The 72,089-nt window shown below is 39.4% G+C and overlaps 1 protein-coding gene across 1 annotated transcript; it reads left to right on the top strand.

Annotated features, from left to right (window-relative positions):
* The first annotated feature begins 29,729 nt into the window (after positions 1-29,729).
* Positions 29,730-71,778, top strand: LOC108102424 (chitin deacetylase 1). The gene is made up of 8 exons (XM_017207402.2): positions 29,730-29,948; positions 38,234-38,325; positions 38,402-38,513; positions 44,344-44,471; positions 50,725-50,867; positions 65,470-65,689; positions 68,005-68,390; positions 71,212-71,778. The coding sequence occupies exons 1-8, from the start codon at positions 29,897-29,899 to the stop codon at positions 71,492-71,494; spliced, it is 1,416 nt and encodes a 471-aa protein (XP_017062891.1). The 5' UTR covers positions 29,730-29,896; the 3' UTR covers positions 71,495-71,778.
* Positions 71,779-72,089: the final 311 nt, after the last annotated feature.

Raw genomic sequence — 72,089 nt, 5'->3', positions numbered from 1 at the left:
AATAAAACAATCGACGAGGAACAATCTCTAAAGGAGAAAGCGAAAAATTGGAATGGAAAGTCCTGTAATCTAGGGAAAATCCCGTCGAAACGTGCATGGCCTGAAAAATCATTTCCGCATTTCCTTTGGCTTCTGGATAATAGTCGTCTTGTTAGCATTTTTGGCCCAACAACACACATTTGAACCACTTACTGTCATTTGCCAAGGCGCCAACCAGCCGCATTTATTGTAAAAAGCTAAAAAATTTATTATTAGGACTTGAAGTGGAAATTGGTCTGCGAGCACCAAGATGCAAATACTCTCATTGGATATTCTCGACGCAAGTACTTGGAGTTATGGCTCTGAGGAAAAATATGATGTCTTTGGCAAAAATATACTCGTATATGTTGAATCTATTATTTTGAAAATTTGTAGACAAAGCGGAAATAAATATCCATAAATTTGGCTGTCATAAAAATATAATAATTGATAACCTTATTAATTTACTTTGTGGAAGTTATTATTTTTTTATACGTTATTTAAGACTTAAAAATAAAATGAAATACGTTGAATACTAGATATTCTACCGAGTTTCCTTCATAGACAGCAAAGTGCGGGAGCCCCAAGTTAGGGCATGAAAACTAAGCATACTTATGGGGGCACATGTGTATGGCACACACTTATTGGTGAAAATTGTTGTGAAAAAGCAAGAAAAGTACTTCAACCGGCTAAAAGTGGCCAGGGCAACCGAAGACGCTTCCTGGCCTGCAGAGTGGCTCTCGTCGATGTTGCCCTTAAATTGCTAGCATTTTGCTGCCGAACGATCAGCACACTTCGCCCGCCCATTTAGCTTCGATGGCGAATGAAAATGCTTTGGTGAAATTATGCAAGGAATTTCGCACTGACACACAGACAGAGCTAGCTGGGAAAAACAAATGTGGATGCAGGCAGGCACTCAAATACAGGGCCACAAAGGAAAACTGGAAGCGGGAAAATGGAAAAGAGATGGGGAAATGCATTTGTGGCATCGACTGCCAGTTGACACACATATTTGCCATGCCAGTGACTTGGGAACATCGCCACGCGAGTCAATGACACAGCAGCCACAACTCCCCCCACAATCACCTATCAGTGCCCAAGCGCCTCTACTTACACTGGGCAAGTTGGCCTGCAATGCGGAACATGAAAATGTATACCAACTATAATATCTGAACTGAATTCAGTTTCAACTTGGTTAAGTAATATGAATATACATTTTCGTTTAACTGGACTTATTTTGATTATGCAACTATCTTAGTATCCTTTCAGAAAGATTTTTCACAGTGCACCAGACACCCATCTCCATAAAGCCTTGAAAACGGTCTAGGAAAATGCCATGCATCAGGAATCAGCATCAACTACAGCATCATTTTAACGTGTCATTTCAGCGTTTTGTTCCGGAAATGTTTTGCATCATCGAAACGCTCACTCGCATCGCATTTAAATGCAACCTGAGTGTGCAGACTCCTTTCAATAATTTAATCACTCAGCTCTCTCGGCAAGCTCTTTGTTAATTTCTCAAATCAAATTTAGCCATTGCTTTGCATTGCGAGAACGGAAATAAAAAATAATCTAAGAAAGTGCCAGTAAATCCAGCTTTTAGCCAGAGTGTTTGTGAACCAACTTCACTTAGAAAAAAATGTTGACTAGATAACGTTTTATGGGTTTCTTCTGCAATTGCCTAAAATGGCAATGACATAATGTTTTTTCTTAAAATTGGAATTATTGGAGTGATTGGCATAGAACTGACACGAGTAGCCACTCAAAAATTAGTTCAGGTTTCAAAATGGTTTCTAACAAGCCTTTTTTTTATTATATTAAACCAATTAAGAAGGTAACTTACCTTAAATAAAAATAAAAACAAAATGTGTGTTGTGGTAGGCCAAACTCGCTTTTCCAGTGTATTTATGTATGATTTGATTTCGCCTCATGCTGCATTTAGTGATTAAATTTGCAGTAGATGAATTGGGATTAACGGATCTGAGCTTATTTTTTAATACATTCTCGGATGGCGTTGACAACATATTCTTTTTTAAATCTTTAATAGGTGCTTTCAAGCTTCCATCTTAATTTGATTTCCCAGTTATATATCCAGTCTGCAAGTTAGGAAGAGGATTAAAAATGTATTCTCAAGACAAATTTAAGGCTTTAACTTTCTCCCCTTTAGAGGAGGCATGATTTCCTAATCCCTCAATATTGCCGTAAAAAGGGCAATCACAGCAAGACAGCATTTGTGGGTTTGCGGAAAGTAATAAATTAATAATGGCAACGCATCTGAATCAACAAAAACAAATGTTTCAAAAAAATAAACAGAATAACAAAAACGGTCGCATCAAATACTCCGTGTTGTTTTTCTATTTACAAATGTCGCATAAATCTGTCAATTATATAGCATTATCATTGAATTCCCGGGGTTTGTGGCCAATAAATATTTGATAATTTTCACTGATTTTGTGTCCGTTTTTCATTCGCGGGGCCAAGTAATGAACAATGTTTGTATATATTAAACTGTGATTTGCGTATTTTTAAAGCGAGTAATTGTGGAAAATGGAAACAGAAAATGCATATTTCTCTGGGAAGCATTCAATGCGCTTTGGCAGCTTTTGACGAGCGCCTAAATCCCACCCGCAAAACGTATTATTACCCTGAAGCAGTTGTCGCATTTCGATAACAAATAATATACATGTCCAGGCTGTATTTCGCTTTTTTGTGTTTTGTGTACTTTTGCAACAATAACGCAAGCCATTGTTTATTTATACACCGTTATCGGCTAGTTATTTACAGTTTTCCACATCCCCTTTTAGGATGGGTGGCTATCCTGGGCTTAGGCTCTTGCGTTTGCGCCAAATTGCCAAATTTGCATTTATTTGTAAAGTCCAATTCAAATTATAATTTTCCTAATTTAATAACAAAGGCGGCAGATTTCTAAAGGGGAAACGCATAAATTCGAATGGGGAAAAATCGATGCAACAATTAAAGTGCTTATATACCTAAATGCTGCCATTTATTTATAGTTTAGGGAAAAATTAAGTAAAAATATGATTATTTTACTATGAACTATTTGCATTCCACTGAAAGGATTTACATTCGCTCCTATTATTAAGTATCGCATTATTATCTGAGTTTGAGATGGCCCCCTGGAGGCCACGCCCATGCCACCCCAGACGTGCCAAAATGTGTGAACGCTCAGCGTTTTTCGTGGCCAATTGCCATCTCATGCGAAACAGCGATAAAACTGCCTTCGATTGTATGCGTCTATCTGTTTGCATATGAGTACGGATATCGCACGTAATAATGAAACAATATAGCTCTGTAAGAGAGTTAAAAACAATAAAAATATTAAATAAATTAACCAGACGCCGCGGTCTTTTTGGCCGGGTATTGTTTGGCCCTCGGGGCGGCATTATCACACTCACACTCCCACACAAACACACACGGATATGCCAACTGTGTTATTGCGTAAGTGGGCGTGAAAGTAGGCGGCAGTCGTGTGCGCGTACTTCCGCTTCCGGTCATACATCATTTGGAGGCCCAATCTCCTTGGGCAGGCTTACGCGTCTGGGCCACTATCTTTCGGTGCACAGCGAAAAACAGTACGGCAGGAACCAAATTTAAATTAATTCGGTCTGCAATCAGAATCGATTCCCCGAAAATATTTAAAAGTGTCGACTGCAGTAATCTCTCCGACCTTCTAGCCCTAAGACTAGGATATACGAGTATCTTATAACTGCTATTCATTGGTGTGAAAGGTTAATTTCGTCAAAAAGGTGGCAAAATAATGAGGTAGAATTAAATTCAGCTAATTGATAAAGATGCATAGTTTTGCTTAGTGCAGTCACACCCACGTGTTCCTGAAGCACCCAATTTGCGGCCAATAGAAGAAGAAAATTAAAAGGGCAAAGGAGGTGCAGGGGGAGAGCCACGAGACAGAGACAGAGTCAGAGGCAGAGCAGCGAATGATGGGGTCCACGTAACCAAAAGCCATAAACGCAGCATAACATAAGATATAAAAAGCGAGCAAAACAAAAAGAAACTTTTTTGATGTTTAAATTATGTTGACATCGTTCTTATGTGAGCTCTCATAAAATAGACCAAAAAATGAATAAGAATAACAGCAGCCTGGGCGGCGACGGCGAAGAAGTCTCAACATCTATCGGGAACGGGTTGAGAGCGGGATCTGGATTGGCCTTGCCTGGAGACAGTGCGCTCGAAGATGTTGTGGTATTTGTCATTTCTTAGACATTCTTGATTTCCCATACATACGAGTATATACTCGTACGATAAATTAGAAGGTAAGGTACTTTTTACGGACTGTCGTTATTTGTTTAAAACAGTCTTATTTATAACGTTAACTTTACCATTATCTCAAAAAATAACTTTTTTCTGACCCACTAGATTACTTACTACAAGATTTAACTCTGTGCTTGTGACCCACTGTGCCTGTACATGGTAACAAATCGAATGGGCTTAGCCAGAGACCCAAAGACGTTGCAGTCGGCTCCAAAGAAGAATATGGGAATGGGTAAACGGACGATTCCTGATCCGCATCCGGCTGCTTAACCGGACTCTAATGTGAGTTCGGGTTCGGGTCCGGGTCGCTGATTAGCGCATATGACGTATACGACATGTGTCTGCGTCCCTTTTTGCAGGCACTTCGATGTGTGTGTGCCATTGCTTTGTCTTGTCCCTTCGAAAACCCTTTTTTGCCAAAACATCTGTTCTTGTTTTTCCTCGTCCCTTTTCCAACATTTTTTTCAACCAGAAAGTTTGTCGGTGTTTGTTATATTGTAGCTATTATATTATTTTAAGCCCCACAGAAAGCTCATTAATTTTCACCCATAAACAGACCAAAAGAGGAGCATTTGTACCCATCTCACAAAGTGCAGATACATATGCGAGCAAGGGAACGCCAATAAAAACATCTACGCGCTGGAGCCTGCTGGGTGCTGCTGGAGGAAGGGAAGACTTATTTGAAGATATTCTTAGTTTATTTTATACAACTTAATTTTTTGATCTCCGCTTGTCCTTTCTGTGCTTCAATAATTCATATATTATATATTCATGCCATTCTTGGTATCTTTTGATCTGTTGCTGCTTTGTTGTTCATTAATGGCATATGCCTCACTGAGTTATTGTACAGTAGCGCCCAGCACAATAGTGGTCAAGAAAAGTAAAAGTAAAGGGCAATTAATTGTTATTCTTTAGATGCTCGATTTGATATCTCTTACTTTTATACATTCGATAGATGATTTCTTTTTGAATTGAAAAGCTGCGTAATTTAAAGGAAAACTTGTGAAACTTATTCTGAGCACAACTGTTCGCATTAAAAACGCCTCTCCCTCCCGCAAACTTAACCAATAGAGCCATAAATTATGAAAGAGTTTTGTGCTGTTTAAGCATATCATAAAGCGACGAGCCTCAAATGGTCGTCTAAGTCGTGTGTGTATAAAGTATGTATATGTGTGTGCGTGGCTATACATACATCCCAACTTCTGGACAGTCACAAATCTCCTCCGGCCCACCCATTTTTTCTCTCTGTGCGTGTCCACAAGGGCTTTCATGCCGTTTATTTATTATTATGCAAGCCAGGAAGATCCAAATCCCCTAAAAAGATGCCACAAAATAATTTAAAAGTAATCAGGCAACAAATGCTTGCCTTGTTCCGAGGCACAGGGATTCCAGGACTCTTTTGTCTCCAGTTCCAAGGATTATACCCTATATCAGAGCATTTGGAGAGAACTTTATGGGGTATTCCTGGATGCAGGGCAATCTTCACCACTCCTTAATTACTAGGTCCCTATGAATTTATTAAAGACGACTGGCAGATATGTCACTCCAAGGCATTTATAATTCATAAGCAGCACTAATTTGGTGCCCTGGAATGGCCTCATCCGTTGCACCAATTTTTGAAAAAGATAATGGAGAGGTTCGTCCTTCCGGAAAATGGGAAACATTTGGCTGCCATTTGGCCAAGGTCAAGCCAACAAACAATGCGATTATAAGGGGTAATAAGGCTAATAGTTCGGTGTTGTTGGCTGGAAAATATTCTTTAAAAACAGAAAAGTAAACACTTAATTAAAACAAATAAGAACTCTGGCCGGTTAAGCTCGGTTTTCGTAAAGCGATATAACGTATTCATTTAAGAGTATGAAACAGGCAAAGCAAGCATTTCCGACCTTATAAAAAGTATATATACTTAATTTCGATAAAAAAAGGCAATTTATTTGCTGATCTTAAAAATTTGAATAATCCAGGCAGGCTCTAACGATTTATCGATTAAACTTAAATACGATTTAAATGTTATGAATCCAAGTAAGAGATATTGCAAATTGTAACAACTGTAGGTTTCCTTTCCATATTTGAATTTATGGAATTGTTTAATATTATCATTATCCTTTTTTTGTAGAATTAATAATGAGCAGAAGAGGCTTTCCAGCTTTCATAAAGTTTAAATAAGCATAAATCCGCTGTTTGATAAATAACGTTAAAATAAGAGTGAATGCGACACTCGAATCAGACACCCTATATTTGTTGTCTGAACAATGTAAACCGTGTTTATTAACTAACGGGACTGCTGCTGTAAGGTCTTATACCCTAAAATGGTTAAAAAACTTTGAAATAATGTTCCCATTTCAATAGTTTTGATTAATCGATAGGTTAGTTATTTTTAGATAGGTTACATATTTAAGATCATTGAGCTGGACATGGCCGTGCTGAAACCAACTTGCAGGCGTCTCTAGAACCATTTAAACTTATGTCGTGTTGGTCAATACTATAGAAATTAAAAGTCTAAAATTACGGTGAACTACTTTTGGGAGCACAATTGTAAACAGCACAATTAGTTTTTGTTTCATAAAAGCTGCAACATGTTCTTTTAAACAAATTAATTTTAATTTCCGCTGAAAGTTGATTGATCTCCATTCGTTCCATGTACTTTTATCTACAAGTCAGTAGGTTTACCCAAAGATCAAATAGGGAAAAAAAGTGGTTTGGCTGTCGACACTTCCCGCGGACATTCAGTTGGAGATACATACATAAATTGCTTTTAAGAGTGAATCACAGCATTCGTTCGTTCTCATTTGCGAAATGCATGCGGGAACACGTAACGCCGTCCCCAACTGCCAAAGCACCCTTCCACAACCATTATCCAGTTCATTAATGAGCGACCAGAGACGCATTAATATGCCAACGAACTGGAGTTTATCAAAAACTCTGACAAATTGAATTAAACCCAAGCAGACGCTAAAAACAAATAAACGCAAAGCAAACCTGATGACACTCGAGACAATGGAGATTTCCGAGTGATGGCGAAGGGAAGATGCGTCGGTCAATACATTTAGTTTTACTTAAGAAGCGCTAAAATAATTTAAATTTAATTGGGACCAAGAGTGATGTGCGAGTGTGTGCGAGCGCAGAAGCCAGCTGCAGACATGTCCTGCGCTGTCTGCTGCATCTGACGTTATCTAATTGGGCAGAAGGCAGCCGCTCGCCAGCTTCTTTGACCATTCGATTGCTTGCACTCAAAATGATTTATTTCGCGTCCCTTGCCACCCTCATCGCACAACGAAGTTGACCTCCACTGCTTAGAGCCTCGGACCGATGACAACGAATGCCAATGTCATGGCTGCTGAGACACGCTGATGAGTGCTTGGGGGTTATGAAGAGCTGCCTGTGCCCAAGAAAGGTGCAAAGTGGATAAAGGGGAATTCAAATGGGTGAAACGGAGCTAGCTAGGGGCTTAACTGGGCAAGAAAGGGGCACCGGAATGGGGTGCGTTAAGGGATTGCGAATGTTGCAGGTCCACACAATTTAACAGCGCTTCGGTTCTGGGATCTTCATTTGTTAAAAAACAATTTTATTAAGCGTCATCCGTCTCTCAAATTAACCAAATCGGTTTACTTCTTCTTCTTGGGAAAGGGGAAAATGATGTTTAAAGATGAGCAAATGAGCGGGTCTATTATAAACCGTATTATAAAATGTCATTATCTGAAGGATTATGATTGTTACTTAGCTTTCACTATATCAAACAAGAGGAAACGCTATAGTCGAATGCCGCGACTATAAGATACCCGTTACTGTTTTACACAATTTTAAAATATTCATTTTGCTAATGTAAATTCCACAGGCGCCACATATTGTCGGAGAAAGCATGTTGAGTAACTTATAGTGACGTCACTGTCCATATGAGGCCTTTTAACTTAAATTTCTTCATAAATAGCGATATATTATTGCGATTTAAAAAATCAACGAAGGCATTCTTCAAACGAAGGCATTCATAATAATATTATAGACGCCACCGCGGCTTGTGGGCGTTACAGTGGGCGTGGCTGGATGAAAACTAGGGGCAAGTTGCGGTGGCATACGTATTCTTAAGCACTTTCTAGCTCTTATAGTTCCCGAGATTTTCACATTTTTGGTTTTTCGGGTTTTGTGGGCGTCAGAGTGGGCGTGACTTGATCGGAAAAAAAACAATTCGCATGAGGGGCATCATTAAAACCTACATGTTTAATCCGAACTTTTTATCACTTATAGTTACCGAGATATCAGCTTTTCTAGAAAATGCGAAAACCATCTTTTGAGTTTGGTGGGCGTATGGGTAAGTAAGTATGGGTATATGTAAGATGCGCTGGCATCCAAAGATTAGACATACTGAGTTTCAACTTTCTAACTCTAATTTTAGTTTTCGTTTTTCGCGATCTGTGGCCGTTAGAGTGGGCGTGGCAGTAATAAACTTGCGCTGCTTATGGACCTCTAAAATCTTCATGCTGATTCTCAACTTCTCGTATAGTTCCTGAGATCTCAGCGTTAATACGGACAGACGGACAGACAGACGGACATGGCTCAAACGTCTTCGCTATTCATCCTGATCAAGAAAATATATACCTTATAGGGTCGGAAACGCTTCCTTCTACCTGTTACATACTTTTCACCGAATCTAGTATACCCTCTTACTCTACGAGTAACGGGTAAAATATCACAATGTCAAGTTACCTTACTATATTGTACATACATACTCAAATTATTTATTTCGCATATCTCATATCTAGAATTTTGGGCCAAGGAGCCAAAGACAAAGACGGATGAGCAGCGGCGGGTTTATCAGTTGTTTCTATTTTGTTTTGGTTCTCCCAGTTTCCCAGTTTCGCATGCGCCTTACTGTTATTTTGTAGCGCATGCCCTTTTGGGAGCTTTTGTATTTATTTACATTTATTTACATTCATTTCTAGCGACAACTGTATAGATCAGATTGACCGTCCCACGCAAACGCTCCAATTGAGTAACTTAGTATATTTTAGCGAAGAGTGGCGGAGACTTGTAGGTATGGCCGCTCCTGGTTACTCTGTCTACTCCACTAATAAGTCAGTTTAAGAAATAACTAATTCTTATTATATGAGGTATATTTTGTATAAGCTCAAAGCCCAACCTTTTCAAATTGTTAATCTCAAATTAATCCTACTATGGGTCACATTCATCGGTCAATGATGTCAAATGGAAATCGGTTGGTAGCCTTTCGTTCTCTAACCAAATCAATTACTAAGCCAAAAACCTAGCAAGTGTGCGACCCAGACACAGAGCGTGGAGAAAGCCGAGGGGAAGTCAGCGAATCGGTTATGCCCAGACACACTAATCAAAATTGACCGCAGAACCAAATTTTGTTCAAGAGTGTTCCATTGGTCCATTATATGGCCCACTTGGGCGCTCGCATGCGGGCCCACCTTAAATATTAAGCAAGTTGCCAAATGGGATGACAGTCCGTACACTGGAATAAAAGAGAACGGCTAAGGTTTTCCCAAACAAGCACAGCTCATTCATAAACTATACGAGATAAAAATTATTTTTAGCGTTACGATGAGTGTATATCTCATGAGTACCAAAATATTAGCTGAAAGTGCGTAGTTCTTGTTTTATTCGTCGCATCAGGTCATACTATACCTTTTAGGAAAGCTCATTTCACGCGCTAACACGTGTTTGATTGATTGTCTTTTCTTTTAAGTCGTTCGTGAGTTATAGCGTCGCAATCATGGAGAAAATAAAGAGAAAATACAGCATAATTTACAGTACTTCTACGATAAAGGCAAAAATGCATCTAAAGACGCCAATAAAATTTGTGCAGTTTATGGACCCGATACAGTTTCCATTTCCACCGCACAACGATGGTATCAACGTTTTCGTTCTGGTGTAGAGGTGGTCGAGGATGCGCCACGCTCCGAGTTTTTTGCCAATAGGGAAGCGAGCTTCTATGAGAGGGGCATTATGTTTGCAACTCGTTGGAAACGCGTCATCGAACAAAACGGCGCGTATTTGACTTGAATCGCATTATTGTAAACAATTTTATACCGCAAGACTTTTTTGACAACCCAAAAGTAAAATATATAATGTACAAAAATCAACTCAAAATATCTACGAGTACAACAAACGAGGCATTCTTCAATCCAGGTGTTATATTTTCGCCAAGTGTGCCGGTCCTGGGAGGCATGGCTGTGGGCTTGAATGATGATAACCGCAACATTTTAGTTGCATTTGCGACGTTCACCGCAAGAGGCAATGCCACAAGGACCAAGGACATTTACCTAAATTAAAGCTAATGAATTGCCTCTTCGCACAGGGTTCTCCCCCACCCGGCCACGCCCCTGCAGGTTGCGCCCGCAAAACCGCACCCCCATCGCCCGCAGTGCAGCCACTTTGCTGTCTGCTTTAATTTGCATTGCACTTGTGTATGTTTACATTTTTTATTTCATTCATTTTCATTCTTGTTGCGCCTTCTCGCCATTTACTTTTCCTGCCCCTCCCCTGCGCCGCGCGTATTCATTTATTTTTTATTTCTCTTGCTTTATTTTAATGAATAAGTGCTTTAAATGGCCAAGGGGCTGAGGGGCAGAGCGGCTGAGGGGTTGAGCGGTTGAGCAGTAGAGGGGCTGAAGAACGGAAACGGAAACGGACATGGCGAATGACTGAATGGCTGCTAAGCCTTAGACACTCACCCACACACCCGCACACCCGCTCATCGGCAAAGGAATATGAATAAATGTGCTTAAATGCGTGCAAGCGAGAGAGGCTGGCGTGAGTGAGAGTGGTGTGAGGGAGCTAAAGTAAGGCCTCTAAATGAATGCCAAAAACCAACAACATGAATGGCGCAAGATCGTCGGACTGTGCCCTATTTGTTGGCAACCCAAAATGCAAGTGTACGATGGCACAATTTTTTTGAAAAGCAAAATCACAAGCCTATGTGGCAGAAAAAGTGTATTTTGTTTTCACTGGAATTTGTGAAAATACCGTAGAACTTGTTCTGAGTTTTGTCAACTTTTCTTTTCATTTGTATTTTTCCCTTTTTATGATGACTATTCAATAGAAAACCACTCTCATTTACCATCTATATTGCCTCTTTCAAAGGGTTACACTAGTTCGAAATATGTAATTGCAAATATATGTACCTAAATGTAAAAAGTGGCTACTTTCACGAATATTTTTAACGAATATTAAAATTGTAATTAGTTTAAATGACAGTAAATCGAAGCGAAGTATAACTATATAATTGATTAAATTTTAATCGGACTTAAGACTCTGAAACCTTCAGTAAAATGCATTATCTAAAGCTTGAGATATTTTTGAACTCACTCTACGAAGTAATCAGTGAAATGCTCTCAGAACAAACACAGATTTAAGAAGTGAGGTTTCATATTTTTATTTCAATAATGAAGTCAGTACCAGCAAACGAATAAATATATGTTATTCCGACGTAGCAAGGACAAAGTTAAGTAAAGTAAGCTTCAGTTTTATGCCACAAGGCAACACTATGCAATTGCGCCAATATAACTGGTTGTGTCCGCGGAATATACTCAAAAGGCGGAGTTGGCGCATCCATAACAATCCCAGGATACTAAGTCGATATCCTGGCACTCACGTTAACACAGCGAATGCATCCGCGTTCTGGTGAGGGCTGTCTGCTTTGTCCCACTGTGCAATGGGGCGGGTGGCACAAATAATTGCCTTAAATTAGCGCTGCATTCGGGGGAGTTCTGCTGGCTGGGTGGGCGGACAGATAGAAGGACGTTGCCTGGCATCAACATCAGCATTGGATTCAGAGTCAGCTTCGGTGGTAGTGGCAGTTGCCTCGTTACAAGTACTTTATGCAGTAATTGCAGTACTTGTCCCGGCTGCTGCCGCTGCCGCTGCTGCTGATGCTGCATTCAAGTGCATTTCTTTTTTGCTAATGAAAAAAACAACTCAAAAATACAAAATTATATCTCATCACGCCAAATAAAATAAAGTTATCTACTCACCGGCAGAAGCTGCAGCTTCCACATAGGAATGATTTAAATACAATGAATGAATATGATTTCCCGAAACTTTTCCGAAAAGAACAGCAGCAGGCTGTGGTAATTATAAGAGTGCTTAAATAAAGAGCAACAAAAGGTTCTGCAAGCCCAGCAACAAGGTATTCCGCCCGATGGTAACTAAATTAAAGAGCAGCAGAATACATTCATTGGCAGATTGGCATCTTAAAAGACTTTAATGTTTCAAAAACAGTCTAAAGCTACTTAAAGGTTTCCTCAGTAGCGCAACAACATGATTTATAACAAATAAAAAACACATTGCCAGAAACATTGATATTAAAGTTTCCCTACACTTTGGTAAGTAATCTTCTAAAATCCTAAGCAATTTTTGCGTTTTTTGGCACACCTCTGACTGAGATTTCATTTCCAGAGGCTTATACGTTGGGTATCGGATGGAGGGTTTGCGGGTTGGGTGCTAGGTGTTGGGTGCTGGGTGTTCAAGAAGGTCTACACAATTTCCGCAGAAATTTATGTGCCCTCCCACACAGAAAACCAGCAGCAAATGTACAAGGATAAGAGGAAGATGCAACAAGGCCGCGCACAGTGAGGGCAAAAAATTGTAAACACTTATTTACTGTCCATTTCCGCTGGCTTTTGACGTGCCACTGGTATTTTCTGCTGCTCGGCTTACAGCTGGAAAATGCATTAGGCAACATTTCCATTTGTATTACCATTTGTATTTGTATTCGCAGTCATTTTTCCTTGCGCCGGGTGCCAACTGCTTATTTATTCAGCTTGAGCTTTGTTTGCTGGCTTTTCACTTGCATTCCACTGGGAGTCGCCACAGGCCCCGCAAAACACCCACTGGCCTCCCCAACTATTCTTCATCACGGCTCACCTGGCCAAATGAATTCCTTTTCTCACACCCATCTCCATATATCAAAGTGAGCGTAGAAAGTTCAATTGCAAACTGATATGAAGTCCGAGAACATTGATTGCGAAAATCGAAGAAGATCATGATTAACAGTCAAGGTATTACTGAGCCTTTTCTTTCTTGGAAGAGTTACCCCCCATCCCCATTAGAATATGATCATCTTAACAACGATACTTCATTTTTTATCTTGTTAAAGGGTTTTTAACTATATTAAGGGAAGAATTAGCCCGGATTCCTTTTTTGGGTGAAAGTCATTGCGGCGGAAATTTAAAGCAAGGAGCTTAAATATTTTTTCCATTGCTAATATTTTTGCTTTAAGCTATAGCATTCCACAGTTCAGCAAGCTACGACCCTTAAACATTTCATAAGGTTTTTTTTTGTAAAACCTTAAAATTTATATTTTTTGTGAAAGTTCCAGAGTCCACAATTTAATATTTAACTCTCTAACTTTCTGGGTATTAAAAATATTTGATTTAATAAAAGCCCTCTTTTTGGCCATTTCTTTCAGCAATTCCGCCCAATCATCGTCAATCAATCAATTTTCCGCTGTCATAACAACTGTGCAGCAGCAGTTGCCCCGCTTTTCCCTGAACTTCCACGGAAGCCTCGAGATGCGGTTTCTGCGGTTTAGTTTTTGGGGATAAGGTGTATATCTTGGCACTCACCCGAGAAACTGGCACGTGTTTTTTATTTGGAGGGCTGCGCTTCCTGTTTCTGAATTTTCACATACACATTAAAATCCAGCAAAATAAAGCCAAAAAGGGCGCTACTACCACACAAATCACTAAAAAAATAAGCCAACACTCCCGTGGGGCAACGAAAACTGATTTTATTATATTCAAAGCAAAATATGTTTACGATATTTCATTATTTATTTTTGAACTTCTGTATTTCGAAAGGAGTTTGCAAACTGATGTTTGCTAGCACTCGCAAAACCTCGACAATGTCTGCCGTGCGAAATTTGAGCGTCGCCTGTCCGCTGGACCGCAGCAGTTGGAAAACGCGCAAAGACTAATTTTCGGTGCTGGCAGTCAGCTGCCTGCCGGCATCCCTCGCTCGGCTTTTCTCCGACATTCCCTTACGAGGCGGTCCGAGTGGCCCCGAAGATCCGCCGATCATCTCAGCAGCATCCACGAAGTGCCTTGTTGCCGCAACATATCGGAGTTAGTCGTGGCCGTTGTCATCGGCGCTCTTCGTTGCTGCCGCCGCGAGGAAAATTCCCGCCGCGGGGGCAGTCGCTTTTCCTTTTTTCACGGCGTGCTATTTTTGTTACCGCCGTCAACGCCGCTGGCTCACGTGTGCGTTAGGTCAGTGACGCTTCGCAATGGCATCGTCTAGATGTTCAATTTATTTTCACGCGGCGACTGCACTGAAGGAAAAATCGGAGGCTCTGGGCTAATGGAAGCGAAACGCACGAATGACAAGCGTTGTATGAACTGAAACTCAACGATTTGATTTAATCATTAAATAACGACCAGATAGTTTTCATGATGACATACAATTTGAAGGGAGAAAGCGTCCAAAATAGAAAACCTCTTTTATTTTAAGAAGGATTTGGATAATTTAAAACTAAAATATCAATCAATATTATTTTAAACGGCATCTGTTTTATGATATTTTCGCTGCAATAACGTTTTTAAAGGTCACATCACTACAATCATTATAATGACAACTCAATATTATATTACATATTTGTATTACTTAAGCCTGAACAAATATGGGTATCCAAAACATTAAAGTTGTAATATTAATCCATTTACTAAATGCTTACAGTGGACAAATTAATAAAAATTCTCAATTGAATACTACTTCTGATATATATTTCGAACTTATATCATACATGATGTGTTGACTATAAATAAATGGCTTGCCATTTTGAACATTTTGAAGAAAATGCGTCGAAATTACTAAAGACCAAATAAGCAATGCTCCTAGTTCCAGAGATCAGGTTATAAGTGGTTTTGCTGAAATCGAAAGCCCATTCATTAGAAATAATAATTTTAAATATAAAAAAGTTATTTTCTGAGTACTTTTAAGAAACATTTCTGTGCATTAGCTTGTTTTAGTAAATATTGAATTTGGCCAACTTTCAATATCCATTTAATTCCGTTCTCGTTTAACTTTCTGTCGTTTTTGGTTTAGCATGTTGTATTGAAATTATCTTCTAATTAGTCCTTCATCGATGCCAAAACTTGCCCACTGACATTGCACCCTTTGTTTAGCTTTGTGCCAAAACTCAAGCACAAAAGTTCCAGGAGTGGCTCCCTTTACCACACTGAGCTGGTGAGCTTGTGAGCTAGTCAGCTAGTGAGTACTTAGCACACACACACACAAAAGATAAATCCCTGCTCTGCTAACCAAACTTAATTATGTCGAGCATTAAAAATGCAACTGTCAAACCGAGGCGACATTAGGAGGTTGATCTCCACCCCGTTTCTTGGCTTCTCCATTTTCCGCCCAATTTTCAACCACCTCGTGATCCCTTTGCTTCGTCTGTGTGCGTGTGAGTTTGCAACTTCCTTTATTCTCAGTGCACAATGAACGACGCAGCAGAAGACCACAGACGGCTTCCGTTCCCAGGTCACTCATCCGCCTGTTGGCCACAGTTTCCCTCGGCGAAAACCCATAACCCCCTGCCTTCCGATCAGCCTGCATGTCCCGTTCCCCTCTGAAGCAAAAAACCTTCTGGTAACTGGGTCACAAGGATAGCCATTAATTTATAATAATTTCATCTAAGATTTCACAATTTCTTTCGCAGCTGCCCCCACTGTTTTGCCTTAACAATTTTCCACACATTTTCCATTCATCATTTTCTTTGCTTCTCGCCCACTTCTCCGCACTCTCCCACATTTCCCACTCCTTTCAGCCGCAATGCTACTGTCAGCGGCCGCAGAAGCAAAGTCAATTTCGCGCCACCTCGAGTCTCGATTTTCCACCCGCCGAAATTCCCTGCTTGGTGGAGTTTTTGCGAAGTAGAGCACCACCCCTCAACCCTCAACCCACAATCCAGCATAAAATTTACAAGAGCAATGCATCAATCATAGAAATGTTTCGGGGAACTGGGGTAAATAGTGAAAACAGCCAAAAAGAGGTTGGCCAAAAAATGCAAAACATATGTATAAAATATATGTATATGCAAAGAAACGGCAGGAAAACCTATTGCGCTTTTCGCGGCTCAACGCAAGGAAAATCCAAAGAAGAACAAAAAGAAATGTTGGCCAATTTGAAGTTAAGATGGAATTTGTGAAAAATTCATCAAATTGACTGAGGCGCACTTTCTCATTGAAAACTTGGAACAGAAAAAAGCTGAATAGTACGGCCCTCCAAGCACCACCCCAAACGCCATCCCCTCAATCGACCATGGCCTGGGATAATCCAGTTAGCAGCCACTTTCGCATAATGCCCAAGAAATTCCAAAGTGAGTTTCTACAAACAAAAAGAAGAGCCAGTCAGAGGGATAATTTCCCGAATAGCAGATTCAGCTTCGACTACCAGAGAAATTCAGCGAGAGAAAATACCCCGCCGGACGGCCAATGCTCTTACAACTTTCAATTTATGAGCGTTAGATAAATATGTTTCAATTAGGGACCTAACGACTGAAAGAGAACAAAAATATGAATTATAGAAAAAACAATTTTAAAGTATTTTTCGGCAAAGCCTACTAGGCTCTGTTGTCAAATAAAAGGAAAGCTTTTTATTACACTGGTGTGCATATAAAAAACGTTATTAAAGAAATAGTTATAGCTAAACTTAAAAAATTCAGCTCAATTAAGATGAAAACTATAAGAGCGACAACATTCAAGTTATCGTTAAATAAACAAGGGATGTATTTCTTGAAAAAGAATATTCTCATTTAGTAATAAATACAAGGAAATTAGCAACATATGTATACCGCAGCCCAAACTTCCATTATTAAGCTTACTAAAGCAAACATTGAGCAACATTTGAATTCAAATATTTTTCAAAGGGATGTTGCCAACGAGATGTTGCCAAGCTTGCAGGTGCTGATAAAATGCGGCTGACAAGAGAAAATGCTGAGCAAATGAAAATGAGAAAATTTCCCGAACTTCGCTCAGTGACAAGTGGAACTGATACTGTGTTGTCATTAACCAAGTGACTTATTGACTTACTTACTCGTATGAACCTGACCTCACACACTGGCGCCCCGACATTTTGCCTTTGTCTGGCAAATAGAAAAGCGCTAGGGGACGGCTGTGGTCGAGGGGTAAAACACTCGCCGGGGTATGGTCGGTTATAGCGGACACTGGTGCTTTTTGGCCTCCTCTTGCCTTTAATTTGTATAAGCCCTGTTTTTAAGGCCATTAAAGGATATTTGTTTATCAATTCACCTTTAAGTTAAATTATATTATTTCAATACACATTATTTTATATTTCTTGCTACTAGAAATTGAGTGTTTAACACAAAACAATATATAACCTGAATTATTTAGTAAATTACTAAAAAATTGCTATTAGACGAAGAGTCTATTGTGAACCAACACAATTCAATTTAATTAGTTACTAAAAATGCCAAAAAGCAAGGAATATTATCATTTTCGACCCTTCAATGTCTTCTTGGTCGGAATAATCTATTTCGCCTTTCTGCCATTTCTAAAACAAATGAATAAAATTTGGGGAACAGTTCGACAGTTTTTATCGATAATATCCGAATATTTGGCTTCAATAAGTTTGCATTTAATACACATTTACATTTACCAAATTGCGCCTGCAAGCCAGCAACCGATTATTTCCCATGAATTTCACTTGTAACTAAAACTTAGCTGGATGTTACTTTACATTTTTTTTTTAAACAGTTGATATTTATTCAGAATTAACAGGTATACTGCTACCGGCCTATGGCAGCTTGAGCAGGTTTTAAATATAGGGGATAACAAAGTGTTGGTATAAAGGTTACAATACAACAAAATACAATACAATATTTCTATTCATTTACAGTTTAAATTACATCAGACTTCGAAGGTGTTACGTATATCTTAATGGGAGATCGTGTGGGTGGTATCTTATGAGTCTTCTTCTTCTTGGTCTCCAGATTAGCCTCTTCGCCAGGGAGTTAGGATGAGTGCCTAGGCGTCTGAAGTAGCTTTCAGCATGCGTTCGACAAACATCGCCTATCATTGGGATTTGTAGATCTCTTTCTATGTCTCTGGTTCTCATATACCATGGGGCATTACAAATCGATCTGACAATCTTGCTTTGCGCGACACGTACACGTATTTTGTTTAGGTTCGACTTAGACGCTACGCCGTAGACCTGTAGTCCATATTTCCAGATTGGACTGATAATCGATTTGTAAATTCGTACTTTGTTGGACAAAGAAATCTTATTTCTTGCCGTGAGTGGCCTACTTCCTATTTCCAAGTTTAAATTTAAGTGGAAATGGGAAACGGCTGCATACTTTACGGCGCGTGCGGGAGGCTATTCCACTAGATGTCTCCATCTATTTAGCCCCTAACCTCTCAGTCTCTCCCTTTCTATCTCCCTCCCTCTCTCTCTCTCTCTCTCTCTCTCTCTAGCGGGAACTACCCGCCCCTTTCTGCGTGCGGTGCCAACAGTTTGTGGCTTTGTTTTGACTTTTATACTTAGTTTGTGTTTACTGCTGTGTTCGTTATATTTATTTGCTGGTGTTGCCACAAGCCGTACTTAAGTGTGTTTACATTCGTGTGAGAGGACGTGTGTGCTGGCCACACTTTAACCGGATTATTAATGCTTGTCTAGCAGCCTCAAATTAATCAAGTTGACCATTCATTTATTCGGGCCAGCAGCATAAAGGACGCATGAAAACTTAATTAGACTTTAGTGCTGTGCCAGCGCACACACAGTCAGACAGACACTCTTCCGCTTTCAATTCTGCTGGAAAACTGCTGCGTGGTAATTCTGATTGCTCGATTCAATTCCGTTTCTCGCCAACCTGTTAAATGACGTTATGAGCCCTGTCAACCGCCCTATTGATGAAGGTCGCGCAATAAGTCGTTTTGATTTATGTTCCGCCATTAGAAGGTCCTTCGATGACTTGCCGTCCGCAAACAATCAGCTTTTGTTTCCATGGACGGGGGTACTGCTCGAGGTTTATTTCCGACATCATCGTTTGACTAGCGACAAATGTTACGCTAATGAAAGTGATTTATAATACGGATAGTAAAAGTGATAGTACGAGGCTAACGAACAGGAGTCCTTTCAAAGGATTAGTCTTGATTTCACTTATTTTTGATTTTTAACTGTAAGACAACACTAACAAAACTCCCAGAAACCATTTACCAGCAGTGTTGGAAAGGAAATTCACAAAAGTTCCTTTTAGATTACTTTCTCAAATTAATGAGTTTAATTTCTTTAAAACTCCATAAATCTGTCTGATGTCGATATACCAAGAAAACAATAAGAGCTATAAAAGACTAAACTTATCATCATTTACAACATAATTGTTCCAACGGATGACTATATATATTATAATATATTATTATGTATAGTGAAGATATCCTTTTTACTTAGAAATTTTGTACATACCCGAAGTATGTAGACACTGAGAAGCTAGTGCTATGGACCGCATTTTCGTTTTCGATTTCAAACTATAGGGACTGACACTTTGTGTTGCACTTGTTACACCCGTTAGTCCTGGAGTAAGAGGGCTTAATGTATTCGTTACAAGGTATGTATCAGTATCTATGAACGTTCCGACCCTTAACGTATATATATTCTCGATCATGTCTTGCTGTAAGTTCGTATAAGCGGTGAGATATCGGGCACTATAGGGGACCGAAAGTATGAATAAAGCGTGCATTTTGTTGAGATTTCCGCCCCAAGCAAAGTTATGTTAACATCCGGCCGCACTCACTCTAATGCCCACCAAAAGTGCTGTCCATTACCATAAGGTCATAAATTTTGTTTAGCATAACTATCTTGAAATTGGTTGATAGAGTGCGTGGTATCTGGTAGTCGTAGCAATTGCCTAAGGCGTTCCTCCTTATTTTGGAATCGAATTCGTTGCAACATAATTGAAGTAAAATTCGATCACGAAATGTCACCTGTCGGAAGGAGAGAGTTTCTCAATCGCAAGGGTTTTGGTAAGCGCTTTTCTTACCGAGCTGTACCCGTATCCCGCATTTTCTGAACCTTCTCTCAGGAATTTTTCCTCTTCAGCCCCGCGAATATTGTTTGTTTGCTTTGATAATCCTCACACAGCTTAGAACGCGAATACTTGAGGTAGGTGACAGAGGGGATGCCACGGGCGCAGCGATGGGGTAGTATCCTTGTTTTACCTGCAAATATTTGCTTACAAGTAAAGTATGCTTTGCTTCCATTAGCTTCCAGGGAAATCGGCTAAAAAAAGAAGGACAAGCGCGAAAAAGTGGGCGAATGGCTGGCCTGTAAAGTGAAATTTCGGACAATTTTCTGCGGATTAGCCGGGTACTTCTTTTACTGCCCAAAAGCCGAGTACACGGGCGTAACAATATTTGTTGTAATTTTTTCCTTTAATACACTTTCAGCCAAGGCATACCCAAAAGTGCGCAAACAAGGGCCCCCAAAAGCAGGTGACATATCGAAATTAATTCATTTTCAGATGTAAAACGCTCCCAGTCAAAGCAGCGCCCCAATTTTCATTCCATTCGACTTTATTTGGCCTTTCCAATCAGACGCCAGACCGGCAGTTGTCCGAATCAATGTCACGGCCAAGCTTTTCATTCCTTAAATTTGTGACACACCCCGCCTAATAAACTGCCTAAGCAGTCTCTGAAGAAATAAAAAAATATCTGCCATCTTTCAGCCAAAGTGAATTATGTGGCCGTCTAGAAAAGTAAATCGAAAAACTTTTCATTTATATAAAAATTGTATTTTCAATTTCATTTCATTTTGATGTGCGTATTATTCGCTTCCTCCAACTTAATTTATGTGCAGGAGCACGGGAGATTTCAGTTAATAAAACTCATTTGGATTAATTTATGCCTCACAATAGCTATATTATATAGGAATATATCTTGGACTCCGAGCAATGAAGCTATTTATCGCCATTGACAGTGCTCCCATTAAGGTAAAAGTAATATTTGATTACACCCATACTTAAAATCTTCGAAGTTCGAAATTTCAAACAACTACATTCATTGGGCTCACTTCAGAGATGGCATTTGGATACTCATTAATCACGTGATGCATTCGCATAACTCATTCGCACGTCATCAGCTCCGACATTTGATTGCCATTCTTGGCCCATTGGAGGGGTCCGCTAACGTGGCTCGGAGCACACTATCGTCCATGCACTCGAAGGTATTCAACAATCCCAGCGGAGCGTGCGAGCAGTGCAGCTTAACCACTCATGCGAAATTATGCAAATTTCTTGGCAAGACCCCGGCTAAATGAGTACCTTTTGAATCGTAAATATGCATGGGATCGGTTTAAGTCTCATCCTTGGAAACACGGAGCTAAATTCTGCTGGAGTTTCGAATCGCTAGAAATAAGAGGATTCCATTTGTAGGTAAACAGACTTCGGTTTGGAGAAATCATTAAAACATTTTTTAAATTTAATGATCTTCTTTTCGATATAATTTCCCTACAAGTGTACTGCGTTAAGGTAGTTTGAAAACATGTTAAAACTTTCGACTTTTAACTATTTATTCTTAATAATTTCTAAAATTCTTACAATCTTTCGTCAGTGTTAATCTTTATTAAAATGGCAAGCTGTTTTTCGTTTTTTTGCTTTTAAGTATACAAATATAAATGTGTGAAATAAAGTACCCTATCTATTCTGATAAGTCGTATAACGTGATTTATACCATAATACATATTATAGTTTAAATGGTCTTACATTAACAGAACAGGATTATCATTATTATTAACTAAAATATATAAAACAGAAGGAGACATTGTCCTAATTTCTTAACGATCATTTCCACCTATTACCGCAATTTGCTGTTTCACATTCCAAGACCGTTTTTCCAGTGTATTTCCAGTCCTAGAAGTGGCGGCAAAGCTTTTCTTGGCGCGCTGTCCTGCTTACTTTAATCTATTCTGCGTTGGGCGGGCATCCATCACCAGGAAGACACTGTCTTGTAGCCTCGACTGTTATTGCTGGCACGTCTTTACCAAATCTCGCCCCTTCTGGGAGGCGGCGTGTGGTTGTGGTTGACAGGTGGTAGGTGGTAGATGGTAGGCACAACTGACCAGAAGCTAACAAACTAATAACAAACAGACACACGCATAGGCACGTTTTCCTGGCGGAGTAACACAGTGAGGACACAAAGGGTCTGTAATTGAGTGGGGAGCTGCAAGAAAAAGGAGCTCAGCTCCAATTCGCAACTGGTAATGCCACCCAGAAGAGTCAAACAGAACAAACCGACGTACCGCCCCTCGTCACGGCATGAAGGGCGTGAGCGGAGTCGTGGCGAAACAATCACCCAATGTTATCGGCCGCGTCAATTGAAAATGAGAATTGGAATTTCGTGCAAATATTTCCAATGCAATTTCGAGTTTACATCATAAAACACATAAGAAAATTGAATTTTTTACTGAGTTTCAAATACCCTTGAATTTTTAGTGAGTGTTCGGAAGTAAACAAAATGTTGAAGGAAAAACTTGTATATAGAAAACAGTTCTTATTCAATATTCAATATATTATTTGTTGAAAATAACTGTATTTTTAGAACACAAAATTATTGAGTATATTATAAATTTAACCCTACTACATAAAAGTGAATAGTAGTTGCCACTAGACTCAATAACTAGCTTACCCCCACATGTATATGACCAGCTGCGGCGAGGTGCGGACTTCCAGCCACGCCCTCTCAGCTGCCTCCGCCCATCAGCCTTGCCTGCCATTCCGCTCCAATTCATCATAATTAATGTGCCTGATTTGCAGGCTGACCTGATGGTGTTTGCCGGGCCTCGAATTTCGCCAGGAGCCAGCATTTCATTGCAATTCGTAATTTTGTTTTGCTCCTCAATGGCGAACGAGACAGGTGGATTCGGGAGGAAAGCGGCGCTTAAATTTGATTCCGATTGGTTTGGCGGGCGGAGTTCGCTTTATTCTAATTCGCAATAAACTCGAATTTGTTTGCCAAGCCTTACCACTATCTTGTCCGGAAAATTCAATTCCATTTTTCCCTATCATTTCCCATCATCTCCCAATTTTCCCAACAAGCCCGTGGCTAATCACGATGCACTCCAATCACTCACAAAGGATTTTTGCAATTTTTCTAACGCCATCGCTTATTTTTTTGTCCATTTTGCACTTTTCAACTAGAAAAACGGAATCGGTGCTTTCGATTCGATCGGGGAAATTTAGCCGATTATTTTTATAAATTTTCTACAAATAATGATAATGTTTATTCCCTTTCAGCTGAGTCCATTTTATTACCATTTTCAAACAAACGGGTCTTAATTACGTTCGAGATTCAAAAGTTAATTTTTATATATACAAATGAGTATAGTAGCTTCGTTGAAAAGTATGTAACAGGTAGAAAGAAGCGTTTCCGACCCTATAAAGTATTTTGATCAGTATCAATAGCGAAGTCGATTAAGCCATGTTCGTCTGTCCGTCCGTTAGTCCGTTCGTCCGTCGTCCGTATGAACGCTGAGATCTCCGGTACTACAGATAAGCAAGCAGATTCTTGAGTTCCCTACGCAGCGCAAGTTTATTTCAGCATTCTGCCACTCTATCGCCCACAAATCACGAAAACCTAAAATCGCTGAAATCTTAGAAACTATTAGAGCTAGAAAGTTGGAATTTAGTATGTGTTCTCTTCAGATGCCAGCGCCTCTTAAGGTGAAACCGCTATCCGGTTACACCCACTCTTACTCACCGTCAGCAAAAAATATGCTTATAGAGATGAATTTCTGGGAACACTATTATTTTCGAATTCGTGATAGTGTTTGTTTATTTTATTGTCATCTCAAGAAACTAAATGCAATATTAATTTTGTTATAGTCGATTGGGAAATAAAGTTTCAATTTGAAAAATCTTTGGTAAATCGATAGATATTGATAAAAATATGTTATACGAGTATACGGTCAAACGAAGACATACATTATAATATTATGGACGCCACAGTTTTCTACGGCTTGCGGGCGTTATAGTGGGAATGACAGGATGATGAAATGAACTTGCGCTGCGTAGGGACATCAAAAATCTTAATGCTTAATCTCAGCTTTGTATCTCTTATAGTTCCTGAGATCTCAGCGTTCATACGTACAGACGGACGGACAAACAGACGGACATTACTTAATCGACTTCGCTATTGATACTGATCAATAATATATATACTTTATAGAGTCGGAAACGCTTCCTTCTACCTGTTACATACTTTACATAATCTGTTACATAATCTAATACACCCTTTAACTCTACGAGTAACGGGTATAAAAATGCTAAAAAAAAACAAGCTACACCCAAATAAGAGAAAACATGAATCCTTAATATGTTTTTATGTGGGTGGTAAAAATCGTTGGGGGCTATATTTGTAAGTAGGTCTTTAAATTTCCTTTGCTACAGTTTCCGAAAGAAAAAACATCAATTCAAAGGTAATTGATGATGGATTTACTATAATTTTTGTATGTGTGAACAATAATCCTGTTAAATATCTTATTATTAAAGCTTTACTTATAAAAACATTCTTAAAGTTTGCAATTAAATTAAATTATAGGTCATTGATATCGTCATTTGATCGTCATTTAAATGCTTTTTCTTTATTTTTATAAGCAAGTTTCTGGCAAGTTGTACGGTTGCCAACATTTCCCATGCCTGCGCACACCATATCTTAGAAATTAAATAGAAGTATTTCACAAATCCAAAAGATAGGTGATAAAACTTCAGCCAACATATCGATTTTTTATAACACCATTTTCGATACACATAAAAAAATGTTAAATGCACATAACCATTGGCAAAATATATATATATGCTAGAACTATCTTATATTAGGTTGTCAAAAAAGTCTTGCGGTGTAAAATTGGTTACAATAATGCGAGTCAAGTCAAATATGCGCCGTTTTGTTCGATGACGCGTTTCCAACGAGTTGCAAACATAATGCCCCTCTCATAGAAGCTCGCTTCCCTATTGGCAAAAAACTCGGAGCGTGGCGCATCCTCGACCACCTCTACACCAGAACGAAAACGTTGATACCACCGTTGTGCGGTGGATATTGGAAACTGTATCGGGTCCATAAACTGCACAAATTTTATTGGCGGCGTGAGATGCATTTTTGCCTTTATCGTAGTAGTACTGTAAAATATGCCGTATTTTCCCTTTATTTTGCTCCATGATTGCGACGCTATAACTCACGAGCGACTTAAAAGAAAAGACAATCAATTAAACACGTGTTAGCGCGTGAAATGAGCTTTCCAAAAAGATATTGTAGGATATTTTAGGTATTATTGGCTTTCAGTGCCAACTAGCGAAAAAACCGCAAGACTTTTTTGACAACCTAATAATAAGCTAAGCTGGCAACACTAAACAGAATAGCAAGTTAGTACCTTAGAGACATACAAGTTAAAACTTAAACATAACTCCAACTTTAATTATAGAACTATATAAATATATACATGTAGGGTAGTACAAATTGATAATGTTTATTTCGGATATATATAAAGGTAAATTAAAGAAACAAAGGTTTTGTATTAAACTTCACGACTTCCGCACTCTGTGGATGACACTTGCTCTCTTCAATATTCGCAATCGACTGACTTCAACTTAAATTAGTAAGGCGCAATTTCTATTAGGAAGAGGGTGATGGGTATAGACATTCTTTGATGGAAAGAGACAGTTCTATATGGCGTTTTGGCTGATGGAAGAACAGTGTGTCCCCATATGAAATTAAATAGGCTGATTAATACCTTAATATACCCATATCCCACATACATGAACATGATAAGTCATCATCAATATTCTAGTTTACTATGAGTGAGCGTTAACTCATAGTAGACTAGAATAGTTGCGTTAAGTAAAATTACTGGCAAAGTACTGGCGTAAATGGAATAATTGTATTCCAGCTAAGTTTTTGTGTAGTTAAGCGGCCAAACAAAGGACCAAAATCACTTTAAAATTGAGTAAATGCTAATGGAATATGCCCCAGCAAAGGACTACACCCTCGTGGCTGTCAGCAACCGCCTTGAATCCCTGTGTAGCCATGCGGTGGTACTTTCAGTTTATTTTAATTTCCATGTCCGCTCACTTGCAATTTCGTCGCCCTTTGTTGTTTGCTGGCATAAACAAAACTATGAAAGTTCATCCGCTTCTTAGTCAGTTTCTTTGTCAGTCAAAATCGTTAAATTTTCTGACAATTCTCATTTATCATCGGTATCGTCTCGGCTTTCAAAAACTTTCTTAACTCAGCCAGGACACACGCAAAGAAATTTATTTACGATTCGACATTCAATTTCAGCATATAACATTTCGAGTTCTTTTATATTTTATACTATTTGTATTGCTAATTATGGGCATTAGAAGTTTTTATACAAAAACTTTTTATTTACTTGCCAATACTTCGCCTCAGTGTCCTTTCCCCTCCAACCTCCGCTGTCCGGTTTATCCGTACGTCAAGCATCTGGCACCTGCAGACTCGGAACTCAAAAAGCGGGATCCGCTCAACTCAACGCCTGCAATAGATATTTGCATACATTTGCCAACTTTTGTTCTCCGGCATTCAGCGGAACTACTCAGCCATGGATCTCCGCAAAAAATTCTTTCCCATTTCTTCTCCTTCCTACTGCTACTGTTTTCCTCAGCCTCTGGGTGGGAAATTGGGGCGGACACAACTTTCGCTGCAGTTAGCGGCGACGCAGCTCTTTGTGAGTGAATTTAATTAAATTTATGAAAAATTTACATATTTATTGGTTTAAATGGCCAAAAATTTTTCGTTGCCCACACGCCAACACAGTTTTAGACGAAAATGTAACGCTTGCGTTGTTTGACAAATTCAAATAAATCGAAAATTTTAATGTTAATCGCTAGTCCGTCAATTTGGGCAAACACTGTAATATTGTTTCAAGCGACATGCTCTGGATGATATATGAAATGAATATGCTTGAAGCCCCACAGGTTGGTGCCTTATACTAATGAAACGCACTGCGAGGAAGGGCCTGTAGTGTGTGGCTGAATATTCATAAAAAGGCAAACAACAAAACTTTCTTTCATAGTAAGTGTGTGGAGCCTGGTATTAAGGCCCATTCATTCCCACTCTCAGGAAAATAGTTTTCGGGTGCCAACGAAAAATGCACATAATTCTACCGAAAACGAAATGGAAATGTAAATTAAACCATTTAATATTCAGAGAAACTAAAACTTGTTCACATATTTACATGTAATCTTGATTTGTTGTCCGACAGAATCACCGAGTTGCATACTTTCCCTTCTGTCCGAAAAATGGCTTTTAATATACGGATTAAAACATATAAAATTTAAAGGAAGCATTTCTCCCGCAATTCAAATCGAAAAACAACTACTTTCAGACGACTAATCTGGGTTTCAATTAAAATGTTCATTTGTGTATAAAAACAAAGTAAAACGAATACAAATCATTCGGAATTCCACGAAATAGCAAACAAAGCACCTAAATTTACTCAAGTTCTATTGACATTTCAACTAAAATGGAAAGTTCGTTCGATATACTCGTATACGTTTGTACATAGATATCTCAACCAGTTTGCCGATTGATCTCATAAATTCTTTTCCCCCAATTCTTTAAATTGTTTAATTAAATTAAACTTCTTTAAGCTTACTTCGTACGTTTACCAAACAAAAACTGTAATAAAAAATAATAACTATAATTCATATTTATCTAATACCTCATATATAGCCATCTTTGTTGCTGTTTGTTCTTGCGGACTCACCAGTGTTATAGAAAACTGGTTAATATTCGGCTAACATGTTTGTCTTTCTAAGAAAGTCACCTCCAAAATGTTACCAACAATCTATAATCCAATCGAAGCAATCGCCCGTCACTTCTGCACCCAGACACGGCGAAGTAAGCAAAGTGCATACACTGCAGAAAATAAAAATTAAAATTAAAATTATATAATAGAAAGTTCTTAAGTCGCGGTTTTTAAGTTTTCCCCTTTCACATTTTGTATTTTAAAACTACGTAAAAAATAACCGAAAGGGAAGCCAAATCTCTACTCACCAAAGTATTTCCTAATTAATTTTTTTTATAACTTAAATAAAATCTCATATGATATAAATTTCATTGATTTTAGAAAACGTTGAAGCATATTTTATTGAGAGCAAAAGGTGCATTTATAATCATTTTTAACCTTTAAGAATTTTTAGTAAATTATAAATAGATTAAAGTTTTTAAAAAAAACTTTGTATTCGAGGGGCTGAATTGAAACTGTTCCTTGTGTTAAAGTATATGCGATTATATGTAATGTTACAACTGACTGTAAAAACTCTTAAATACAAAAAACCTTAGCAAATTTTCAAGCAAATTTAATTTTCCTACGAAAATAGTCCAAGAACTTACAGAAATAACTGTTGAATAAATATAAGGTCAGGCCAAACTTGACTAAAAATAAATTTAAATTAAAAAAAAAAATTTCAATTCAATATTAATCTTTTTGTTATTTTTGCTTCCTACAGTAAAAGTTCTCAATCAAATTTTGTAATTGGCCAAAACATTTTCTTGCAAACAATTCGGTCAAAACACAACCAATTGAATTTTGTAAAGTTTTTTTGACTGTATGGTTCTGGAAATATAATGCTGCAACAATGACAGCAATGTTATAGTCTTAATTCTGTCGCCTACGCCGCTGGGATTTGATTGCTTTCCAGGGGCGGTTCTTATGAATCTGATAACAGTAATCTGCGCTTAGCACCTGATTAGTATGCGAACCAGGACGCCGCCTATTGGATATCGTTGTAATGCATATAGTTGATCAGCATAATGGGATAGCTTAGGCACAGTTCGGAATGGCCCCACATCCACAGAGCCACAATCCCACACCCTCGGAGAGTCTTTGGTCCGCCCGCACGCCTATTGATATGCGCACGCACGCGCAAACTTAGCCGCTTCCCGAAACCGGCTTTTGTTTCGGTATCGAACCCACTCGATTCCGCTCGACTCGAATCGAATCAGACTGAGTTGAGTGGAATCGTACGACAACCAGTCCAAACGAAAGCGAGTTGAGATCGTTAACTTAGCGAACGAATCTTTGGGGTCCGTATCCCAGTGCTCAGACATCAGGGCTGGATATTTAGTGGGATTGAGAACAGATATCATTTGTTATTCTGTTAATTTGAATATACGAAGTTACTTTAACCAACAAACTATATTTATTCTCTTTATTTTAATACTAAGTAGCTTAAAACAGAAGTTAAAGATTTCCTTTCGTTTATGAGTTGTACTATAAACTGTGCTCGATTGGCCTGACATTTCTCGAAGCATTTTTCCACCAGCCCTGAGCCACTGAGCAGCTAAGCCACTGAGCCGCTGAGCCATCAATCGAGTGCTTTTCAGTTGGGATTTGGTGAAGAGTGGCTTCGCGTTGGCTTCTTGCAATTTCTCGGTCGTGGATCTCGATCAGTTGACGGTTTGCATTTGCGCGTTGCGGACGTCTAGCTTTTACTCGCCCTCCCCCGTACCCCACTCTCACAAACACTGTCTTTAAATCTCGATCCGGAATCGGGAAATATATACTCATACTTCGATCAGTACACGTAGCCGAAATCAAGATGTCGCGGCTGTGTCTGCTGGCCGTGTTGCTAGCTATATCTGGTGTCAATGGTAAGTTTCTGGCCAGACGACGACCGACCGATCCACTACAAATATATATTGTTTCCGCTTTCACTGCGCATACATACAAAACTACAAGATATATGTATAATACGTATTTTTTTCAATTTTTGTTACTGTGCTTGGTGCGAGTGTAAGAAATCAGAGAGCCAGAGCTTGTATAGTCTCTTCCTGAGTATCTGTTCGTTGAGTGCTGAAAAGTGAAAAAGTGCCTACTTAAGGCTTTGAAGTTTGCTTCCTGTACGAATTAGGTAACAGCACCGGTTTTCCCAACTGGTTTTCACCCTGTCGGCCCGCAAGGTCAGCTGTCCTGTCGGGAAAACTGGCAAACTGGTTGGCGGGTAGTGGTTCCGATCACTCTTTCCACTCTTCCCAGTTGCGTAATAAAAAGACTGCCAACTGCCTGCTGAGAACTGCCGAATTGACCTCCAACTTGATTAGTGGCAGCTTTTGCGCCACTCGCTTGGCTAGTCATTCATGCTAATTAGCAATTCAGCCAGAAAGCCAGCCATCGGCATATATTTACATATAGAGCAAAAACGTCAAGCTTCGCAGACTTAGCAGGAAGCTTCCAAGGTTGATGTGTTTGAAATATGCTTTTTATCATTATTTATTATACCCGTTACTAGTAGAGTAAAAGGGTATACTAGATTCGTTGAAAAGTATGTAACAGATAGAAGGTCGTTTCCGACCCTATAAAGTATATATATTCTTGATCAGGATCAATAGCGAAGTCGATTGAGCCATGTCCGTCTGTCGGTCCATCCGTCCGTCCGTCCGTATGAACGCTGAGACCTCAGGAACTATAGCAGATAGAAAGTTGAGATTAAGCATGAAGATTCTTGAGGTCCCGGGACAGCGCAAGTTTATTTCAGCATCCTGCCACGCCCACTCTAACGCCCACTAAAATCGCTAAAATCTCGGTAACTATTACAGCTAGAAAAATGAAATTCATTATGTATAAACGTTGGATGCCAGCGCATCTTATAGTGTTACTAATATCCGGCCACACCCACCAATACGCCCACAAGCCTCAAGGTTTTTCGGATTTTCTAGAAAAGCTGATATCTCGGTAACTATAAGAGATAGAAAGTGCGAATTTATTTTTTCCGATCAAGCCACGCCCACTTTAACGCCCACAAAACCCGAAAAACCAAAAATGCAAAAATCTCGAAAACTATTCGAGCTACAAAATTTTGCTTAGGAACACGTATTTACGAGATGCCACTGCAACTTGCCACGAAGATGCATCCGGCCAAGCCCACTCTAACGCCCACAAACCGCGGAAAACTGTGGCGTCTATAATATTATTAGGAATGCCTTCGTTGACCTTGTATGACTTATTTCTGATTATATCTATCGATTTACCAAAGATTTTTTAAATCTGAACATTATTTCGCTATTCCTGAAGAAATCTAGGTTACAAGGCCATGGGCAGTGAAGTCACCATCAGTTACTCAACATACTTCCTCTGACAATAGGTGGCGCCTTGTGAATTTTCACTATCAAAATTAATATTTTAAAATTGTGTAAAATAGTAACGGGTATCTTATAGTCGCGGCACTCGACTATAGCGTTTCCTCTTGATGCAATTTAAGAAGGCAAAAATAAATCATTTGAAATAAGAATGGAAAGTCCCTTTGAAATGCAAAACATAATCTAAAAGGTAACTGGCTAAGCAGCGGACACAAAGTATATTTATCTTGTCAAGGAGGTTGACATTGCATTATTTGTTGAATTTCGAAGCAGCCAACTTCAGTTTAAGACAACAATTCAGCTATCAAAGTTGGAAAAACAGTGAAATAAATTTACATTTTAATTTACAATAGATTTTTGCCGTGTAGCTCCAAAATCGGAAATACCTGCGAATGAACTTCATGAATATGCAAATCTGACGACTCTTTTCTGTGTGAATTTCATGGTCAACTTTTGCTTTAATTTCTTGCTCACATACTTTATAAACCGTATAATCGTATGTAAAAATACATGTAGGCTTGCCTATTTTTTCAACACCATTGCAGCATCACCGGTATTGCCGATAACTCGAAAAGTTTCTTCTTTCGATTTCACTTTCTTCGGTGCTCGGCGGGAGGTGAAAAACTTGTTTCTAAAACGGTGCATGTTGCCTGCATTATGTAAACGTTGATGTAAAATTTAAGAAACGAACCGTAAAATACAACGGGAATTGAAAACTCCAAATGATTTTATTCACTTTTCGGGAGCTCGGAGCAGATGCTGAGCTTCATTTATGCAACTTGATTGTGACATTGATTTTACTTTTTATTTTATTGATTGGCCATCGCCAGCACCAGCGCCACTGCCAGCGCCAGCGCGTTGCATAATTGCTTTTGGTGGTGATGAAAAATCCGCCAAAAAGTGTACCTAAGAAAAAAATACTTTCATTTCGCCAGCGAGCCATTGCACAAGTGCAAAAAATATATATTAACGGACTTTTGTGCAGCGCTTTTTCAGGTATTGCGAAATCCTTTGAAATCAAATGTGTACAACATGTTTTTAATACAGAAGCCTTTTTCATTTATAGAGCTTTTTATGAGCTGCACATTAGTAGCACGCACGAGTAGAATATTTATTTCACTCACTGTTTCGTTTATGATGGCTTAGCATAGTCACCTAAGAGAACTATTTAGGTTGATTTATGTTTAGTCTCGCACGCGACGTTGACCTTGCTGAGACTTATTAAAGAGCACCTCCTAGAACAGAATTCGGCAGTATGGAAAATACAAATTCCGTGTAACTTAATTAACTTTGATATATGCAGCACCCAGAAAGTGAAGAGGCCAAATTTTATCATCCGAAATTAAAGCCAATTAGGAGGAAAAATAATTTATCACTCTCAAGTGGGACACATTCATTTCATTTAAGTAATCTGCCGCTCCCTTTCTTTTGCAAAAAAAGATATCTTCTCCTTGTAGTATTTTATTTTTTTTTACCGCTCACTTAAAGAAAACGAAATCCACATAATTTAAAACAAAATTAAAATAAATGCGAAAATAGGCAAATGGGTGGGCGAGGAAAACGCGGTAGAGAAAAGGGGGAAAACAGCGGCACATGAGCCATTTAAACGCAAATTTGTTGACAAAGGCAAGTGGTTTTGGCCATTACACACTCAAAAAGTGAACACAGAGGTTTCCACAGGTTCCGTCTCTTTCGCGCGCCCAGATGTCGTCTCTCTCGCGCTGAGTTAACCAAATCGGCGTTATTTACAATTTAAGTGTTGTAAATGCAGAAAAGCAGCAACTGAAACACAGCACACAGCGCGAAAAAACGACAAATGTTGCAAAAGGAAGCGACAAAAACTTTTAAGCAGCTTAACGCACACACTCAGCTGACACAAATACATGGACAGGCGTGAAAAATGAGGCGCAAAGCAGCCACAGAAATGCGTGAAAAATTACTTGAAAATACCAACAGATAAACAACAACAACCAACAACTGAAAACGCTTTACCGATAAAAAAAAATAAAATCATTTACACAAGAAAGAGACGGCCATGGCAGCACAAAAGAGACCGTCCGATCCGGAATGCGAAACGTGCTAAGTGAATATCTGTGCATAAACAACCCAATGAAAGTGTGTCAGCGAAACGAAATCGATTTAAACTCACTTCCAGGGTGAAACACAGCCCTTCCGAACTTATTTCGCACATTAGGCCTTTTTAATAATTTAAAAATTCCGTCACAGCCTAAGAATTTATTAAAATTCAAGATTCTACCATCATTGTTAGAAAACAATAACTATAAAGGAGCTGTTTTCGACTATCGAAATTCAAGAAATAGGAAAGACACGTGCTACATATGGGACGGAAATCAGAAAGCCTTTCTCTAAAGAGGGAATAGTAAATATATTATTATCGTAATGTGGGTTAAATTATTCGGTTAGATATATATTCATAAATCAAGAAATGGTCCTCACATTACAGCATGATAGTATGAAAGGAAGTCAGGACGGAGTTCTACAGAATCGAGACATTCTGGTTTATTCTTTAACCGCGCATTCTACACCAAAAAATAACCTATTATATGGAAGAAAAATCATAAAGAATATATATTTCCTTGATATCTAATGTTTCACTCTCACAAGTGATGAATTTGCCAGGCCATAGGCCTATTCGAATAGTTTGGGAAACCTGGAATACGGGATAAATAGTATCATACGGATATAGTCCGTACCTGCTAGGTTGAGTTTAGTGATTTTGTTTAACCTAATCAACTAAACGAGAAAACTAGTCTTATCTCTAAAACGATATATTCCGAAGTACAGGAAATTCATGGTTTTGTGAAGTCCAATAGCTGAACTGCAATAGGTATGCAAATTGAATTAACTGGCAAGCTTTTCAATATTCACCCTTTTAGCTTTAAGCCTTCGCAGAAATGTTAAATAAATTATGGTCAGGGAAAATGAAAAACACAATGCAACAACAATGCCAAAGAAAACATCAACGGAAAGCAAAAATAATCGCAGAAAAACGAAACAAGAAAACGAAAACTTATTGCATGATGTGCATAAAATAAAGATTTTTCCAGTTCTTCACCAGGTTTTCCTCGTTTTTTGTTCTTCAATTTTATTTATTTTCTCGGGCACATTTAATTTCTGCAGAGCAAGACAGAGGCAATAGTGGGAGGGAGAGAAGGCGAGTGGGAAATGTATCCTTTTGAACGTTACGGTTCTCGGCTTATTTTTAATTATTATTTTCCGCATTGGCAATTTCTTAATTAAGGGAAAAAACAAAAAACGGTTTCCATGTAATTGGCCTTATGACTTTTAAATAAATGTGCAATAAATTTATTATTATTGTTTTTAACCTTTTTACTTTCGTCGTGCCGGTAAAAGTCCGAAGGCATTAATATTTATTCGATTTTGGATGAAAACCTTTTTTCAAAGTTATGGGCAGTAAAGTTATTTTGAGAAAAGCATACATTGATGAGATCCTTTAAGGATTTTCTAATTTTGTTCAGCAAATTAAACATTTCAAATGCAACGCGCATTTAAATGGAAGGTAGAAGGGGAGATAGCTCTATGATGCAATTTTCCTGTTTCCTGTCACTGCGTTGCATGAATGTTGCACATTCCCGCAGTTGGGGACAGTTGGCTGCTACAAGTTTATTCTGTCTGTTCAACTTTTAAGTCGCCGGAGTTGATTTTTTTCATTCAAGAATTCAAATATCCCTTCTGCCTCGGTCAACGTTCGGTGGTGGAGGGGGGAAATGGGGAAACGGGGGTATTAAGCCGCTCAGGGGACATCGCCTCATTAGCCATGACTTCTGGCCTCGTGCCAGTGCCTTGGCCAGTGTTTATGGACATCGATGTCGGTCTGTACTGGTTAATAAATATTAATTAGCCATAATAATTATATGAAAATGGGGTTTCCCACACTCTCCCACTGCGGCGCTATTTTCGCTATTTCTGCTATTTTTGCTCTTTTTTATCCCAACATTTTCATTTGATTTAATTATGGCATTGCTTTGTTATTGTTTATTTTACACATTCCGTTTAAATTAACTGCCAATTTTGTTGCTTTTTTCACCGCATTGTGGCCGCTGCTGTTGTTGGATAAACATACTCGTACACATAAATAACCATAAATTGACCAAGCCCCAACACTCAAATATTTTAGCGAAATATTTCGGTTTTTGTATTGAAAACATGAAAGCTGCGTTTGTTTGGTCAAAATTTAAGTGGTCTCTTTTAAAGTTACCCACTTATTTTTAATCGCTATCCCAACTAGCACAGAAACAAAAAGCCTCCGCAAGTTGAAATAAAAATAACGTATTTATGCCATAAATAAATAGCGAGTGCCAATAAAAAACCAACGCAATAAGCCAAAAGTTAAAAAAGGTACGGAAGAACGTGCAGTTTTTTAGGCCCAATCCATGGACATATTTTTTAGTTTCACTTTCGAAACTTCATAGTATTCGTGGGTGTATTTGGAGTATCGCCTGTCGCCCATATCCCAATGTCCCCTGATCCTGTTCCCATTTTAATTTACTACATACGGAATGTTTTAAGCCTTGTTTAAGGAGAGGAGTTTTCGTAAATAGTAAATTGGTAAAGGTTGTAATTATTGCCTATTTGAAAAAAATGATTTTTGCGTTTCTCCAAGTCTACTTAATTGATTTGCCAGCTTAGAACCTACTGGGAAGTTGTTGGGAAAAATTGACGACAGCAAAAGAAAATCCTTAACCATCGCGTCTTGCCAGCAATATATCAGCAAGCCTATTAACCTTGGCCACTATCCCAGCTTATATAATTGATTATAATTATAATTAATTTTACAAAAAATATTTGGCAATTCTATACAGCTCTGGACTTATTTTTATTGATTGAATTGAAAGTGAATTAAATAGTTAAGCAAATAACTGTATGTTAACCAATTAATAAGAATATATGGTGCCTAAGGAGTGTCCCTGACTAGAGTGGGACCATCTGACCTTCTTGAAGTTAAGGGACAAATAAGTCGATACATTCCGGTATTATTTTGGGCACTGGAAATCATCCCTGAGGCAAGGTTTTTATCTGGCATTTGTTAAGGGTATTTCTAAACTACAAAGTGTATTTAATTTATGAAGATGCTGTTTTATTGCAATATCTAATTGCTTTATAAATAATATAATAAATAATTCCGGACGGGATCCTTCATATTCTGAGTGAAGGCAATTGAAATATCTGCCTTCATGGAGTAAAGTACCAAAAATTGTATGTCATATGAAATATAAAAATCAAATTATGATCAATGGACAAATAGATATCTTCAAATAAAGTCTCTTCCTCTCTAGATAAAGTCCTTCCTTCCTCTTTGAAGCTTAACTAGAATCAACTGTACGGTTCGAGGTGTATAATAATCTCATAACAAAAAAAAATAAAACATAAATTATACATACATGTAAATTAAGTAATATCTATGTATATTGATTTTGATTTATTATACCTTCCAACTGATTTTTAGTCTATTTATACTCGTATACTTACTTTTTGTAGACCATATAAGGGCCATTGAAAAAATGATGCTGAAAAGGTTCTTTAATCTAATCACCAGCTAAATAGGCCACTTTATCTGCATCGGCAAAATTGAATTCTGCTATTTTCGGACTTGGCTATCAATTAATTGGCATTTTCGTGACATGGCAACAATGCGAAATCATAAATCTGACAAATAATTATAATTAAAAAAAAAGAAAATACAGGCATTCCACAGTGCCTATACGTAATGCAATTGTATCCAATAATAGTTTTCATTTAATTAACATTTAGCCCCAAAATGGATATGTTTTATGAATAATTTGAGCGGCATTCAACCGCGAAAGTGGGCGTAATTATAATCGCCCCTAAATCTCATCGATTTTCCCCCAAATAAACCAAACATTTTGGTCGGAACTCGAGTTTGGGAAAAGCGGACTAGTCTGAACTACTGGTGTTTGATTTTAGGCCTATGTTAATCTATGTTAGTCAATTTATATTCATTATAGTTCAACTTTTCCTAAACCGCAGCCGAGCAGAGCAGGCGTTGGGTTTCAAGTTCGAGTACGAAAATATTTATACATTTTCATTAATTTAGTTCCCTCCCTGTTCCCTTTTGTACATTTAATATGATACGTTCTGTTTTTTGCCACTTGATCAAAACGTAAATCGACATTTAATTATAACTTATCTGTTATTTATTCATTTGTTTCATTCGCTTATCGCCCACCCCATCTCGTGGCTTTTTGTAAATGTCAAGCCGCCAAGCCATTTAAGGTTAGATCGGACTCATTAAAAAATTGAAACGCATAAAGGTGGGGATATGAGAGTGTATTAATGCTGCAAAATCATCATAAATATACATTAAGCGATTATATTTTTGTATTTATCCTAGCCCTCATTCCTCATTCCTCCTCCGTAACCATATAAATCCGACGAGTTACATGCCGCCGTACATAAGGTATTATATATATTATGCAATTAATTGCCGGATATTTAAATTCCACGAACCGCTTCACTCTATAAAGAAGTTAATGCGCTGGGTTATGGATTCGTTGGATTTAGCGTGTCGGTCCACAAGCAAATAGGTTTCGTAAATGATTGCATTTCCATTTTACAAGTGGTTTATCTGATTTATTTTGGTTTTCCTTCTCGGCATGAGTCAATTAAAAATCAATTAGGCTAAATACGAATATAATTATCGCAAGCTTAAGTTTTAATTGATAACAAATCAAATAAATCAATTCCTTGCACGGCTTAGCCAACTAATCGAAACTTTTCCATTTTCTGAAACTTCACAGGCCAGGGAAAGGAGAAGGAGGAGTTTCAGTGCCCCTCACATATTGCCAATGGCAACTACGCAGATCCGGCGACCTGTCGTCGGTTTTACCAAGTGAGTTCAACAGCCTTTAATCCTAAATTTCTCAAATGTATCACACCATACCCCTTTGGCACTCCCGATCTTCTAGTGCGTCGATGGATATCCTTATTTGAACCGCTGTCCATCTGGACTCTTCTTCGATGATGTGCAGAAGTACTGCACGTTCCAGGACGAGGCCAAGTGCGGTCCTCTACCAACAAGTAAGTGATTAGAAAAGTCCCAAAACCCAGCCAAAGCGGAGAAGAAAGTGCAACATAAATCAGGGCGAACAAAGAAAATGGGCTAAAAATTGTAAGTGCACTCTATGTGGGGCCAACATTCCTTTGGCCAGGTTTGTTTTTTGTCCGTCTGGGCTGCTAAACGATTTGAAGTTTTGAGAGGGACACAGGGCCCCAGACTAAAAAAAAACCGATGGGGAACATAAAGGCTAACTATATATACGAGTAAATATATGAATAGATATGAATAAAAAATTATATAACTACTCGCCACATATTTCAGATCAATATAACAAACAAACTTTAACAAAAAGGTATAGTTAAGGAGTATTCAAAATGTTAATCCGAATATTACAGTCGCTAACTATGTTTCTATGTGTTAGAAACCTTTTTTAGTATAACTTCCAAAGATATAAATTTGTTTTCCAGTTCGCAAGAACTGAGAGTCGCAGAAAAGTGCAATGCTCAGGCCGGATGTTGTGCATTAGGAAGCAATTTTGGGTAAATGTCGCATAACTCAGTTATGGATGCTACATTATATGTGGGTATTGTTGTGCTTGTGCTGGCCAAACCCGAATCGAACCGCAACCAAAATCGAAATCTCAATATACCCGATGACAAAGCCCAATGGTGTCCAGCACTCCGAGGACACAATCCAAACATTGTCCGCTCTATTGACTTACCTAACGATGCTGCCCAAAGGAGCCACCTTGCCGCAGGGAAAAAGGGCGGTTGGTAGAATGGGCGACGTTTTCACAGAAAGGGCGTGGCGGAGATTAAGCCATTGCCAAGATGAATGCCAAGTACTTTGGCACACCACCCGACCACCCACAGCATTGAGTGCACTTCAAATGGAGCACAAACGCGACAGCTTAAGAATAACCAAGTCTATCTTTAGTTCTCGTCTCACACTCCGGGTCATTCGAATAGCACTTAAAATTCGACACCAGTTACTGCTTAGTGCATTTCATACCTCCTTTTTAACTAATTTCTTACAAGTTCGTTGGCTTAAAATGTTATTATTTTTATGCCCATTAGACTCGGGCATTAGTCACTGGTTTAATGAAGAGAGGATTAAGGTTGATTAAATTAGAGAGTAGGGGTATTAGTACAGCAACAAATACTTCGAACACATACAACAATGGTCATGAAATACTAAAGCTATCTTGCGTTAGACATTCATGGTTCTATAACCTTGATCGCAGCCGTATGGGCATGTGGGCCATAAAAGCTTACATTTGCGATTTAGTTTTCAGTTTTACGGAGCCATACAGCTCTAGTGTCGGACTTTTGCATCGCCCCCTTTACCTTCAGAGCTGGGAAAACGCCCCTGCCACCTTTTTTAACATACACTCGGGAAATATTATTCCGACTTCTGCAACAGCAAATTGAGTAAACTTGTTTATGAACTTTTCGGTCAATCGGCTGACGTTAAATAATTACTAAAAACCAAAGTTTTTGAATAAGGAAGATAAAGGTGGAGAAGTGGGAAATGGGTCTAGTGGTAGAGTCTCCGAGATTTGTATATAAGAAGACCGATAATTCCTAAGCTTAGATTTTCTTTGATCTAAAAATATAATATATTCTGAATTGGGAAATGGTTATATAAGTCTACTTAATTTTGCCCTATTAACTTTAAGATCATCCCCATGGGACTTATACGAAATAGTTTTGCCTTGATGTGTAGGAAAGGATCATGCAAGCAGATACCTCTAGGTAGGTATTTCACTTGCGATCTTCTGACTGAAATTATAATGATTACGACACTTGATAATCTGTTAAATGACCAGTAAACCTATTTATCAGAGTGTTAGAATGTGGAAAGAAGCATCAAAAATCCCACGCTCTCTACACTCTAGAAATAACATAAAAAACATGAATATATAAAGAATTACATAAACTAAAGTTAAAACTTGCCAAAATATAACCAATAATCACTTATTTTAGATTTTCCGTCCAGTGTGCATGGTGTAAAAGGGCTTGGCAAGAGTTTAAGAAGGGGTGAAAGAGGGTGGGTGGGTGTCAAGTGACATATCGCTCACATGCAAACACGCACTTTTGCTGTAGTCGCCATTCCAGTTGCAATTGCGACTACGACTTTTTTGGATAAGTTTCTGGAAGATGGGACATAGTAGTAGTACTAGCAGAGGCACGGGCACGGGTCCGGAAGCTGATCCCGGTCCGCCAGTCGTCGGTCGTTGGCAGTCGTCCTTCGGTCGGAAGGCAACCGCTTGGAAGAAAGCTGCGACAGCTAAAGCGTTTGGGGATTTGCGTAATGCCAACTAGAATGTTTTCTCATATAAATAGCTCTTTGTGTGTGTGCCATTTATGTTATTACTTTTCTTCACTCGCAGGCACAGAGTTCGAGGCGAAATATTGCAGCAGAGATTGGGTCAAAGCTCTTTGCATTAGAATTTGTTTCCGCTTTTTCTGCTGACACATACATATAGTAGATACGTACATATATTTATAAGATTTTTTTTGAAATGCACATTCTATTTAGCTAGCAACAAAAACTGGCTACCTCAACTCCAAGGTTGATAGCCAGCTCTCCGCCCACTAAAATCACTTCAGCATCCGTTGAATCCCACCTAGCCAGTTGTGCATGTTCCTTTATACGTCGTTATATAATTTAAAGCAGTTTCAGTAAAATATGTAAAGCAAGCTAACTGATTGCCTTTAATCGTCGGGCACTTAAATTTTTGCAGCCAACTGCCTAAGCCATCCGAGGATTAAGAGCTCTGCCAGACGAAAGACTTCCTCTCCGGCATCCATAGCTCGTAGGTCCCCGCTCCCCGTTTAACCCCCTTCTGACCCTCGCGTACTTGCCTCAAATCTCGACTGACGAATTGCGTATACGCAACGGATTTCAACTGAATTTGAAGTTGTGTCAGTAACGTGTCCCCTAAATAAATAAGCAAAAGCGGTATGTGTGTGCCCTGAAATGTATGCAATACATTGTGCATATAAATGCAATGCATTTCGTTTTATTTCGATTTAATTCGACCAAGGCGAGACTCGAATTAAAATATTTAAGTCACTTTTTTCCTTTTTCAAGGGAATCGTATGTTTGCGAGGGCTAGAACGCTTGACAGGCAGCGTGTCCAAGGAAATGACAAGCTGATTTTCCACCCACATCCAGACGCAGCTGAGCTGATAAAATTCAAAGAAAAATTGTTTGCAGTGAATAGTTTTCAATTTCATAATTCAGTGAGCACGCTCAATGACAGCATTTCAATATTGCTTACACAACAGCAAGAGTTGTCACATCCGCACACCCACACGCCCTCACGGCTAAAAGGGCTAGAAGAAGTAGTGCCAAAAACTGTAACGAAAGTGTAATGCCCTCTCGAGAAAGTATCTCTCCGTTAAAAGGCCTTTTAATTGTATTTGTTTTCTGACTTTACATACCAGACCTATCGATTCGAATAAGGAATTAAAACAAGTTATTTTCTGTCATTTAACTGCCTAACTATCAACTGAAGATTTATTCTAGTGCTATTAGTTAGTTACCTGCACTATTTAATAATAGTTCACTCTAACATGCGTTTACTGTACAAGAAATAGCAGAAACAACAAAAGCTGCTGTACGGAGTGACAGTAGCTGAATATTACGTATACGCATAGTGTGCATAGATGTGAATCGTTGTCCGTCCACCGACGACAAAATACATAAGACAAAGTTACTAAAAGTGTTTATTACATTTTATTCAATAAGGCAAGCGAAAGTTTGAAGCGAGACGGCAGGAGTCGGTGTGACAGAGTTGGATAGAGAGTGGGAATGCAAAATTCTTGAAGTTTCTTTTTGAAATAATAAAATTTTATGCATTTACTTTCTATTGGAAAATCAGGACAGGATGGTTAGCAAAGAGTTTAGTTTTCCAGCCCCAGAGAATTTATGTTGATAGCAGTCCTGTCCTCTGTGTGTCCTGTTTTGTGCGTGTGTGTCTGTGTTTGTGTCCTGACCAATTAATTGCCTAGCATTTCATTTTCATTGCCGTTATTTATGATGTGACCACAAATATTTTTCAAAAGGCATTGATATGCCAGAAGAATTTATTTCGTTTTTCTTTCTGGTCTTACTTTTATTTATTTTGCCATTTTGCAATTTCGCCAGTAATCTGATCCGAAATGCTATGTAAATTTTTTTAAACTCATAAAAAGGAAAATCGTTCATTTATATTGCCTATTAGTTTTTTGTAAGATTCTTAAGCTCAACAAAGTTAACAGGTTGTCGGGTGCCAGCCAGGGGACAGGCAGTTCAGGGACTTGGAAAATGCCAATTTCGGGAGTCCTTCCCACTATAAACATTTTCCTAAATTTTGCTTGCGTATTGGACTTTTCATTTGCATGACACTGAAGCTGAAGCTCAGTAATTAAGTCCCAGTTAAGCATTGTCGAAAGGCTTAATCGAAATGAAGTTCCTTTTAAGCCAACCCCCTTCGATAGCCACTTCTCCGCATAGAAGGCTTAAGTTCCTGTCCAAGTCTTCCTAAAAATCATAAAAGGAACGACGGGAAGTAGAATTGATTTGGTTTGATTGATGATGCTCACAGTTTATTCTCGATGGCAACATTTGCCAAAAGTAAGGCTGGCTTTTCTGGTGGCGCATGTCTTAGGAACGAGGCACATTATCATTTTCATATCGATTAGTTAATTGACTTGGGATAAGGACTTTACGTTACAAAAATGTTCGTAAAGAAATTAAAGTTTTCCTTAAGGCTTAGAGTAAAAGGACTGATGCTTTTGTGAAAGTAAAGCAAGTAAAGCAAGAGAAAAGTTAGTTGACAGGCTGCAGAAAGCGTTTCTTACCCCATAAAGTATACTATATAATCTGTATCAGAATCACCTACCGAGTCCATTTGCTCATTTTGTTAATATCTATCAAGGCACCAACAATTGTTTCAATCAAAACAATTTTACAATTTATAAGAAATGGAGGTTTTGAGGGCTTACAAGAGCAGCTATATTACATTAATATCTATCTATTGAATACATATTTAAGAGATTGGAAAATGATAACAGACTAAAAAGAACTTTCAAAACTTAGATAATTGTGGATAATGTCATTTTATCTGGCACAAGTTTTGCTATTAACTTTAATGGAGCTCCGCAAGTGACTTATATTTGTGACCTCCAATACGCTCCACATACCTCTCCCTTAACCGCTGGAAGTCACTGGAGATTCCCTTGACCCCCGCACGCCAAGCTCGAAGCCAAGCTCGAAATCAAATCAATTTACCGCCTCCGGCAACGGGTTTCTATAGCGCATTCATGGTGAGGCTAATTCGGTAAGTGCATCTGCTGATGTTTCGGATATGCATTTAATATTTGCCAAGGAACATGGCTCCTGACTTGGCCTTACCTTTTGTTTTGCGAACTTTAAACGAATTTGTTTACTCGATCGCAAAACAAAACAAAACAAGCTCGAACAACTGATTGCCTCTGAGGTTGGGGCAATGGGGCTCCGTGTAGAAAAAGGCAATTGAAAGCGATTGAGTTTCCGCTCGGCTCGCAATCACATCCAGATGCCACGCCCAAGCGCCGCCCACATATGCAAATATCTTTTGAGAGAGGAGAGAGCCCGGTCTTTGGCTTAAGGTTATTTGACTTTGATCTCCTCCACCCCGCCCGTTGTTAACTTTCTTTTAACTTGTTTCTCGCACACATTCGCCTTGGATTGCTTATTGACATTTCGTACGGCATTGTGCCGTCTGACTTGTTGACTTTCGACCTCCCGGCATCTGGGATTGGATCCCGCATAACGAAATAGATTTTAAATAATTTCCAAACTGATTTGCGCCCCTTTCAGCGCCCGCCCCTGCCACGGAGGCCCCTGCAGACACCGCCCAGCGGTGCAACACGGAGGACTGCTCCCTGCCATTCTGCTTCTGCTCCAAGGACGGCACTCAGATTCCCAAAGACCTGGAGCCCGAGAAGGTAAGTGAGATGGACGGGAGTACCAGGGTGTGTGTTAGTTTTGGGTGGATGAGTACTAAAGTGAGTGAGGCTCTAAAGCCAATCCGTAAAGTAACAGTAGGTCAACATTTGTCATTTCTCTATATTTCGTATCTTTGCTCACACCTAAAGTTTTTCCTATTTTCATTTTTATACCCGTTTATCGTAGAGCAAAGGGTGTAATGTATTCGTTGGAAAGTATGTCACAAGGAAGGATGCCTTTTTGACCCTATTCTTGATCAGGGTTATTAGCATCTCGACGTTTGTCCGTGTGTCTGTACCTATCGATTTTTTAAATCTAAATAAACTTAAATTTAATAACAAGTTAAGGTTATAAACCCTCACCTACGCAGTGTGCCTGGATCTAGCAAAATATGGCGCTAGTAAAATTAAATTGGAATTGGTTAATAGAGTGACAGGTATCTGATAGGAATTACTAATTAGCAGATTTTACATGAACTTATATTAAGAGTTTTAAAAAGTGTAGCAAATAAAGTGATCTTTTTTTAACTCGAAAAGTACAGGGCATCGTTTAGTCGAATTTTAAAGGGATAGAAGTCTCTACTTGGTGGCCTTCCATTTTTCCATTTTACATTTAAGTGTTAATTTGCAGGGCGATAAATTTCCAGTGCATTGACAGCTTTTATTTTTACGACACAGAACTGGGGCTATGGCAGCTGTGGATCGCAGCGCTTTGGTTCGGATATATGCAGGATTCAGAATTCAGCACCAGTTGCCCAGTTCAGTTGCCTCTGGACTCGGGTTCTCGGTGTCCTGTGACTATAAATCTATGTATTCGCATTCGGTTTGCTCTTATCGTCGCTTTGCATAAGGAAATTGTGCTCTTGTACTTTTTGCCATCTGTTGTTTTTGCTGTTGTTCTTCCCTTATTGTTGTCAGTTATTGTTTTTGATACTAGTGCTGTTGTTGTTTCTGTTGTTGCTGCTACTGGTGTTCCTGTTGATTCGAATATCCTGTTTAATAACTATGCTTTGTTTATTTGTCCAAGAGTTATGCGCTCTAGGTGTAAATAGCAATGGCAACAACGAGCCGGAAAACTCATAAAATTGCTTCACAAAATGTGCATATATTTAAAGCTTTTACCCTAATACAGTTTTTACATCAGCCCAGAACTCTTTCACTTTGTTTCCTTTTCAAATGAGTTGATTTGAATATGTGCTAGCTAGCTCTCGTGAGCCTAAATTATTTGTTTAATATTGCCTTTGCTGCGTTGTTGCCTCTATTTCAGAAGTAAAAATAATCAGTTAATGCACATATGACCCCCTTTTGGCCATTGACTTTGCAGTTTTCAGTTTGCAGTTTGCAATGCACATTAGTTGTGGTTTCGCTTGCATAATAATAACAAGAGGAAACGCTATAATCGAGTGCCGCGACTAAAAGACACCCGTTACTGTTTTACACAATTTTAAAATATTCATTTTGATAGAGGAAATTCCCCAAACGCCACCTATTGTCGGAGAAAGCATGTTGAGTAACTGATAGTGACGTCACTGCCCATGTAACGCCTTATAACCTAAATTTCTTCATAACTAGCGAAATAATGTTCCGATTTGAAAGTTCTTTGGTAAATCTATAGATATTAACAAAATTAAGTTATACAAGGTCAAACGAAGGCATTCATAAGAATAGTATAGACGCCACAGTGTTTCGCGGTTTGTGGGCGTTAGAGTGGGCGTGGCAGGATGAAAACTAAGGGTAAGTTGCAGTGGTATATTTTAGGTGCGTATTCTTAAGCACAACTTTCTAGCTTTTATAGTTCCCGAGATGCTTGCATTCTTGATTTTTCGGCTTTTGTGGGCGTTAGAGTGGGCGTGGCTTGATCGTAGTAATTCGCATTCGGGGCGTCATAAAAACCTACATGCCTAATCCGAACTCTCAATCACTTATACTTACCGAGATATCAGGTTTTCTAGAAAATGCGAAAACCGTCTTTTGCGCTTGGTGGGCGTATGGGTTTGTTTGGCCGAATAATGGTACCACCAAATAAGATGCGGTTTCATCCCAAGACTATACATACTGAATGTCAACTTTCTAGCTCTTATAGTTTCTGAGATTTAAGCGATTTTAGTTTTTCGTGATTTGTGGGCGTTAGAGTGGGCGTGGCAGGATGATGAAATAAACTTGCGGTGTCCAGGGACCTCAAGAATCTTCGTGCTTAATCTCAACTACTTTAATGTAGTTTCTGAATGAAAAATTTCCGAAAAAATATTAACACTATCAGAATGTTAGTGCGTGTTGGTAGAACTCAAAAGGTATAGAAATATCCGTAATATATATTTTTCATAATTTATAGTACATGCAAGCAAAAAGAATATAACTTGGCGGAAAAAAACAAACTTATATACACAAGTTAAAAGCAAAACGGGGCGCTCACACAAACGAAAACGCAAATCGCAGACAAACAAACAAATCCGCACACAGACAATCTCGCGGATGCATCAACACACACGCACGCAGACAGACAAATACACGCATTCAAAAACAAACAAGACAAGTGAGCCACTTAATTTCGAAATTGCAATGTATGTTTGTCCTTGCCATCCGGTTTGTCCTGATTGTGGGTGCCTTTGTGTATGGCCGTAAGTTAGTGTGTGTACCGGTGTATCTGTGTGTGGGTGGGCAAGTGTGTGAGTGTTAGTGTGTTTGACGGTGCTTATTTAAGTGTTATTAGCGCTTACGTGTGTTCGCGGTAGTGCCACCCCCAAAATAATTCCATTTGCTAACTGAATCTTTAAATGTGTGTACATGTGTATTGTCGTTTGCGAGTGCGCGGGCATAATTATAATTAATATCATCTCAATTAACCGCAAACAAGCGGTTAATTTCTGCTCGCCGAAAAGTTCCTTTGATTCGGGTTGGCATATTACGCGTACGCTGCGTTGGCCGCAGCTTCTCAGCTTCAGCTTCTCCGTCGTATTCGTTCATCGTTTAATTATTGCTTCTCTTCTCACCTTTTCATTTTCCCTCCTCAAGGACAAGCGCTATCGTCGAAGGCAGCGACAGTGACTGCCTGTTAGGAAATCCAAACTGGAGACGTCTTTACTTAATCTTAATGTTCTAAGAAGGCCCTACCATATAAATATTTATATACTCTTAACTAAAACGAGGCAGTAAAACATTTAGCCTTTTTTACTTTGGCACATACCAGAAATGTCTCTCGTATATCTAAATTAGTTTAAATAATTTCAGATATTGTATTGAAGTTTTAAGTTTGTTACGAAAATAACGGCCAAAATTTAATTTTGCCATAAACCAACGTGCAGCCGCCGCAAAAGTCAATAATGGAGCCAAAGCAAGGCGTTAAATAAACCGCTTTGCTCAATTTGAATGCGAGTCGAATTTGATTTGGGAAAATGAAATAAAAAGATTGCACAGTGTCAACAAAAAGTTTGTGGATGCTTCGATGGCTGGATAAGTGGCGAGTAGTGAGTGGTGAGTAGTACTGAGGGCGAATGGATAATGGCAAATGGGTGGTGCAATCAATGAGCCGTTCAATTGTCGCTGCGATTGAGCAACTGAGCTATGCAAATTTGCCAGACCCCCGATTGCTCCCAAACAGTTGGCAGTCCTTGACGTCGGAGCAAACTTTTGGCCCCGATTTCACCGCCAGCCCACTCCTCGCTATTCCCTTGCGTTTTCCCACCACCGAGGTAGCAGCTCGTCTCCTGGTCTTCTAGTCTCCCGGCCTCCAACTCTCCAGCTGCCATATTTGTTGAAAGACTAAAGTGCAAACTTTAGTCGCATTAGGCAAAAATTATCAACGCACTCTGAAGTGCACTTTCGTCTGCTATTTGTCCCGGCCACATATTTCTAGTTTTGCAAACTTAAAGATCCCTCAAAATACAAACTCTTTTGGTGCAATATGGTCGCAATATAAAGTAATTTGTGCTTCACTTTAATTTATAATGTTACCCTAAGCCTAAATAGAAGCACCACTAACTTCTAACTACCAACAACTTTAACCTGCATCGCATCTACCGTTTCTGATAATAAAATTATAATCCATGGCTCGGAATAGAACATTTCACACAGAAGCATTCATCTGGCGAAGAGACACCCCAATTTGTCGGCCACAATTCAGATGGGCAAATGCATGGCATCCGTCTGTTTGAGAACTTGAAATGCAATTGGCTTTGGAAACGATAGGTAATCGGCGATTCAGAAATATGGCAATGGCAATCGCATAAAGTGCAATCGGCCCACAATGGCCTGCACACTTCCCCCTCACCTCTTAGGGAAAACTTGGTCCGAGCTGGAAATTTATGATTTGCTTTAGCTCTTTTTCACGCTCTGCTTTCGTCCCTCGCATTCATTATATTTGCAATAATATTTTTTCTTCATAATTTAGCCAGAAAGGAAGAAGTTTCGCAGTTGATTTGCACTCATTTTGCGGAAACACTCTGAACACTTTGAAATATGCCTTTCGATAAAGTCGGAGACCAAGCGTAAGGCAAGAAGACGGGCTGAAAAGATATAAGGAAAGTGGGAAGGAAAATGGAAAGCTGTCAAATCGAAGCGCGTATTTCAATTTCAATTCAATACCGACTTGTCATCTAAGCCGCACTTAAACTGACCACCGAGTGTTTCGCGATGCTGCATAATTTTGCCAGCTCAGTTCGGTTAGGTGCAGGTATCATCATCGTCATCACCATCGCCATCGTCATAGCCATAGCCACAGTCATAGTCATCTGCTTCCTTCGACCGCATTAATATTGAATTTATACAATAATCCTTTTTATGTGTCCTACAATGAGCGCTAAGTGCGTTCCTCCAGCCGTGCCAACCGCCTTTATGGCCAGATCTCGGACCAAATGCGAAATGCATTTCCGATTTTGCTGCCGCTACCATTTTATTTCCCGTACTTTTCCCTGGCCCTCGAGATTGAAAATTTGTTGGACAGCAGTATTTGAGCTTACGTTTAAATATACCTAAAACGAAGGTGCTTGGGAAAGCTGCAATTTTATTTTTGGCTCTTAATTTTAACCCTTAAGGAAGCTCCAAAAGGAGTAGTATTTCATATCCACTTAAGAATGAAAAATAAATAAAAGTATGCAGTTTAAAGGTGCAGCACAGCAATTTTTTATGTCCATATCTAGTTTAAATGACAATAACTCTAAGTAAAGGGCAAGTTAAGACAAAATACAGCTCTAGAGTATCCACAAGTTTTTATGTGATTTTCGCGCTGATTTTCCCTGTTTTTGTGGGGCGTCATTTCTTTAGCATTATTATAACTTTCTTCTCACTCATTCTTTTCCGACTGCTCTTGGCGGTCTTTGATTATGGAATTGCACTAAAAGTGTTGCAAGCTTCAAGGGCTTTTGGTTCGGGTTTAGGAGTGGGATCGGGCTTGGTTTTGGTTTTGGCTTTGGCTTTGCTGGATACCCATTTCTGTCCATATTTTTGGGTTGCAATTTTGTAATGGAATTCGCTGTGCAAAAGTTGCTTCTATGTGTTATTGATAGTCTTGCATTATTTGAAATAATTTTGGTTTCGAGAATCGGTTGCCGGTTGGCAGTCGCTATTGCCACTAGCTAGTTGCTCTTCCTCGACCGGTAGCCCACTAATTATGTTTAATGCTTTAGCTGCAAGTTGTGCCAAAGCCGAAAGCGGGGCTTAGTTGGTGGCTTGGGAGGCTGCGGGTGGTTGGGCGATTGGGTGCCTGGTTAGTTGGAGGCGGTTGGGAAATGCGCAACCAGGCGCAACGCAGACAGGAAAAACAAACGCAAAATGCAAAACCTTCAATTAGAGCTGCTTCTGCGGCTTCCAATGCCATCGTATGCCCGGCTGATTTTGAGGTCGGCAATCCTCTAATTGGGCACAACCCCCACCCCCTCGTAGATGTTAACCCTCCCCCCCTGCACCTGCCCCCTCGCACCCACACTTATGTGGCTGCAAGTGCTCTTAATTATTTTGAGACAGCAGCGGTTTTGAACCGAATAATTAAGGGATGTTCTGTTGGATCGAAGATTCAATCACCTGTGGGTGTAAAATATTGGCATCGAGTTGTTCTTAATGTGGAAAACAAAGATTCACGAACAACGAATAATAACGAATATTGTAGACAACAATACAACGAATAAAAAGGTGAACTTTGATAGATAGGTCAATGTAAGTACATCTACTAATTAACATATATTAAAAATAACCAAAAAAGATTTATTCTTGCAACCCCGATATTAGAATAATTTATAATTTATCCCCGTCACTTCTTCAGATCCCCCAAATCATCATGCTGACGTTCGATGGCGCCGTGAACCTGAACAACTACCAGCATTACCAGAAGATCTTCGACGGCAAGCGCAAGAATCCCAACGGTTGTCTGATTCGGGGCACCTTCTTCATGTCGCACGAGTACAGGTGAGTTGTCAGCTCAGGTGGCAAATTGCAGTTTAATAAGCCAGCTGGTTGAGCTGACACTTGACAATTGATGTGTACTGCTGCTGTTCTAGTTGCTGTTACTGTTGTTGTTGCTTTTACTGTTTCTCCTCTCACTGGGGTGACAGCAATTTTCCAAGTGCACATTATTTTGGCATTACAATATTACGCATACGCCGGGTATGCGGGCACAGAGCGAATGCGTCTTCTCGAACTGTTTTCAAAGTTCTCGGGGCCAGAAAGTCAAGTGAGTCAAGTAAGAGTCTCTGTTTGGCAGGAAAAGTTTTTGTTCAAAATTCTTGTCACATACCACCCCTCCTCTTACCCCGTCTCACACACTCAGACACACACATAGTTGTCAGTCAAGTCAGTGGGGTCCGCTCTGCTCTACTAATTGTTGTTGATAAATTGGGGCTGACAAAGTTATGTCAACTGCAAAATGAATTTTCGCCAAAATATATGAACTACATTTTGACAGACTTATAAAAACGGCAGACACTCACACACACTCAACAGAGGCAACAAAGTAAGAGCCCAACAACAAAAAGAAGTGAGAGAAAATGATGGAGGAAAAGCATCAGTTGCGTAAGTACAAGTGTAAATACACTTGAGGTCAAAATACTAGGCACGAAAATTGAAAATAAATTTTCAAGTTCTTTTAATTCTTTACTTCAATATAAAAACATTTATGATTTTGTCATATTTTTTGTAGGATTTCAGAAAGTATCCCTTTTACATTTACCAACCATCATTCTTGATTAACGTCAATAATGAAATAAAAATGTAACTTAATTAAAGAAAAATAACTTTAGAAAAGAACTAAAAACTATTATTTTGAGCGCTTTTATGCTGGCAGACACACACATATATGTATAAGGTGGCAGTCGCAGATAAAGACAGCAGCAAAAGCAGCAGGATATATACAAAAGTATTCTGGAAGAACCAAAAGCAGTCAGCATGCAATCCCAAAAATTATGAGAACGGTGGAGAAATCAACGGGAAATTGCAACACATATGTTCCATAGATCTGATGAGTATGAATCAATGTTGTTCGATTCAATTTTTAAATTCACAATCTAAGATAGTTTTTCTGTTCACTTTAAATTATAAAAATTAGCTACTACAGGGTATAATATGAAATCAAGGACACGAAATTTGAAATGTCAGATATTCGTTTTGTTGTTTTCATTACGGTAAAGGGATATTCAGTTGATGACCTTTGGATTTTCCTCTATATTTATAGATCTTTAGTGCTTCATCTCAGGATAATTGATAACCCTTCTCTCATTAAGAATATATTATAGATAAGTAAGTGATAATATTTTTTGAAATTAACCGGAAACCCAAACCAAGGACCGTAAATGATATTGCCTTTGATTGCAAAAAATGATGTTTTCCCTGCCATGGTGCTGAAATAAGGCTTCTGGTAAAAACGGAACACAGAAAACTAAGTGAGCAGCGACAGTCAAAAAATTTGGGAGCCGAGCGTGAACGGCAAAAATCTTGAGTGAAGTTTAAAAGCTTTTTTCCACAACACCGGGAGGGACTGGGGAAGGTCCTGAAGGCAGTTTTGAAGTTGAATTGAAATGCGCTGAATGGCAGTAATTGCCTGAATATGTTACACATGCACACACATGAATGCGCTAATCGGACGACTGACTGTGTGTGTGTGTACGGGCATATACACACATACTGCCATAGTATATAAGCAGGGTATTTTCCTTTTTTCGGTCGAATCATTTTTCTAGCAGCGAGGGAAATGGAGGAACGGAGACACACTTTTCATCGCTTTCCCCCGGGAGCAGCCCATAAATAGTGGTAAATTGCAACTGCCTGCAACTTGCGACTTTCCACAGAAGAACAAGCCAAATGAATCTGCCTGCTTTGCAGTGCGGAAATGATTTAATGCGCTCGGAAACTCGGCAACTCTTCAGCTTTTAGCTTATTTTGTTAAGTTTTTTATTTTCAATCAGCCTTGCTGACTGCCGCAAAGTATGCAGCGAATATTCCTTTTTTGTTTACGGCTGCCGAGGCAATTAGTTTTGTCAGTTTCCCAGCACAGCAGCGTCGACTTTTTCGGCAGGAGGCTCCACGGAGAAAAATACATACTCTCTGTCATCGGTCTGTGCGCTTCCTTTTGCATAGTACCGAGTGCCATTCGCCGTTTGCCTTACGCCAGACTCACGCACATGAATCATATTTTTCCGTAGATTTGTTTTCATGCGGTTTTGCGGTCAGCAATTGATTTAATTTCGTATAGAGTGCAGCGACGGAGAAGTGACACACGCATGTCGAATCTTATGGCTGCCAATTAAAGCGCCAAGAGCGAATTGTTCTTCGATTTAAACTGTGCAACGATTCATCCCGAACTGCGAACTCCACTTTAAAGAGCCATCTCCAGGTCCACTCTAGTTTGGTTAAACTAAAAACATAGGCGAAATATTTGTTGACAAATGGAAATGCCTTCGAATAACTTAAGTTATTATCAGCAGTGAAACTATCAAACAAATTAGAGAATATATAGATTTGTGTATTAAGTAATTGATCTATAAATGAAGAGAAAATTCCAGACCCAACGAGCCCCCTCAAAGTGCTCAATAAGTGAACAATATTTATTTCTGAGCTTCAGGAAATCTCAATATTTCATTTGCATACTTTCTATTTACTCAAATTGCCTGCCACAGCACTCGGAGCATTTAGTCCTGGGGCATTGTAATTCACTTCCTAATTGCTCGACATCGCCATCGACGGAGAGCAAACACAGAGCTCAGGACTCGGGATTCGTTTCTCCAAATCTCCGGTCTTTCGAGAGCTTGTGGCCCAGCTGCTTAGAATATTCATTTAAATTGACATTGCCAGCACGTCCGCCACGGCAACTGGGAACTGTTAACTGCTAACTGAGACCTAGGAATACAGAGCGAAAAACACCAGAAATTGACTAAGGTTGTCATTAAAAAGGATCAATAATAACAAATACTCGCATATCACGAATTATATATTCGAGTTTAGAACTATGTTTTTATTAAAGCTAAAAGTGATTATTAAAGTCTCCTAAAGTCTTTCACGTGTTTTCTCTTAGTGCAGAAAGTGCTAACTGGGAATGGCTTGCAAGCTGGTTAGCGTTTTGTAGGGGAGTTTCGGGAGATTTTGGTGAGTGCTCACTGCTCACTGCTACTGCTAACTGTTTGTTATTTATACGCCGAAATGTCACTGATAACGAACTTTCTTGCCATTGAATGCTGCTCCTTCTGCTGCGGCTAAGAAAACAATCAGACAATTGCCACAGGACTTCGCACACTTTTCCGACTGCAGGGTAACACACAGACGCACACACACACACTCAAACGAAGGCTGACACAATAGTTGTTCATTTGTATTTGGCTTTGGCAAACTGCAAAAACCAAGAAAAAATTAAGAACAATGTTGAAGGAAACTTTTTGCGCAGCATTTTAATTGCACGCAAAAACTTTTAACTAACTAACAAGCCGAAAACTAGGCAACACCTCACTGAACACACACACACACACACACGTTTAGAAAGCACAAAGAAACAGGTTGGAAGAGGGGAATAAATGGAAACGAGGTGGGGAGGAGAAGAAGTGGCAAAGGCCAGACTAAGGCCAACTAAACAAAAGCTACTTTGGGCCGAAATCCAATTTTCAAACATTTACGTTTTAATTTTCCTTGTTAACAATAATCCAACAGTTTCCCGTACACTGGCAGAAATTGTTGGACATTTAAACACTAACTAAAATTGTAGAAGTGTCATTTAGAGTTAGTAATGCCCAAAAAGCAGCTGCAACAAAGAAAAACTCAAGCATTTTCCTTTCAGAATTAGCAGAAAAGAAAAACACTGCTAAAAGATCAGTCTCAAAATAAGATGTACGAGTAAGCTAACATGCGAAAAACGGATAGGTGGTAGTGTTTCTTTTTGAGTGGAATGAGCTCAAAAAACCTCTGAATAAACATGAGCGAGACTCTCCCCGCAGAAACCAGAAGATTGAAATCGAGTCCGCGTAATATTCAGTCATAGCTGAGGAATAAAGTTTTATTGCCGGCCCAGTGGGCGTGGCCACCTGGCTGCCGCCCAGCCAACTTCCAGCAGCAGCTGGTTTAACTATGTAATTACAGACAGAGCGGGAAAAGGCAGTCAAGTTTTCCCACACGAAGGGCGGGGCCATTAGTTGGGGCTAAGTTGCTACTCAGTTGCCCAGGAGTGATATTGGAACTAGGACAAGGGACTCGGATTTAAAGGCGATTCATTGATTGCAGGACGCCTTATATATAATATAAATTCCAGAATATTTCAAATATAACTAACAAGGCTAAATAAACTACGTAAGGAAGGTCTTTAAACCAGCACAGCTACATAGATTTTGCTAATTTCCAAATAAGAAAACTGAGAGCAATTAAAAACCAATTAAAAACTGAAGTAAAATATGGACTTTTGGGTTTTTTCTGCTTAAGATTGGCGCTTGAGCCTTTGACTAAGCGTTCCATCAACCGTCCGACTCATTGGCATTCGAATAAAATCCATTAACTGCTGTGAGGATGGCAGTCAATCAACGGCGTTTCCTTGCTGCATATTTAATGCTGTCATATGCCTAATCCCGATTGCCTGCTGCCACACATCGATTAAGTGGCATTTATAATGGAATCAATAAAACACAAGTCCCAGCCGCAAACCCAACTTGACCAAGATGTTGTGCCAGATTCAAGCTACCTACTCGAATTTGCTTAATGCACTTCGGAAAATGTTTTTTGCAGTTTCAAGAAGTTAAGTTTCCCTTTTATTAACATTTTTAATTACAATTATAATTTGATCATACATCAAATGTAGACATACAAATACACATAATGTATAATCACAATATACTCGTATTAACTTAACAATAACCCAATTACGAAGGTATGACCCTAATTATAATTGTCATTTAGATTTCTTTCCTGCCAGAGCTCGAAATATACTTATGTTATGCCCACTCATAAATAAATGCCTGAAGGCATTGTGGAATATATGTCAGTTTTCGATCTCTGGCTTTTTTTCCCAGTGCTGGGGTATATTTGCACAAGGGCAAATAATTGCCTTGCATGAGTCTCAGTCGATGTGCTCTTTGATATTGCATTTCATCCATTGTTTCTTATCGTTTGACCTCTCCAACCACACACGCACACGGAAAGGACATGCTGTCGAGAGCCGTAAGCAATTACCGAAGGTGAACTTTGACACGCGTAATCAACACCTTGGCAATCGTTGAAGGAACGAACCAGAATTTGCTTAACAACCTTGCGCCGGCCGTGAAACTTTGATGTCCTGACTTACCAGGCACACATTAGTAGCAAAAGTTCGCTTTTCATTTTCATTCTGCTCCCGTTTCAGCGACTTTATATTAATAACTTTGAGCGGCGCCTATTCATCCAACGGCTCAACGGCTAACCCAACTGCCACGCCCTATTGCGACCGCCACCGCCCACGGTGACAATATTGTGACAAAGTGAGCTTGATTCAAAGTTAGGCAAAAATAACTTATTCGGCAATCATCGACAATAAAATGGACTCAATATATTCTCTGCCTATTTTTAGATGCATTTATTAGTGATTTCTTTCGTTTTAAGAGATATTGGCCCAATAGGTAGTACACATTATACTAAATTATAAGTCATGTGTACATTATGTTTATTATAGATTTAAATATCGGAATATCAGATATAAGTGTTTCTTTCGTTAAGGACTTCATTTATGAAATTTAAATCTATTTTTCCCTGTTCAAACCCACTGTGACAAACTCGATGTCGTTTTTTGTGTCGTAACTTTTACCTTGACTTTGTCCAGCTGTTCTATGCCTAGCGGCAGGCGAAGCGCCGTGGTTTCGCATGATGTTGATACTAATGTTAATGTGGCCCTGCCCTTGATGCCAGCAACAAGAACAACAAGGACATTAACAGCAATACCTGGAAGTCGAACAACAATAATAAAAAGAACAACATAAGAAACGACAGCGAAGCCGACATCTTTAGCTTTAAACTTTTTAAATGACCTGAACAACTTTTGAGCAGCTGTCTGTCGAGGTTTGCAAGTTTTAAGTTGCCATCAAAAAGGCAGAGCAAACTCATTGGAGAGCAGGGTTGGGGGGACGTAAGTTACTTTCATGTATGCGTATTTCACTTTAATTTGCTTTAACTGTCCGCGACACTGTTAAGTCAAAGCAAGGTTAAAATCGGAGGAAACTGTAATTGTTCACGCTTTAAATTGGTATTGCGAGGATGTTAGTCAATAAACGGTAAATAATAAACTAAAAGCTTTATATACGTATAGCCACTTATAGCCAAAAGTGCTATGGTAATAAGTTCATTAGCGATCGCTCCTGTTTAAGGTACTTTTATTGAATAAGAACTAAAGTCAACTTGGGGGCTTCAATCAATCCTATTGCCACTGCCAGCAAGCAAATATATTTGCATAGTCCGCTCCTGAGAATCGATGCATCCCAGGGATTTCCGGCAAGCTCAGTGAAGTGGTCATCCATGCTCCCATCCTGTCTTTCTTCCACCTTTTACTTTCCGCCGCCCTCTTCGAACCCCGGTTCTTTGGTCCTGGCAATTGGTTTAGATCACTGAGCTGTGCAACGAACGTTCTCTCCGTGTTTGCAATTTGGTAGGAAAATATCCGTAACGTTAATATGTAGATGCTGTTCGCTGGCTAATGGTTTCTGCATCGGTGTGTCTGTGTGTGACATGTGCATGTGTGTGTGTGTGGGTGTGGTCGCTTTTGGTCGCTTTTCCTGTTTTTCTTACTGCAAATTGTTGATGAAGGCCGGCTCGATGTTGTTCTTGTTATTGCCGGCATTGTTGTTTGTTGCCAGCATTGCTATTGCTGTTGTCGGCAATGATGATGAGACTTGAACCAACTCCGGCAAAGGATACGGGCCATGAAACGGATCCAGGAAGGAGTCCGGGTCCTGGTCCAGGGCTTCGACTCTTGGACGCAGTGTTGCCCGGTTAATGCCACAAAGGGTAGCTAAGGACCTTCGAAAAGGAATCTGAACAGTCCGACACAAAGTCGATGTCATTTTGGTTTAGACATTTCAATATTTATTTTTTGAGAGAGGAGGAAAGGCTTAAACCTTAACCTAGATTTATTCTTTTAAATGCTTTTTCTTAACCCTTTGATAATTATAGTATATTATTATAAAATATTATAATATATTTTGAGATGATAAAGTAATAACTTTCTTAAATTATTTTAATTATTCTGAAATGATCTCTTTTACGGTTGCCTTTCCTAATTCGAAAAATTTTGATATTTTTGTAAATAATGTCATTATGAAATAGGCATCACCTTTGATATTTTATGTTTAAAGCATTTAACTTACAAAAAAGTAACATATTTCTCACACAGAGAGTGGACCGGTTCCTTGCCTGAGCACAAAGTTATAAGACGTTCGAAAATGGCTGAAGAACTCGAAATATCAGAAGGAAATAGCCAGATGAGCAAACCAGCAGAGTGCTCGAACACCGACGCACACTGTAGGCGAAGAGATTCTAACGGACGACTATGATGATGATGATGACTATGTCGTTGATGTGATATAAAGATAACGACAACGTTGACAATGACTATGACAACAACCCAATGACACTTTAACAGCTCTTGCAGGTGCCTGCCGTGTGAGTGTGTCTGTGGCTGTCCACCCATGAGGCTGTACACTTGTGTGCGTCTGGCCGTATCCCTGTGCCAACTCAAAGCTGTTAGGGTACATTAACTTTCGGACCAGATCTTCAGGTCTGCAGGAGCGTCAGGATGTGCTGATAGGGATGGGCAGGCAGATGGACTCGAAGAATACGTAACTGAGAAATGTGTTGCTGTGTTCGGGCCCAAAGCATTAGCAGAAACCAATTAGAGGGTTGCCTGTTAAGCAAATACAATTGGGTTAGTGATTGACCAAGGAAAGTTGGTTCTTGAAGATGGCTCAGGCATTGTTCTTACATATTAATTTATAGAAACTAGAGCGAGCCGCTTCTTTAAACCGGAGTGGCTTAAACGAAAGCCCTATAAAACCAAATATAAAACTGGACTGGGTATAGCTTAGCTTTTTTATCGGTTAATTCTCTTTTTCGTGCCGTACTTTCTGTTGATGATGGCACACATGCACATCAGCATCTTTGTGTATATGCAAAGTGCACTCCATGTGCACTAGACCTAGCTTCGCTCTGCTGATTTTCCCTCCTCCACCATCGTACAGTAGAACTTGGCTAAGTTGCCTCAGTTTAATGACACCGACCCAGATATGCACACTCATATTTAAGAATTTCTTTGCCCCTTTAAGGTGGTTAAATTCCAATAACATTTAATTCATTCCGTTGAGTTTGTTCTAAATAAATAATTTATATGTATTTTTAAAATAAGTATTTCAGACTCTCCTCCTTCCGGAGATCCCTGTATTATCTTTAAGGGATTTTGTGTATGTTTATGTGGTGAGGTGTTATTTTGCATTCGCCCTCTGTATTTGGCTGTCTGTTTTTATTAGTTCGCTAACCAAACCCATTTTCCTTGGCATTCCCCCCTGCTTTCCCAACTGTTATTGCTTAACTGGTGTTGATAATAACGATGATCATGAAGAAGCACAAGCGAAAGGGAAGTCAGCAAGGCAACCATAATTTTTCCATGTGAACAGAATCGCCCCCAGTCTCCCGATTTTCCCTTTCTGCATTTTGCATTCTGCTTTCTTTTTCTTGGTTCTCTTTTTTGGTTTCCGACTACTTTTGCTCTGTTTTTTCTTTGGCAATTTTCTTTATGAGTGTGTAGAGCGCTGTCGAAGGGCTTTATTGAAATCATGGCAAAAGGGGGACCTTATTGTTTTTATGCCTTTACCAAAGTCAGACTAGCTCGTTAGCCATGGTAGTGACACACACACTCCTATATACTGCACCCAGATACCATACACAGATACTCCCCCACACATGTACAATATGTTCGCCATGCAAATGAAGTTAGTTTTTGGTGATGGGCGTAGGAAAAACAACAGAAATCTCATGGCTATAAAAAAATTGCCATGGACTAAAAAGCCATGCCCAAGAGAACCTGTAGATTTGGCTTTTAAAAGCACATTACAAGGAATTGCTCGGCTCTGAGACGAGTATATATTGAAGAGAAAAACGTGTGCGTCTGTGCTGACGAGTACCCCTAAAAGGGGTGGGTTAAATAGTTTTGATACGCTCTTTGGTGATAACTGATAGTTAACATTAGAATTTTTCGTATTGTAGTAATATAATGTTTATACCCGTTACTCGTAGAGAATTAAAGGGTATATTACATTCGTTAAAGAGCATGTAACAGATAGAAGGAAGAATTTCCGTTCCTACAAAGTATATATATTCTTACTCAGTATCAAGTCAAAGTCGAAGTCGATTAAGCCATGTTCGTCTGTCCGTCCCTTCGTCCGTCCGTCAGTCTGTCCGTATGAACGCTGAGATCTCCGGAACTTTAACAGATACGGAGTTCAGATTAAGCAAGCAGATTCTTGAGGTCCCAACGCAGCGCAAGCATCCTGCCTCCTCAAATCACGAAACCTTGCTGAAATCTTAGAAACTTTTAGAGCTAGAAAGTTGGAATTTAGTATGTGTTCTCTTCAGATGCCAGCGCATCTTAAGGCGAAACTGCTATCCGGCCACGCCCACTTCTACACCCACAAAGCTAACTTTTTGCAGAAACGCTGACATATCGATAACTGTAAGTGATAGAAAGTTGGGATTAAGCATGTAGCTTCTAATGATTCACCCAATACGAATTATTTTTTCAGCATCTGACCACGCCCACTTGAATAAGGGTATACTAGATTCATTGAAAAGTTTGTAACAGGTAGAATGATGCGTTCCCGACCCTTTAAAGTATATATATTCTTGATCAGTAACAATAGCGAATAGCCTGTACATCCGTCGGTATGAACAATAAGATCACAGGAACTGTAAGAGATAAATAGTTGAGATTGAGCAGGCAGATTTTTGAGGTGCCTACGCAGCACAATTTTATCACATCATCCTGCCACGCCCACTGTAACGCCCACAAATTAAAATCTTCAAAAACTCAAGAGCTATCAGAGCTAAAGAGATTGAGATTTAGTATGTATTATCTTGAGATGACAGCGCATCTTATGATGGTACCATTACCAAGCCACAACTTCTAAAAAATCTGATATCTTGGTAACTATAAGGGATAGAAAGTTCGGATTAGGCATGTAGGTTTTAACGATGCTCCCAATGCGAATAGTTTTTTTCGAATCAAGACACGCCAACTCGAACGCCCACAAAACCCGAAAAACCAAAAATGCGAAAATCTTGGGAACTAGAAAGCTAGAAAGCTAGAAAGTTGGACCTAAGAACACGTATTTTAGAGATGCCACTGCAACTTGTCAGGAGTTTTCATCCGGCCACGCCCACTCTAACGCCAACAAACCGCGGAAAACTGTGGCGTCTATAATATTATTAGGAATGCCTTCGTTTGACCTTGTATAACTTATTTCTGTTAACATCTATCGAATTTTTAAAGATTTTTTAAATCGGAACATTATTTCGCTACTTATGAAAAAATTTAGGTTATAAGGCCTCACTTGGTGTGTGACGTCACTATCAGTTACTTAACATGCTTTCTTTGACAATAGGTGGCGCCTTATGAATTATCACCATCAACATGAATATCTTATAGTCGCGGCACTCGACTATAGCGTTTCATCATGTCAGATCTTGATTTTTATTAAACGAAGTGATTTTCACCAACGAAGTGGAATTTCACCAACGCTGTTTTGCTTTTTTCCAAAATATGATTTTATGCTACTGCCTCTGCTAATCCCTGTCTTCTTTCCTTGTGTTCTTTCGATTAAGACTAATTTAACACTACTTATCAAGGTTTCCCACTACTACTTGTTTATTTTTATTGGAATTGGCCAGCCAAATCCCTCACTGTACTAATTGAAAAAACACATTTTTTAGCTTTTGCTGAGACTTTGCCGCCGCACTCCCATATAAGAATGTGTAAGTGTAATCTTACAATTTCTAATCGTTCAGATTACATGTGTTTCTACCTTTTCAAATGCAAATTAAACTTGTTAGCAAGCGCAAAGTGCGAGCAGAAGGCTGGCACAAGGAAAATTGCGATTTTCGTTGCTAGAAAATTTAAAGGGCGACGGCATTTTTCAAGGGGACGCTGGCAACTGCCGAGTGGGTGGTTTTGGGGTGCAACTCGAGGAGCTTGCCGCGTCGGTTGATGGCATAAACAATGACTGCACTTTGTCTTCGGCCACTCGCGACAAGGCCAAAGGGAAATTCATCAAATGTGACTGAGTTTGACGCACTTCCACCACCGACTTGGTCCACTCTAAAGACCACCCCCCACTCAGCCTCGTTTGTCAGTTTTTCTTTGTAGCGTCATTTGACTATTTTTGCTTTGCCTCGGTGGCTCCGTTAATTGCTGCTGACATTTGTCACCTCTGCATCCCTTTCGACCTTCGGTTTCCGGGCTGTAGCCACTTTTCATATGCCGTCATCTGAAGTAATTTGGGCCGTTTCAAGAGGGGTGGTAGATAATTTGGAAGTACCAAGGTTATCATGAGATGCCTTCAACGAGTGCATTTTTAGCTGGGTTACTGGGTGTCTTTTAGCGAATCCAACAATTAGTAGTTTTGTCTTATATCTACTGATTTTCGCTGCTTTTATCCACAGAAGTGCAGAAACGTCCAAGTTATTTACTAGTGTGAAGTATTCTAAGGAAAAATCAAACTAAATTAATCAAGCTTAGCTCAAAAGCGTGAATTGGTGGTACTGGGAAAAATTTTCCACATTTTTAAAATATTCATTGTGCTAGTGGAAATTCCCAAAGCAGAACCTATTGTCGGAGAAAACATGTTGAGTAACTGATAGTAACGTCACTGCCCATATGAGGCCTTATAACCATATTATAACCATATATAATTTCTTCATAAATAGCGAAAAATTGTTCCGATTTGAAAGTTCTTTGGTAAATCGATAGAGATTGACAGAAATAAGTTATATAAGGTCAAACGAAGGCATTCGTAATAATACTATAGATGCCACAGTTTTCCGGGGATTTCGCAGAGATTTTCGCATTTTTGGTTTTTCGGGTTTTGTGGGCGTTAGAGTGGGCGTGGCTTGATCGGAAAAACAATTCGCATCGAGAGCATTATAAAATCCTACATGCTTAATCAAAACTTTCTATCACTTATACTTACCGAGATATCAGCTTTTCTAGGAAATGCGAAAACCGCGTTTTGAACTTGGTGGGCGTAAGAGTGGGTGTGGCCGGATAATGGTCCCCTATTAGATGCGCTGGCATCCCAAGATGATTCATACTGAATTTCAATTTTCTAGCTCTAATAGTTCCTGAGATTTAAGCAATTTTAGTTTTTCGTGATTTGTGGGCGTTAGAGTGGATGTGGCAGGACGCTTTGCCCACCAAGAACCCTGTATGTCTCACATTGCTGGCAATGTTCGTTTGAATTGTTGACTTTCTTCGGGATCCGTTTCCCTCACTGTGCTCGGGCTTCCACACGTGTTTTCAGTTTTTCTCATTTGGCCTTGGCTTTAAGTATCGCCACCCCCTAACCCATCCCTGTTCTTCTAGTTCCTCGTCCAGCTGTTTGTCTAACAATTGAAACGTCATGCAATAAATCTACCCCATACATACGCGCCAAACGATGCATCCACGCACACAGAGATGCACATCCTGAGGCCCAGGCTTTTCAACAACTTTTCACATTTCCACATTTTTGCATGAACTTTTTGACGATGTCAGATAGTTTTGTGCCCATGCTCTATTGTTTGGAAGTGCAGCATGGGCTAAGGGTACGAAAGGCGGCGGGAGGTTGGAATAACGGAGGTGTAGATGCAGGCCGCCCCTATACAAAGGGCGTGGCTGCAACGCCTACGGTGCATCAAGTGCGTCAGTAGAGCTACACACGAAAAAACAGGTACACAGATCAAATACGTAGTGGTGCCTCGTTCAATTAGTATTTGATTATTTCATTATATTAATCATTACTTCGGGTTAATCAGTTATGTTAGAAAACCATATCGACAAGTTTGGTCTAATTTCTAATATTTTTATAAGTGCGCCAGTAACAACAACAACACTCATCGCATTCATTATGATATTCACTTCTCGCTTTCGTTTCTCAATGGGCAGGACGGGCTGGTTCGGGCTTTTTGTGCCAAAAGTTTGACTTTAGGGCGTAATTTCATTGCAAAATATTTGCAAACAAACACACAAAGCGAGGGGAGGAGGCACTGTGAGTGAAATGTTTAATAAATATGTACATTCATGCAACATTCTTACTGCTGTTGCTTGTTGTTGCTGTTGCTGCTGTTGCTGCTGTTTCATGAAGCAAGTTAACAGAGGAAAAAAGAGGAGCTAACAGAACATGAAAAGACAACGAAAAAACAGCTGAATACATTCATAATTTTATTTCCATTTTCATTTATATTATTTCTGTCCGTCGCTCTCCGCTTTTGGTAACTATTTGTGCTTTGCAAGCAGCCTTTATTCGTTAGCAGTATACTAAAGCTACGCCATTCGACCCCCTTTGAGCCCCCCACGGCATCCTTTCAGAAAAAATGCACACACACTGGTGTACTCGTATTTTGTTTATTTTACATCTTTGTCCAGAAAGTCACACGTATTTGTATTAGTTTAAAAAGTTTTTCTCGGTAGTACATAGTTTACATTGCAGTACACTGTAACGCCTAATACCTCCAATTAAAACCATTATTAAGATCTTTATTATAATAATTAATGCCATCTCTTGAGTTTCACAAATCTTTGCTCTCCCAGTGTTGGTAGAGCATTTCTAGTTCGATGACTCTTCCCGGCACCTCATGAGTTGCTTCTGTTTCCTAAACACCATCGCCTAACCCCTTTCCAAAAAGTTTGTTCCGTTTCCCATTGCATTTTAGCTTGGCTGTTTGGAAATTCCTTTAATTGGCAAGAACTATAAGTGTGAGAAATTCTGTGTTCATGTTCGTCAGTAAGTTTCTAATTCTACTTTCCCCATTGTACGTTAGTGTGCTCTTCTTTGTGTTAAGCCATCACGTGTGAAAATAATTTTCTAGCTATAAGAAGAAAGGACCACTCCAACTGTTTATTCCTAAGTTGATAATGTTAAAACTAAACTTTCCCCATTTTTTCAGAACAAGTGCTGTACTTTATTTTGTTCTGTTTTATAAACTAAAATAGACCAAGACCAATAGCCGTCGGCTATATGAGATATAAAGTTGGGATTGATATTACGATTGATTAACAGAGAAAGGAATATCTGACAGTCGCGGCACTCAACTATAGCGTTCCTTTTAGTATTTCCATTTGTTTTGTAATTGAAATAGCTTTATGGTCAAACCTTCTTTAGCCCGCTCTCTTTTCGATGTTTAATTTAAATTGTTAAATGAATTACATATTAAATTTTAGATTCCCAGGGTTTCCGGTTCTTTGTTAGAAATTAATCCTTTTTAGAAAACATCCGTATCCAATTATGACCAATTCATTTCCGTACTGATCCCCGATTCCCTGCATCCGCTATTGCAGCAACTACCAGCAGATCCAGCACCTCGGATACTATGGACACGAAATCGGAACGGAAAGCATCTCGCAGCAGCAAGGACTACAGGACAAGGGGTACGAGGAGTGGGTGGGCGAGATGATTGGCATGCGTGAAATCCTGCGACGCTTCGCCAATGTGTCCGTCAACGAAGTGGTCGGCATGCGAGCGCCGTTCCTCAAGCCTGGCCGCAACACCCAATACAAGGTGAGTTGAAATTGTTATTGCATGTGGGTGTCAGGTGGGCTGCTGTGGACAAAAGAAATGCAAACAATGAGAACATCAATTGTCTTGCAATTTCGAGTGCGACTCCTTGACATCAGAGCCAGAGGGTTCACTCTGGAGCTCCAGAAATCCGAAAACAGAATCGAAAACCGAAAAATGATTAATTTAAACCTGCAGCTTCAGCTTCTGTCAACGCAGCCAAATGGAATGGGTAAACGTACTCAATTTGTTCCCAAGCGAATGAGATTGCATCTCTTTTTAAAGGTTGCTCAAGCTCAGTGAATGTTGAACTTAACACTATTGGAATGAATATCTGAAATAATGTATTGCTTGACATTTTAATAGTTTTCGCAATAGCTGTAATTCTTAAGCCTTTTCATTAATCTACGCTATAGAATTTTGTATAGAAATTTGAATGAACACGTTCATCAGTTTACTTAATGAAAATTATTTCAGTTTTGTTTGAAATAGTTTTTCAATGTATATAAATAAATAAATAATACCTATATATGAATAACCATGATCCATGTTTTAAACGCAGCAGCTTGAGTATGGTAGTTCCCTTATTTAAATTGGCGTGCTATTGGCATTAAATGGAAATTGAGTTTGGTGGAAAATCCAGCGAGGCAATGACTGCCTAACCGTAACCTCAACCCTACAAACACGCGTACCCTGTTACTCGGCCGAAAGTTTCAGCTTGACATGACATGACATAACATCAATGTCACAACACATCTACGTACATAACGGTTCAAGTGCCCCATTATGCGACATCAATCCATCCATCCATCCATCTATCCTCCCAGCCATCCATCCACCTCCTTCCTCCCCCAAAATCTCGATCTGATTCGTTGGCACATTCACACATTTAAAATCATATCTATGGCAAATCTCTTTATGCAGATAATAGACCCAACTGAAAGAGTGTATGCGACATGACGCCCACCGATTCTGTGTGGGTCGATGGAATAACGCAGATAAGTTTCCCATCTGTTGCTTTGCTAATACATTAATTTCTCGCTCGCAAAAACTGTTAGATTCGCATTACTTTATGGCCTGTTTTATTTATCATTTACTTAAAGACATAAAAATATTTTCTGCATCACCTTCAACTTTGCATACTCTCCGAGAGAGTATTTAGAATTTGAAAGATCTTCGTAATGCCTATGAATATATTCATGATCAGTACCGGAAGGCGAGCTCACTCCTTTTTAAATATTTTTGCTGCTTTTCAAGATTTTTTTGAAAGGGGTATTACAACTTCAATTATTACACCCGTTACTCGTAGAGTAAAAGGGTATACTAGATTCGTTGAAAAGTATGTAAGAGGTAGAAGGAAGCGTTTCCGACCCTTTAAAGTATATATATATTCTTGATCAGGATGAATAGCGAAGACGAATGAGCCATGTCCGTCTGTCCGTATGAACGCTGAGATCTCAGGAACTATAAGAAATACACAGTTGAGATTAACCATGAAGATTCTTGAGGTCCCTACGCAGCGCAACCTTATAACAGCATCCTGCCACGCCTACTCCACGCACTAACGCACAAAACGCGAAAAACTAAAGTCACTGAAATCTCAGGAACTATTAGAGCTATAAAGTTGAAACTCAGTATGTACAATCTTTAGATGCCAGCGCATCTTATAGTGGTAGTATTATTCAGCCACACCCACCCATGCGCCCATCAAGCTTAAAAGACGGTTTTCGCATCTAGAAAAGATGATATCTCGGTAACGGATTAAGGATGTAGGTTTTTATGATGCTCCCAATGCGAATTGTTTTTTCCGATCAAGCCACGCTCACTCTAACGCCGACAAAACCCAAAAAACCAAAAATCGAAAACTATAAGAGCTACAAAGTTTTGCTTAAAAATACGTATTTAAGAGATGCCTCGGCAACTTGCCACGAAGTTGCATCCGGCCACGCCCACTCTAGCTCCCACAAGCCGCGGAAAACTGTGGCGTCTATAATATTATTATGAATGCCTTCGTTTGACCTTGTATAGCTTATTTCTGTTAAAATCTATCGATTAACCATAGATTTTTTAAATCGGAACATTATTTTGCTATTTATGAAGAAATTTAAGTTATAAGCCCTCATATGGGCAGTGACGTCACTATCAATTACTCAACATGCCTCCTCTGACAATAGGTGACCCTTGTGAATTTCCACTAACAAAATTAATATTTTAAAATTGTGTAAAACAGTAACGGGTATAGCGTTTGCTCTTGTTCGTATTATATTCGTGTATTACAAAGTATTTCAATCCATATTTCGATGCAATATCACCACTAGGTGCTGGAGGACTTTGGCTACATCTACGACAGCTCGATCACTGTCCCCCCAGTAGCCGTGCCAGTGTGGCCGTATACTCTCGACTACAAGATATCGCACGAGTGCAAAAGCGGCACCTGCCCGTCGCGCACCTTCCCCGGCGTTTGGGAGGTACCCCTCAACACCCACTACGTAGAGGGATACGAGGGCGGCCATTGCCCCTACCTCGATCAGTGCGTGCTGCACAACCTCGACGAAGAGGAGGTGCTGCAGTGGCTGCAGGAGGATTTCTCCCGTTATTACGAGCAGAACAAGGCGCCCTACATGATGCCCTTCCACACCAACTGGTTCCAGACCAAGCCGCTGGAGAACGGCCTGCACAAGTTCCTCGACTGGGCCCTCGAACTGTGAGTATCTAATAAATGGTTATCTAGTCCATAGTCGCTTAGAATAACATTAAAGCTTTTAAATTTGATCAACTTTATGAATTCGACCATACATAGATAATCCTTTACAAACCGATATATCGGGTAGGGCAGCATTTAAACCAACTCTGTTATATGCATCCAGTGCTCCCAATTTTTCACCTATTTATTTTTTCATCTTCTTCTGTTTTTGTCGTTATACATAGTATATTTTGGTTGTTGGTGTTTTTATAATTGAAAGCCAACTTTAAAGCTATCTCCCTCTGTTTCTCTCTCCCTCGTGCTGTCTCTTTCTATTCTCGCACTCACACACACTTGGTCAGCTGGCGTTTCCTGCAGTGCACTTCCGATTGCCGCTAGCAAGTTTAATATTCAATTAAAAAAAGCCAAGAGAGATGAGCTGGTAGCCAAAGAGAGGGAATAAAGAAAAGCGGGAGAAATTGTTCCGGGGAAACCAAGGCAGGAAGGAGCAGCAGCAGCAACAGCAAAATTGGCAATTGCTATAAAAATTGCTAGTAGAAGCGGCGGCACATGTTGCCCATCCGACGACAGCTTGAGTAGTAGTCGAAGACCTCCAAGTCCCTCCAAAAGCAACATCCCTGTCCACAGAAGGCGAAAACAGGGACTAGCTGTTGCTCGACAGAAATATATTTGGATTAATATAATGTAATGTTGAGAGACTTGAAATCCCCACATATTTAATATGAACATAGAAAATTGCATAGTTTTGGGCAGCATACAAATATTGTTGGATATAAGTCATTGTTGAATACGTCAAGGTACCTTCGCTACGAATAGTTTTAATAGTTTTCTTCTGGGACAATTTTTCCCCGTGTATGGTGCCAATCCTGCTGGCAGTGCCTCAACCATATGCACAACTCTCCACGGAATATCTGACCGTGCTTTTTCCCACTTTCTCCCTTTCTGACGCCCTTTCGGTCAGCTCACAATGGCGACGCTGCGGTCAGCGTTTAAAAAAATCATCAGCAGGAATACGAGCAGTTGCTCGGATAAGGATAGGGAAAGAAAAATATCACGTTTTAATGAGAAAAGTTTAATTTTGTTAAAGTTTTATTTTGAAAAATATCAGTTCAGGCCCAGGCCAAAAAAGGAGCGGGATATATGTGTGTAGAAAGAGAAAGGACAAGGGCTATAGAGAAGAAAACAAAAAACCAAAACAGGACAGCGGCATTAGAGGTCGTTGCCAACTGAAAGGCAATGCTAAAACGTGCAAAAACAACACAAGTCAGCTAAATAAGACAGGGACGGGTGGAGCCAGCCGTACGAGCCGAAAGAGACGGCTGGTAAGCGAAAGTGGCACAGAACTTGCTTAATGAAGTTATCCTGATAGAATCTCAATTTGTCATCGACATCGGTCAAGGGGTGCGCATGTGTGTGTTATGTCTGTGAGTGTGTGTGTGTGTTGGCCATGTTATCTGCTATCTTTGCTTGCCTGGTGCAGGTTACATGCTCGCTATCTACGGATAACTACTTCTAAGCTTTAAAAAAATTTGTGAAAAACCGGTGGGGCTGGGTCGGCTTACAAGATTGGATTAGCGGGTTAAGACAAGTTGGGTGTAGTTAAGTTAATTAAAATTTTTTGGAACTTTTTATTAGTAGCGTCACTTGACGGTTCTCCGGTTAGACCCTGAAATGGAAAACCAATTTAACAGGAATGTGAACTTAAAGTAACCATTAGTTTTGAAATAAATCGCCAATGTGTTTCACATTTTGTTTAAACTTTTTTTACAGTTTCCTTTACTTACGAGCAAATATTGAAATAGACCCGCAAAGATACGAAATATCCCGCGTTTGTCCCAATATTGTTTAACCTCAGAGAACGAAAGTAATATTTTGTCAACCGTGCACATAATAAACATAAAATGTACGGTATTACGATCGCAATGAATGTTAACCCTTTAATAAAAGCCGTTGGCAAATGAATTTAAGCGCGGTAAGAAAACTCAAACTTTTTAGTGTTGCCACTTTCGAAGCTCAAGAAACTTAAACTTCATTTTCGACAAAATGCTGGCACATATCTCGGCCCATCCGCCCATCTTTTTCGCTCACCTGTTCACACCTCATGCATTAGTTTACGGCAAAATAAAATGGAGAGAAGTTAAAAACTATAAAGATCTGACCTGGACGGAGGGTAAACAGAGGAAACGAGGGGAAAACTGAAAGAGCAGCTGCTGCGAAACTATTTCTCGCACAATTGTGCGAAGTTTTTAATTAGTGTGAATGACTTTCAACATTGCGTTGCCGTTCGGACCAGGCTCAAACTGATTCTGAGGAGGGATCTGAAGCTTTCGCTTCACGGGAAATGGAAAAGTGGGAAAGCGGCAAAGCGGGAAATGGATAATGGGAAACGTCGAACCAAGCACGAAGGGCGGAATATACTGTTTGCATGAGATGCCTGAATATGCGTACTACTTTGCCAAGCAGCGCAAAAGAATGCCGTAAAGTTTTCTTTTGCATCAACTTCCATAGTCCCTCACTTCCGCCCTTGGACACACACTGCGGCCCATCATCATTACCCTTTTGTTTTGGCCACCAGGTGTAGAGGGTTTTTAATAAACATATGAACATGACAGTCCGATTGTACATAACAGATTCCTTATTTGCAAATATATAATTTAAATAAATAAATTCTGCAGCGTAACATTAATATGGTATATGGTTTTTCAAATCATAACATTTTTTCACATCTTCAAGCCAAAGTTGAAGAGTATTTAAAGAAGATGGATTTAAACCACAAATATACATATACTCTATACGAAATATTTATCTTACGATTTCACAGACCCGACGTCTACATCCTGACCTTGACCCAGATGCTGCAGTACATGACCGAACCTAAGGAGCTTCGCGACGTTAATCAAATCGAGGCGTGGAAGTGCGACAAGAGCGTAGCGGTGGCCCCGAAGCCCTGCAACATCTGGCAGACGTGCGCTCTGCCTTTCAAGATCCCTGAACAAAATCTCACAGATACGCGCTATATGGAGACCTGCCGAGAATGCCCCAATGTCTATCCCTGGCTGGGCGATGCCGGCGGTACGGGAATCGCTCAGGATAACTATGATTAATTCCAAGACTATCTCCTTCCTTTTTTTTGCCTTTTTCATAAGCAGGTATTTGCCCCTTCCTCGTTTATCCTGTTTTTCTGCCTCTCCTTCGCAGTTTGCCACTTCTCCAATAGATATTAAGCGAAATTATGTCAAATTTTTCTCAGTTCGAGAGAAAATGTTTGTAGAAAAATGTAATTTTTTGTCGAAATTAATTGACTATTTTTTGAAGCTCTTTGGTGATTAAATATTTGTGTTTTAATAAGTTGTGGTATAAATAATAGTAATAAAAAGTCTTTTCATAATTTTCCAGTTTAAAAATAAGACTTAGATGAGATTTTTGAGGCAACTGGGCGTCAATGCAGTAGATTACAATCGAATCCCAAAAAACTGCAGACGTAATCCGCATTCAATTTATTTTTCAACCATTTCAATTAAAATGTTTGTCCTTCACTTACGCAAAAGTATTTTCCTGGACAAAAATATGGCTAGCGTAAAGTTTGCACAAGCGAGAAGGGTGACTGGGAACGGCGCCCTATTCCCGACTACGACAATCCCCCAAAGTGCTGTTCAGGTGGATCATAAATGCTAACTGACAATCGGTATTGCAGGACAT

This window comes from Drosophila eugracilis, unplaced genomic scaffold (genome assembly GCF_018153835.1).
Source record: "Drosophila eugracilis isolate 14026-0451.02 unplaced genomic scaffold, ASM1815383v1 contig_1963, whole genome shotgun sequence".
Taxonomy (NCBI): Eukaryota; Metazoa; Arthropoda; class Insecta; order Diptera; family Drosophilidae; genus Drosophila; species Drosophila eugracilis.
This window is presented reverse-complemented; position numbering and strand designations above follow the sequence as displayed.

Excerpts from the sequence above, each read along its gene's own strand:
- LOC108102424 (XM_017207402.2), top strand. The coding sequence starts at position 29,897 with ATGTCGCGGCTGTGTCTGCTGGCCGTGTTGCTAGCTATATCTGGTGTC. Across the intron at positions 38,326-38,401 it reads CCTGTCGTCGGTTTTACCAA|TGCGTCGATGGATATCCTTA; the intron begins GTGAGTTCAACA and ends CCGATCTTCTAG. Across the intron at positions 38,514-44,343 it reads GTGCGGTCCTCTACCAACAA|CGCCCGCCCCTGCCACGGAG; the intron begins GTAAGTGATTAG and ends CGCCCCTTTCAG.